At 37.8% G+C, this 72,089-nt stretch overlaps 3 protein-coding genes across 3 annotated transcripts in view; 1 reads left to right on the forward strand and 2 right to left on the reverse strand.

The window, feature by feature from the left end:
* Nucleotides 1–9,056: 9,056 nt before the first annotated feature.
* LOC129962137 (uncharacterized) lies at nt 9,057–10,139 on the reverse strand. The gene has a single exon (XM_056075876.1). The coding sequence runs from the start codon at nt 10,137–10,139 to the stop codon at nt 9,057–9,059; it is 1,083 nt and encodes a 360-aa protein (XP_055931851.1).
* A 33,448-nt stretch (nt 10,140–43,587) lies between these two features.
* Nucleotides 43,588–44,844, forward strand: LOC129962138 (uncharacterized). The gene has a single exon (XM_056075877.1). It carries the CDS (start codon nt 43,588–43,590, stop codon nt 44,842–44,844), a length of 1,257 nt encoding a protein of 418 aa, XP_055931852.1.
* A 26,096-nt stretch (nt 44,845–70,940) lies between these two features.
* LOC129962139 (uncharacterized) overlaps nt 70,941–72,089 on the reverse strand; it is a 1,269-nt gene continuing 120 nt past the window's right edge. The window contains exon 1 of the mRNA XM_056075878.1: nt 70,941–72,089. This exon is cut by the window's right edge and continues 120 nt beyond it. Within this exon, the coding sequence (XP_055931853.1) occupies nt 70,941–72,089 (1,149 nt within the window).

The raw sequence follows: 72,089 nt of genomic DNA on the forward strand, positions 1-72,089 counted from the left end.
GTCTCTGTTTGCTAAATAGTGAAGAGAAAACTTACTTCCACGCACCCACTCGTAGCTTCCACAGTCTTGATCTGGCCATTTGTACACCTGAACTGCTACCATTCTTCACTTTAACAGTTAGCAATGATCTTTACGGCAGTGATCACTTCCCAGTTATTGTCTCGTATACTGAAGGAGATAGTGCGATTCTGCACCCTCCTCGTTTCATATTCCAGCGAGCACATTGGGATGAATTCGCACTGTTAGCAAATGTCACTCAAACTATGGTCAGTACATCAGATATCTCGGAAGCAGTTCAATATGTCCTTGACACCATTATAAACGCCGCTAATAACACTATACCAAAATCTTCCCCACGTCCAAGAAAATTCCGTAGGCCGTGGTGGAATGAATTGGATTGGATTGTTTGCGGTTTTATGGCGCAAGAGCCATAATGTTGACCATACTGCGCCAAACAATGGGTAAAATTATATCATTTAAAACAGTAATCGAATGGAATATGAAAGGCTAAAAAGTAAACACGATTTAAATCAACGGATAAAACTTTATGGACTTTAAAAAAGCAAAAATTTGGACATGAGGTGTCTTATCAAGTAAGGAAGATAATGAAGGGCAAGACTTTTGAAAAAACTGTAAACGCTGAGCATTGAAATTTGGGCATTCTGACAAAATGTGTTGAACAGACATTTGACAATGGCATCGCGAACACAGCGGTGGTTGTTCACCTAACAACAAATGAATATGGGTGAATCGAGTGTGTCCGATTCGTAATCGCGTTAAGACAGTATCCGCTTTTCTGTTCGCTAATGAAGGCCAGGGTTGCACATGGGGTTTGATAACATGAAGTTTGTTGTTTGTTTCCAGATCCCACTTTCTTTGCCAATTAGAATATAGAAGCTTTTTAATATGTTTCTTTATGTCATTCACAGGAATATTAGTAGTCATTGAAGTAGTCGCCAATTTGGCAGCCTTATCTGCCTCTTCATTGCCCAAAATTCCTACATGGGATGGTACCCAACAGAATAAAATTGTGTAACTACGAGAAGTTAGTTGATCAAGAGTATCTAAGATTTTTAATACCAAAGGATGAGGATTACATGATTTTAGAGAATTTAAAACACTCAGAGAATCCGTATAGATGATAAAGTTTTTGTCCCGGCTATTAGAAATTTCTTCTAAAGCATATAAAAGAGCACTTATTTCTGCAGTAAAAACTGAACAGGAGGGGTGAAGTTTAAACGAAGAAACTGTGTGAGGGAAAACAACCGCAAAAGAGACATGAGCAGCTGATTTTGACCCGTCTGTAAAAACTGGAATAAAATTTTGATATTGTTGTCTGTGTTCCAAGAAAATTTTTTGAAAAATGATATTTGCTGTATCAGACTTGATAAAGGTTTCAAAAGGATTTAAGTATTCTATTTCAGGGATTTTCCAAGGTGGAAAAGTATTTTCCGGCTGAGGAGTTGCATGTACATACAGTAGATTAAGGTCTAAAAGAATATTATGAACTCTCGTAAAAAAGACAGGGATGAATGATTTTCGGGCATCTTGCAAGCGAACTAAAAAGGGACGAAGTTTAAAATCATAAAATGGATGATTAATGTTTGATTGAATTTTAAAATAATAATTAAGAGATAAAAATTGTCTTCTTAATTCAAGGGCTGGTTCACAGGTTTCAACATACAAGCTTTTAACAGGGGATGTCCTGAAAGCACCTGAACAAAGACGGAGAGCTATGTGGTGAATAGGATCCAGCTGTTGCAAAATGCTTTTCCTAGCAGAACCGTATATTGAGGAACCATAATCCAGCTTGGAAAGTACAACGGCCTTGTATATTTTAATCATAGAATTTCTATCGGCTCCCCATGCTGTTGTTGATAAGACTTTTAAAATATTTAAAGACTTTTCACACTTTTTACGTAAAAGTTTTATATGAGACTGAAAGGTGAGTTTTTTATCAAAGATAATGCCCAGAAAGCGAATTTCATTTAAAAATGGTACTGGCTGATCATACAGTTTCAGATCAGGATCAAAATGAAGGTTACGTTTTCGACAGAAGTGCACACCAGCTGTTTTCAATGTTGAGATGGTAAAACCATTAGTGTTCGTCCATTGGGTAATATTATTGATTGCGATCTGCAATTGTCTTTGTATAAAATTCATATGCATCCCTGTACAAGAGATATACAGGTCGTCAACATATAAAAAGCCCTTCACAGACATTGGAAGTAATTTTAAAATGTTATTTATTTTTAAAATAAAAAGAGTGACGCTTAAAACGCTGCCTTGGGGAACACCTTCCTCTTGCACAAAAGAATCTGAAAGTTCAGATTCCACCTTAACACGGAATTTTCTAAGCTTTAAAAAATTTTGAATAAAAACAGGGAGATTTCCTCTTAGTCCCAGATCATATAAATCTTTTAAAATTCCATATCTCCAAGTTCGGTCGTATGCCTTTTCGATGTCGAAAAAAATGGCAACTAAGTGCTTTCTTTGCAAAAATGCTAGGCGAATGTCGGATTCGAGAGCAAGTAGATTATCAAGAGTGCTCCTTCCTCTTCGAAATCCACTCTGCGACGAGTGAAGTAAGTTATTAGTCTCCAGATAATAAATTAACCTTCGATTTATCATTTTTTCTAACAATTTGCAAAGACAACAGGTCAAAGCAATGGGTCGATAATTTGATGGGTTAGTTGGATCTTTGCCTGGTTTTAATAAAGGAATTATTATAGCTTGTTGCCAAAAAGAAGGAAAATACTGTTCTTGCCAGATACGGTTGTAAAGATATAATAAGCTTTTTTTCGACTCTGTTGTTAAGTTTTTGATCATACTGTAACTAATGTTGTCAGGACCGGGAGAAGAATCGTGGACAATGGCAAGGCATGATTGGAACTCTAAAAACGTAAAATCGCTGTTGTAGGGCAGGTTAGTCTGAGAATTAAAATTTAGTTTTTGCTTTTCTGCTTTCTCTTTGTATTTCAAAAATGCAGGAGCATAATTTTTACTGCTGGACGTGTGAGCTAATGTTGAAGCTATGGAATTTGCAATATCTTTTGTGGATGATATGGTGTTTCCTTTATCAATTAAAATTGAAACATTATTAGAATGAGAAGCACCTGAAGCTTTTTTAACTTTATTCCACAAATGATGGCTAGATATTGTTGAAGTGATACCAGAAACGAATTTTTGCCAAGAAATTCTTCTACTACGTCGTTGGATTTTCCTGGATTCTGCTCTAGATTTTTTAAAATTGATAAAATTTTCAGTAGAGGGATACCGGCGAAAAATATTCCACGCCTTTTTTTGTTTTTTATATGCTTGTTGGCAATTAGCATCCCACCATGGTTTGTTTTGCTTCCTACGAACTCCAGATTTCTTTGGAATAGTGTTATCGGCCGCCTCAATTATAATACTGACAATATGTTTCAGAGCTTCATCAATAGTGGAAGATTTAACTATTTCTGAATTGATATTAGCCAGAGAGGTGAATTTTTGCCAGTTTGCTGCATTTAAAACATATTTGGATGGTCGGAAAGAACTAGCTGCATTGTGCCTACTGTCGGTCAAAATTAAAGGAAAATGGTCGCTATTATAAAGGTCATTGTCAACAGTTAAACTGAAAAAAGGCAATAAAGACGGAGAGCAAATAGCGAGATCAACAGAATGAAAAGTTCTTGTTGGTAAATGAAAATGCGTTTTTTCGTCAGAATTTAAAATGCATAAATTATGATCTGCAAGAAATTGTTCGATTTGCTTACCACGCGAATTTGATTCAGAGCTTCCCCAAAAAGCACTATGACCATTAAAATCTCCCAAAATAATAAATGGAGGAGGTAATTGGCAAAACAAGTTATTTAGGTCCGTTTGACTGATTTGTTGTTTAGGTGGTAAATAGAGGCTACAGACAGTTATTAAATTTTTCATCTGAATTCGTACAGCTACAGCTTGCAAATTAGTGTTCAGATTTACTTGCATTGATGGAATATCCGTTGCGACAAGAATTGCTACGCCCCCAGAAAATCGGTTTTGAATATTGTGCTTGCTGAAATTTTTGTAGTGCCGTATGTTCTGCTTGTCAGTTTTAAGGTAGGTTTCCTGGAGTGCAATGCAGGCAGGATGGTATTTGTTTATAATGTCTCTCAATTCTGAAGATTTATTCATGTACCCTCGGCAGTTCCAAGAGACGAATGTAGACATAAAGATTAAAAAAGAGCGAGGGAAAAAAAGAGATTGCCTTCAGTAAATAGAAAAGATGAAGGTGAGAGAACATCAACCTTTAGGCTTTTTAAAAAATTTTGATTTAAAATAATGCGATGAAATATTAGTGGGATCAGAATCCACTCTGTCCTCATCCATATCACTTATGCTGTCATCAGATGGATGAATTTTAAAATGTTCTTCCTTTTCTTCAATTTTATTTGTTTCTTTTGCTTTCGGTGTCTTTTTTTCTTTCAGAATTTTTTCCTTCATTAAGACTTTTTTCCGTTTTGGCTTTTTGAGAGAAGAGGAAGTTTCTTCCCAAGATTTTTTTATTTCCAGAAGGGCAAGGTAGTCAGTTTTTTTTATTGTTATGGTGTCAGGTTCTGCTGTGCGGATTGCAGGAGTATTTGTTTCAATATTTATTAGTGGTTGGTTTTGTGAATTGCGTGGTTCTGAAGTTGGAACGGCTGAACTTAATGCTGATGAATATGAAAAATTTGGTTTCGGTGTTCTTTCGCTTACTATTTTGCGTGCTTCTGTAAATGAAATACCTTTTGTTATTTTGATGGTTTGAATTTCTTTCTCTTGTTTGTAGCGTGGGCAGGAGCGGAAGTAAGATGGGTGATCGCCTTGACAGTTATAACATTTTGGTGTGGTGGATGTACAGTTTTTACTATTGTGATCTGGGAGGGAGCATCGAGCGCAAATTTCTTTATCTCCCCTGCAAGCTGTAATTGAATGACCGAATTTTTGACATTTAAAGCAGCGGAGTGGTTCTGGAATATATGGTTTAACTGGGCAATGGTAGGTAGGTAGGTAGGTAGTTGGGGTTTTTTGGCGCAAAAGCCAAATTTGGCCATACTGCGCCAAGCATATGGTAGTATATAAAACTTGAGATTGAAATGTAATTTATTTTTAAAGCTTCATCAATTCAATAAAAATATGGATATAAAAGTTTTAAAACCTAATTAGCACAAAAGTAATATTCAGAATTCCAGCGAATGAAATTGCACAAAATCTTATTCAGCAACAAAATTTAAAAATTTAAACACAAATTCAATGGAACTATCAATATAAGAAAATGCCCAAATACATGAAAATAAGAAGCCAATAAAAAGTTGCAAAATAAACAAAGAGTGCAATTGAAAAAGGATAAAGTTTATCTAAGATGACGATTTATCAGATACATGTAAAAAAGCGAATAGCTTTTAAAAAGTTAAAAATATTTGGGTGGTATTTTTCACCCACCAAGTCCTGCATAGTTAGAGACGATGACTGGAAAAACAACTCGCGATGTGATTTAAAATCAGGACATTCAATAAGAATGTGTTTCACAGTAAAATCTATACTGCATGTAGGACACATGGGTTTCCTGTCTCCACAAATGAGATGTTTATGAGTTAGACGTGTATGTCCTATACGGAGGCGGGTCAATTTAACATCCAACCCCCGTACAGGGAGTACAGGCCATAATCCAATGAAAGATTTAATGGTATGCAATTTGTTGTCAACTTGCTCATTCCAGTTTGCCTGCCAAGTGGAGTAAAGATGACAAAGAAAAAACTTCTTCGCATCACAGTAAGGAATATTTTGTGAAAGAAATGAAGAAGCAGCTTTTGCAGAACAGTCTGCTGCCTCATTCCCAGAAATGCCCGAGTGACTCGGTACCCAGCAAAATAAAATATTAAATGTCTCATTTCGAAGAAGGTGTAAAGTATTTAGAATTTCTAAGGCGACAGGATGCATTTGATTGTCAGGATGGGAGAGCGTCTCTAAAGCACTCATACTGTCAGTATAAATAATGAAGCTGCGATAAGTAGACATCGAAATTTCCTGAAGGGCAGAGGAAATTGCCATTAGTTCCGCAGTAAAAACAGAAGAACAGGTATGTAAACGATAGCTCAGTGTACCAGATGGAAGTACAATGCCAAATCCGACATGTCCATCTGATTTCGAGCCATCTGTAAAAACTGGAATGAAAGATGAATACTGACAGCGATGATAGAGAAATATCTGTTGAAAAACCACAGATGCTGTTGTGGATTTATCATATCCAGAAAATGGATTTAAAAAGGAAAATTCTGGCATATCCCATGGGGCAAAACAAAAGACATTTGTAGACATAATTGTTAAATTAAAGTCCGAGTCCTGCAAAAGCTTTTTCATTCTCATACTGAACGGTTGAATGCAGGAGGATCGAGCATCATAAATTCTCCTAAGACTTGCTGGAAGTGTTAATTCTGATATAGGGTGCTTCGAGAGAGACTGCGTTCGGAAGTAATACAAGGCGGCAATTTTTTTACGCCTTAAGTAGAGAGGTAGTTGATAACAAATATTGTATAAACTTTCTATGGGGGATGTTCGAAAGGCACCAGAGCAGATTCTTAATGCAGAATGATGGATAGTATCCAGTCTGCGCAAAACACTAGGACGTGCGGATCCATACACCATGCATCCGTAATCGATACGGGAAAGAATGACTGCCTCGTAAATACGGATTAGGGAGGCTCGATCTGCTCCCCAAGAAGTTCTGGAGAGAACTTTTAAGATGTTCAAGGTTCTCTCGCATTTCCTTCGCAAGTACAAAACATGCGGAATGAAGGTGAGTTTGCGATCAAATACGACCCCCAAAAAACGTATTTCATCAACAACTGGAATAGCATGGCTACGAATATAAATATTAGGTTCCGAGTGAAAATTACGTTTTCTGCAAAAATGGAGGCACCGACTTTTCTCTGGAGAGATGGTGTGCCCATTTTCATCACACCATGTAACTAGTTTGTTGACTGCATTTTGAAGCTGTCTTTCAATTAAATGCATATTACTTCCTTGGCATGAAATCTGGAGATCGTCAACGTATAGGCTTCCATGAACAGTTGATGGTAATTGATTTAAAATTTGACTTATATGAACAATAAAAAGAGTGACACTGAGGACACTTCCCTGAGGAACACCCTCAGATTGAATAAAATTGTTAGAATAAAAGTTCCCCATTCGAACTCTAAAAGTGCGATATGACAAAAAGTTTTTTATAAAAATGGGCAAATTTCCTCTAAAACCGAGATTGAAAAGTGTTAAAAGTATACCATACCGCCATGCACGGTCATAAGCTTTCTCAATATCGAAGAATATGGAGACAAGGTGGTTCCTCCTTACAAATGCGTTGCGAATTTGGGTTTCCAGTAAAACGAGGTTATCAAAAGTAGATCGACCTCGACGGAAACCACTCTGCAACGGGGAGATGCATCCTTGTTTCTCCAATTCATATACGAGACGTGCATTAATCATCCGCTCAAAAGTCTTGCATAGACAGTTTGTCAGAGCTATTGGTCTGTAGTTCAGAGGGTTTCCTGAATCCTTGCCAGGTTTTAAGATGGGGATCACAATAGCTTCCCGCCATTGTGCAGGGTACGTCTGCTCAATCCAAATTCTGTTAAATAATCTTAACAGGTTGCAAAGGGAAGTTTTACTCAAATGGCGAAGCATGTTGTAAGTGATACCATCAGGTCCCGGGCTTGTATTATGGGCTCGAGACAAGGCTGTTTCCAATTCCGACATCCTAAATTCAGAGTTGTATGGGAAGTTTCTTCTTGCATTAAAACGCAATGGCAACTGTTCCGCGCGATTCTTAATTGCCTTAAATTCTATACTATAAGAACCAATTGCGGAAACTTGTGCAAATGCTTGGCCGAGAATATTGGCAACGTCTAATGGGGATGAATACGATGTACTTCCTGTATTTAAAATAGGAATGGCAGATTCACGATAAATCCCATTAGCGGCCTTGACCTTATTCCACAACATTTTACTTGGAGTCGAAGATGTAATGGACGAGACAAAATTAATCCAGGATTCCCTCTGACTACGACGACGTATACGACGTGCAAGGGCCTTGGCTCTTTTAAAAGCGACTAAGTTCTCCGTCGTTGGGTACCTCCTAAATTTGTTCCAAAGTCTCTTTTGGTTCTTGTAACTATCGCGGCAAGCTTCATTCCACCACGGTCTGCGAAATTTTCTCAGACGTGGGGAACTCTTTGGAATGGTGGCATTTGCGGCATTTATTATGCTATCAACGACATGTTGTACTGCTTCAGTGATGTCGCAAGTATTGATCATGTTCTCTGTGATTTGTGCTAAAAGTTTGAAAGTATACCAGTCTGCCCGCTGGAATAGAAAACGTCGAGGACAAGATGTCATACCGTCTCTATCAGCATGGGAGACCATAACAGGGAAGTGGTCACTATTATAAAGGTCCTCACTTACGGCAAAAGTCAGCAACGGCATGAGCTCAGGAGAACATATGGCCAAATCAATACTGTGAAAGCTGCGTGTGGGCGCATGAAAGTATGTCTTCTCATCATTATTGAGCAGACAGAGACAGTTATTAATAATAAACTGTTCAATCTGCCGCCCACGAGAGTTTGTACTATCTGCACCCCACAATGTACTATGGCCGTTGAAATCACCAAGCAAAATAAAAGGCGAAGGAAGTTGCTCCACTAAATTATCGAGATCCTGTTGAGAAATGGCATCATTGGGCGGTAGATAAATACAGCAGACTGTGACCAAAGCTCGTGTGTGAACTTGCACAGCCACAGCCTGCAGAGTAGTATGCAAAGTGAGAGGTGTGCTTGGATAAAGATTTGAGGTAAAAATACATACACCTCCAGAACCATGATGACCATCATCTGCGTCTTTCCGCACACAGTTGAAACCACGCAATTTGACAGGAATGTCAGATGTCAAAAAGGTTTCCTGAACACCAATGCAGACAGGATGAAATTTGTTAATAATTGTCTTGATATCAAGTAATTTGGAGCGAAGGCCGCGACAGTTCCATGAAAGGAAAGTACCCATTAAGAGGTTCTTTTGGTTTTATAGGTATTGGAGACGGTGTTTGAGTGTTGCGAGACATCGCAACTCATTTCTTCATCCTCTTCTTCAGACGGATGAAGCGCGATGAGTTCAGAACTTTTGGGTGCTTCACCAAAAATAGATGTCAAGTCCTTTTGGACTATGCCCTGCGTCGCAAGTCCCAAGGCGACGGATTTCTGACCTTTAGACAATTTTAACTTAGAAGGCAAACTTGTTTTTGAGAGGCCACGTTTAGAAAGCTTCAACTTCAGGGAATTTTGAGATTTTGATTTTGATTTTGTTAAGGCCTTGTCAGGTCTACGAATTTCTAAAGTGGTGTTGGTGTTTGATTCAGAATCGGAATCCGATGTTTTTGTATTTGTTTTAGAATGGCTAGGAGTTTTGAGACAATTCTGGCACGTACAGTTTACGCAAAATGATTTCTGTACAGCGGAGGCATAACTCAAACCGGGAGTCGGTGTTTGAGATAAAATTTTCTTTCTGGCTTCAGGGTAAGATAAGGCTTCTTTTATTTTCACTGTAATTATTTTTTTCTCAAGTGTCCAGCGTTCGCACGATCTAGAAAATGAAGTGTGACTGCCACCACAGTTTACGCACTTCTCAGGTGCGGAACATTGCTGACCATCGTGCCCTTTCTCAGCACAGCGGGCGCAAGTGAGAGTCCCGCGGCAGTTGGCCTTAGAATGGCCGAAACGCTGACACTGAAAACATCTCAACGGGTTAGGGATATAATGTCTCACTGGTAATCTAATGTAGCCTGCATAAATAAATTCTGGTAAACTTGGACTATGGAAAGTGAGTATATAATGTTTAGTGGGGAGGATTTGGCCATCCCGCCGTATAGAGATCTGTTGTACATTGGTGACACCTTGATGTTTTAGTTCTGCAGATATTTCTTCAAGGGGAACATTAAACAATTCCCCGCAGGTTATAACGCCTTTAGAATAATTTAATGACTTGTGTGAACTGACTGTAATGGGAATGGTAGCTAAAGCTTTCAATTTTAATATTTGCTGGGCTTGCTTTTTTGAATTCACTTCAACCAGCAAGTCGCCAGAACGCATTTTTCGGATTGAAGAAACTTCGCCTACGGTTGCTGTGAGTGCCCTCTGTACGAGAAATGGCGACACAGAATTAAAATTTTCATTTTTCTCGGAAACACGCTTGACAACAAAAAAGGAATCGTGATTTGGAATATTTAAGGTATTTGGTACGATACGACGCCCACCGAAGGGACCACGTTTGGAAGAGCCCATACGACATTGAAAGAGATTCGGGCCCGACGGCACCGCCCACCACGGAGCCCAACAAGGGAAGGCAATTACCGGCTCTGGTCATTCGCAGCCTCGGCATCCACCCTAGTGCTAATCGGTACCTATACGCTCGGAGTTACCCCCGGGGACAGTGACCACCCTTAACGCCAAGCCCAAGGAGTAACCCCTTCGCTTGATCCCTAGCAGACTAGCCACTAAGGTGACTAGCTACAAGCCGATTGATGCACAGGGGACCACAGTGCACCACCCGTCTTTCTAGTGGGTTGCCACGCACGGCCAACACGTGGGGTTTTGGCTGTCCATGAGAAGCAAGAAGCAAACAGAGCGGCGACAGCTTCTCATGGAGAGCTCCCTCGCTTGCCGTCGAGGGAAGGAAGAACGACAGTAAACAGCAGAAGGCATAGGGGAGAATAAACCATAAGGGAAGTAAAGATCCCTGGGTACCTCGGGATTGGGACACCCGTACTCACCTATAGTAGGTGAGCCCCTGAGGGGTTAACTGGGCAATTGATATAAGCTATTTTTACAGATTTCGGTAGAACTGGAGTATTGAATGTTAGAATTAAATGTTTAGTAGGAAGATTTTGATTATTTTTTTTTTTTGTAATCCTGCGAACTGCTATTACTTTTTGATCTTTTAGATTTTCTAACAGGTCCTCTTCAAGATCTCTCTGAAATTCTTTTTCGGATACGACACCTCTGGAATAGTTAAGGAAACGGTGGGCAGAAACAGTGACTTCTATGTCCCCTATATTTTTTAACTTGGTAATATTTTGAGACTGCTGGATGTTTTTTACTTCAATAAGTAGGCTTCCATTGTTTAACTTTTTTATATTTTGAACTTCTCCGACAACGCCAAGTACAGATTTATGTATCAAAATTGGAGATACGAATTTTAAAGAAGACTTTTCAGAACTGATAACAAAAAATTTTAAGAAAGCATTTCCGTGTTGAAAAACATTAGTACCCATACGACATTGATTTAAATTCGGGCCCGACGGCATCGCCCACCACGGAGCCCAACAAGGGATGGCAGCCACCGGCTCTGGCCATCTCCAGCCTCGGCACTTGCCATAATGCTAGCCGGAACCTATACGCTAGGAGTCACCCCCGGGGACAGTGACCACCCTTAACGCCAAGCCCAAGGAGTGACCCCTTCGCTTGATCCCCTTGAGCAGCCCAGTCATGTGCCTAGGATACCGGCCGATTGATACACCGGGGACCACAGTGCACCACCCGTCTTTCTAATGGGTCGCCACGCACGGCCAACACGTGGGGTTTTTGGCTGTCCATGAGAAGCAAGAAGCAAACAGAGCGGCGACTGCTTCTCATGGAGAGCTCCCTCGCTTGCCGTCGAGGGAAAGAAAAAATACAGCAAAAAGCAGAAGGCGTAGAGGAGTGCGAACAGAAAGGGAGTAAAGATCCCTGGGTACCTCGGGATTGGGACACCCGTACTCACCTATAGTAGGTGAGCCCCTGAGGGGCCGTGGTGGAATGAAGCTTGTCGCGACAGTCATAAGAACCAAAAGAAACTCTGGAATCTTTTTAGAAAGTACCCGACGACTGAGAATTTTATCGCTTTTAAAAGAGCCAAAGCGCTAGCTCGCCGCATTCGGCGTCGTAGTCAGAAAGAATCATGGATTAAATTTGTTTCATCCATCACATCCTCTACTTCGAGTAAACTTTTATGGAAAAAGGTTAAGGCTGCTAATGGGATCTATAATGAAACTTCTATTCCTGTTATAAAAACCGGTAATATGATGTATTCAAGCCCATTAGACGTTGTTAACATTCTCGGCCAAGCGTTTGCACAAGTTTCCGCAACGGATTCTTACAGCCCTGAATTTCTGGCAATTAAGAATCGCGCGGAAAGGTCGCCTTTGCGCTTCAATGCCCGAAGTACTCTTCCATATAATTGTGACTTCAGGATGATTGAATTGGAAATGGCCTTGTCTCAAGTCCATGATACTAGTCCCGGGCCAGATGAGATCACATATAATATGCTCCGCCATTTGAATGCAACTTCCCTTTCGAATCTGTTATTACTATTTAACAGAATATGGATTGAACAGAAGTACCCTTCACAATGGCGCGAAGCTATTGTGATCCCAATATTAAAACCTGGCAAGGAAGCCTCAATTCCTCTGAACTACAGACCGATTGCTCTTACAAATTGCCCGTATAGGACATACTCGCTTCACACACACACATCTTCTTTTCGGTGAAGCGGCACCAAAGTGCCCCACATGCCGTGTGGATTTTACTATTAAACATATTTTAATTGAATGTACTGATTTTAACTTCCAACGTATTCGCTTTTTTCATTTAACTTCGTTGAACTTGCAGGACCTGGTGGGTGAAAATCCCCACCCAAATATTTTTAAATTTTTAAAAGCTGTAAGATTTTATACTTGTATTTAGTATGTACAATATCTGTCGTATCACTGTGATCAATAGAATCCAGACATTAATTCCTTCCTTGATTAGTCTATCATTTTTTTTAACTAAATTTGCTATTTAAATCTACTTTTTACCTCACTTTTATGTTTTACCATTGGATTGGCGCAGCATAGCCAAATATGGCTCTTGCGCCAATAAACAGCACAAACCAAACCAAACCAAACCTTACAAATTGCCTCTGTAAGACCTTCGAGCGCATGGTCAATGCTCGTCTAATTTTCGAACTAGAGAAACAGGGATACCTCTCCCCGTTGCAGAGTGGTTTCCGTAGAGGTCGGTCTACCTTTGACAACCTCGTATTACTGGAAACCCAAATACGCAATGCCTTTGTGAGGAGGAACCACCTAGTTTCTATATTTTTCGACATTGAGAAGGCATACGACCGTACATGGCGCTACGGCATACTTTCAACACTTTTTAATCTAGGTTTTAGAGGTAACTTACCCATATTTTTACAAAACTTTTTATCGAGACGTACTTTTCGTGTTCGAATTGGCAACTTTTACTCTAATCATTTTATTCAAGCTGAGGGAGTTCCGCAAGGAAGTGTCCTCAGCGTTACACTTTTTATAGTTCATCTCAGCCAAATTTTAATCATTTGCCTCCATCTATTAATGGAACTCTTTATGTTGACGATCTGCAGATCTCATGTCAAGGTAGTAACATGAATCTCATTCAACGACAATTGCAAAACGCAGTAAATAAGGTGGTAGCTTGGTGCAATAACAATGGGCACGCAATCTCACCTGAGAAGAGTAAATGCGTTCACTTCTGCCGGAAGAGAATAATTCACCCGGATCCGAATATTTATATTCGAAATATACCTATCCCAGTGGTGAGCGAAATACGGTTTTTAGGAGTGATATTTGATCGGAAGCTCACCTTCCTTCCGCATATTTTGCATTTGCGAATGAAGTGTGAGAAAAAGTTAAATATTTTGAAAGTACTTTCCAGAACATCCTGGGGTGCCGATCGGACCTCTCTACTCCGTATTTATGATGCAATCATCCTTTCGTGCATTGACTATGGGTGTATGGTATATGGTTCGGCGCGATCATCTGTTTTACGTCGGCTGGATACTGTAAACCATTCTGCTTTAAGGATCTGCTCCGGTGCGTTCCGTACTTCTCCTATTGAAAGCCTTTATTTGTCACCAGTTGCCCCTTTATTTAAGACGCCAGAAAATTTCTGTTTCATATTATTTCAAAACAAAATCTATTTTGAAACACCCCTTAAGTCAAATGACATTACCGAGTGGTCTTCGTAGATTGTATAATGCCCGTCCGTCTCACATTCTACCATTCTGTGAGAGAGCCAAAATGCTCATAAGTGACTCGGACCTCAATACTGTTAGTGTTAAAACTGTCGACTCCTTTATTTTTCCACCTTGGGATGCCCCGAAATTCTCTTTTGTGAATCCATTCAAAGGCTTCGATAAATCCTCAACGGCACCTGTTGTCTTCCAACAGCTATTTTTCTATCATCGCCATCGGTATTCCTCATTTGATCCAATTTTCACGGATGGCTCGAAATCACATGGTCATGTCGGTTATGGCATAGTACTTCCATCTGATATAGTGAGCTATCGGGTTCATAATTGTTGTTCAGTATTTACTGCTGAGTTGCTTGCCATATTCTGTGCTCTACAAAAGATCTCATCTTTGCTACAGCGAAAATTTATAATTTATACCGATAGCATGAGTGCCCTGGAAACACTTTCTCACTATCATAATCGCATGCATCCAACAGCAATACGAATTTTATCCCTTTTGCGCCTTTTGCAGAATGAGGATTATCAAATCATTTTTTGTTGGGTTCCCAGTCATGTCGGCATTCATGGAAATGAAATGGCTGATTCTGCTGCAAAATCTGCATTGTCGTGTTTGAACCAACGACTTCCTTATAATGATATTATGCGGGCTTTCATTAATTACATCTATTCTACCTGGCAAAGTAAATGGGATCTGCAGATCCATAACAAACTGCATGAAGTGAATAGTAACATTGGCTCGTGGCCGGTCCTCCCTGTACGTGGGGTGGATGTCAAGTTGACTCGCCTCCGTATAGGACATACACGTTTCACGCACAGGCACCTTATTTTTGGCGAAAGGGCACCAAATTGCCCGGCCTGCCATGTTGATTTTAGTGTAAAACACATCTTGATTGAATGCCCTACTTTTAACTCGCATCGTCTCCAATATTTTCATACATCATCAGTAATTTTGAAGGACTTGGTGGGTGAGAAATACCACCCAAATATTTTTAACTTTCTGAGAGCCACAGGCTTTTTAAATCGCATTTGATGTTTTCACAAATTACTTATGCCTTATCACTTTAAAATTTTTAACAACTTTCCATCATTCGTTTCCTTTTTACTCTTTTTCAAAATAATTGTTTGTTTTCTTTTATACATTTTTAAATATTATATATTTTTTATGAAACTTTTTATCATAGTCTGGTGCTGTAGATATTTTTAATTATCGATAAAGCCTACTTTACATTTTGCTTGGCGCAGTATAGCCAGATATGGCTCTTGCGCCACAAAACCCCAACCAACCAACCAAACCAAACTTATTCAAAGATTAATTGTTTCTGTTATTGGTGAAACCAAGGATGTTAAAAAACTTCGTTCTGGCGATCTTCTCATTGAAGCTGCCAATAAAACCCAAATTTCAATTATGAAGAAGCTTAAAAAGCTTGGCGATTTTCCCGTTGAAACCACACCACATAAATCTTTAAACTACTCTCGAGGCATAATTTCCGAGAAAGACCTTTTGGCAAATACAGAACACGAGCTTGTACAAGAACTAAGTTGCTATAAAGTTATTGCAGCGCGTCGCATCCACACCAAGCGAGACGGTGTCGTGGTGCCTACGCAGCACGTAGTTCTCACTTTTTCAACTCCTGATCTCCCAAAAGCAATACGGGCTGGTTATTTACATTGTAGTGTGCGTCAATATATTCCAAACCCTCTGCGCTGCTTCAAATGCCAGAGATTTGGCCATTCTCAACAAAGTTGTCGAGGTAATGTTAGATGTGCCAAATGTGCTGAAATTGGACACGATTCTAAAACATGCACTTCAGAAACCATAAAATGCTGTAACTGCTTAGGTGCACATCCGGCCTTTTCTCGAACCTGCCCAAAATGGTTGATTGAAAAGCAAATACAGGCGACAAAAGTGAAACAAAATGTATCTTATGCAGAAGCTCGTAGATTAGTTGTCGGACAGACACCAAAGCCAGGTCTATCATATTCTTCTGTTCTCACTCAAAAAAGAGATCGGTATTCAGTATGACCTTAATGATATCAATCCAGTGAAAATCTTGACTCCCTCTTCAAATGTAACAAATAAAGCCACATCGGCCAGGGCTTCAAATTCACCGGAGCAACCACTTTCTAGGGTGCAATAGTACATTACAGTTGCCAAAGGTCAAAAAAATGCAAAAGGGAAAAGTCGGAAAAAATCGAAATTTCCGTGTCTACAGCATCCCCCACGTCCTCCTGTTTCTTCCAAAATGGAAATCTCTAATGAGATTTTAAAATTAACAACATCCTCTTCTGATCTGTCGGATGTTGAAATGGATCATTCTACTATTATTTCTGATGCAGGTGCTGGTGTCAGTAGCAATCCTTAACACCATTCTTAAAATTCAAGTGTCTCGGTATTTCTTGGAATTGTCGCGGTTTCCGTTCAAAAATTCCTGATATTAAAATATTAATCAACTCTTATCAGCCTGCTGTAATTGCCCTTCAAGAAACACTCTTGAAATCAACACATCCAGCAAAAATTCGTGGTTATTCTAGTACTAGAAAAGATGTTGATACAGGTGCACCCCCAACTGGAGGTTTGGTTTGGTTTGGTTTAGTGGCGCAAAAGCCATATTTGGCCATGCTGCGCCAAACACATGACTTATCTTGATTTACATTGTTCCAACTAAGACACACACACACATAAGAAAAAATTAAAAAACAAACTCATAGGAGCTTATCAATTCCAATGTCATGTAAAAACAAGAACAAATTTGGATGGGAATTATCTCCCAGCAAGTCTTTTAATTCAATGTTATTTTTGCCAAAATGGTTTCGTCTAAATGTATTAAAACTAGGGCATTGCACCAAAATATGCTTAATGGTTAAAAGACAATGACAGGAGGAACATGTAGGCGCTGGTCCTGAGTTGAGAAGATGTTTGTGCGTTAATCTGGTGTGTCCGATTTTAAGACGATTTAATAAAATTGATTGCCTTCGGCTTAAATTATTATTTTTTGTAGATCTTACCAAGGGCTGAACTTCGTGTAGCTTATTTTTATCTTGCTGGTCCCAAACATTTTGCCATCTTTTCGCAAGCTGATTTTTTATAGCTTGCAAAGCATCATTTAAAGGAACAAAATTTTCAATTAATGCTGTACACCTTTTTGCAGCATTATCTACTCTTTCATTTCCCTGAATTCCTGAGTGCCCAGGAATCCAACAAAATATTATCTGTATACCCTTCTCTGATAAATAAAGATAATATTCTACACATTTCACCACTATTGGGTGACTTGAAGGAGAAACATTTTTGAGAGCTTCGATTGCACTTTTGGAGTCTGTGTATAAAATATTTCTTTTATAACCCTTTTCTGCTATTTTTATCAGAGCCCTGTATATAGCGTAAATTTCCGATGTGAAAACGGAGCAAAAACTGTGCAATTTTTCTGATAATATCTCATGCCTTAGCATTACAGCCGCACCCACATTGTTACCAGCTTTGGATCCATCTGTAAAAACAGCTTCATAATTAGAAAATTGTTGTCTGTGAGCGTTAAAAATGGACTGATAAATGAAATTTAATGTTGTCGGCTTACGCCATTTTTCAAAAGCATCAATAAAATTTATAATTGTATTTTTCCATGGAGGAATTTCGTCCGATTTATTTAGGACTGGGAAGTCTTCTATTCCTAGATCTCTGAAAATTTGCCCGATCCTGAAACCAAAAGTGGGAGTGAATGATGATCTCAATGCGAATAATGAACTATAGATGGGATTTATGACTTTATAATGTAATGGATGAGAATCGTCACTTTTTATTCTTAAAAACAAATTAAGTGCTAACATGTTCCGTCGATGTTCTAAAGGAGGCTCGTTGCAAGCAACATTCAAACTCATAACTGGGGAAGTTCTAAATGCACCTATTGACAGTCGGAGACTCTGATTATGGTAGTGCTATTTATGGATCTGCCTCGAAATCTACGTTACGACCACTCGATACTATACATAATCAATTTTTGAACGTATTAAGGCTCTATAGATCTTGAGTAAGCAGCCGCTTTCTGCCCCGTACCATAAGTTGGAGAGTATTTTCATTATATTCATGGAAAGCGTGCATTTCCTTTTAAGATAATCAATGTGTGGTTTAAAGGTAAGTTTTGAATCCAGAATCATTCCTAAAAACTTTATTTCAGAAACAAAGGGAATCAGTTGGTTATTCAATTTAAGTTTCGGATCTGGGTGCAATCCTCGTCTTCTGCAGAAATGAATTGCAGCAGATTTTTGAGAAGAGATAGTAAAGCCATTAATTTTTCCCCATTCACAAATGTTATTAATCGCTTCTTGTAGCTTTTCCCTAATTAAACCCATGTCTTCACTTGAACAATGTATCTGGAAGTCGTCAACATACAATGATCCCTTAACGCCTGCCGGAAGATTTTTTATAATATTATTGATTTTTATGATAAATAAAATTACACTCAGGACGCTTCCCTGAGGAACGCCTTCGTGTTGATGGAAACTGTCCGACAGAATATTGCCCAATCGAACTTGAAAGTTTCTATTTCTTAAAAAGTTCTCGATAAAAAATGTCAAATTTCCACGGAGGCCGATTCTATATAAGTCCCGCAATATACCATATCTCCAAGTTCTATCGTAAGCCTTTTCCATATCAAACATTATCGAAATTAAATGTTTCTTGCTTACAAAAGCCTCTCTGATTGATGTTTCTAATTGTAAAATGTTGTCCAAAGTGCTCCTGCCTCGACGGAAACCGCTCTGAAAAGGAGATAACCAATTCTTTCTTTCTAGAATATATATTAAACGAGCATTTACCATTCTCTCCAAAATTTTGCATAAACAACAAGTAAGTGCTATGGGCCGGTAGTTGTTTGGATCTTTGGTGTCTTTCCCTGGTTTAGCGATCGGAATTACTATTGCTTTTCTCCACGAATTAGGAAAACAGTTTTTGTGCCAGATTCTATTATATAGTTGCAGGATGTTTTTTAAAGATTGTTCATTAAGATTGTTGATCATATAGAGATGAATATTATCAGGACCAGGAGAAGTAGCCCGAGATTTTTGCAATGCTCTTTTTAGTTCTATAAAACTGAAGTCAGAATTATATTCCTCGTCAGAGTTTGTATTAAAATCTAAATAAATTCTTTCTTCATTTAATTTGTAAAATATAAAATCCTGGGGGTAAGCTGCTTCACTAGACACTTTGGAGAATGCCTCACCCAATGTATTAGCTATTGCCTTAATGTCTGTAATAAGTTGTCCATTTGAATTTAAAAATGTCAAAGGAAATTCATTTTTAAAAAGGCCAGACATCTTTCTGACTTTATCCCATAATAGCTTGGAGCTAATCCGTCCCTTTATAGAATTAACAAATGCCATCCACGTGTTTCTCTGACTTCTCCGTCTGATTAATCTAGCATATGCTTTAGCTTGTTTAAAAACTATAAAATTGTTCGTAGTAGGATAACGTCGAAACCTGTTCCAGGCTTTGGCTTGTTTCCTCTCAGCAATTTTGCAGTCGTCATTCCACCATGGCCTCCAAAGTTTTGGTATCCTCCCAGATGACTTTGGAATTGCCGTATCCGCTGCTGCCAAAATCTTTTCTGTAATGATTTGGATAGCATCATCTATATTTTCCATAACCACCATATCTTGCGTAATAACTGCCTCCTGTGAAAAGAGAGCCCAGTTTGCTTTATCAAAAATGTATTTTCTTGGTTTTTCAGGATAAACGATATCATTACCTTTATATGATAAAATAATGGGAAAATGATCGCTATTATAAAGGTCCTCTGTGACAACAAAATCCCACTTAATTGCTAAAGGTGGAGAGCATAAAACTAGATCTAAAGTATGGAACGTGCGGCTTGGTATATGAAAATATGTGTAAGTTTTATCATTCAATAAACAGAGATCATGGTCTTCCATCAAAGCTTCAACTTGCTGCCCTTTTAAATTAAGATCTGTACTTCCCCAAATCGGGTTGTGTCCATTAAAGTCTCCCATTAGGATAAAAGGTTGAGGGAGTTGATTTATTAAATTATTAAGTTCATTTTGCGCTATGTTATCGTTCGGAGGTAAGTAAATGCAACAAATTGTCTGTAAGGAACCTATATGAAGCTGAATTGCCACTGCTTGAATACGGGTATTTAAAGGTATTTCTCTGTACGGGAAGGCTTGGGAAATTAAAAGAGCCACACCACCCGACGCTCTAGAACCCTGGGTGTAATCTTTTCTAACTATATTATAATATTTGATTTTAGTGGACTGGTCTGGTGCAAGAAAAGTTTCTTGTAAACCAAGGCAAACGGGCTGGTATTTGTTTAAAATATTTTTTAAATCTTCCATATGAGAACGGAAACTTTGACAATTCCAACAAAGAATATTATTTGCCGTGTTTTTGCCTTAAGAAGTTATATTTTCTTCTCCGCTTGTCGACATTGCATCATCTTCAGATGGGTGAATCTTAATATCATATCTTTCATCATGGTCTCCATCGTATTTCGTTTGTTTTAATAATTCTTGCTTTGATATTGTGCGCTTTTTTATTGAATCTTTTATTTTATCATCTAGGTTTTTCTTCTGAAATTGTAATCTAGCTTTCCTCATAGCTTTCGTTTCTTTTGAGGTTTTCGGAAGTTTCTTTGGCTGTTCCTTTTTATCAGCTTTGGCAGTTGGTATGCGTGATGAAGAAATTTTGTTTAAACTGTTAGAGGATGATGATCTTCTTTCGTTGTTTAGTTTCAAAGGACTTGATTGACTTTGTTTGTTATTGCTATCTATTGTATATGTGCTTTTGGGACTTCCAGTTACAGATTTAGTTTCAGTGGATACGGAAAAATGGTCTTGTTTATGAGTTTCATGGTGTGTTTGAGTGGATGCTGAAACCATCACTCTTTTCACTGCAGTAGAGTAGGAGATGCCAATTCTAGGAGTTCGCTCCATTACAATTTTTCGGGCTTCTTTAAAAGAGAGGTTTTGTTTGGTTTTGATTGTTTGGATTTCTTTTTCCTGTTTCCAACGAGGGCAAGATTTAGAATACGCTGGATGGTCGTTTTTACAGTTTATACAGGAAGGAACATTTGAGCAAGTTTGACTATCATGGCCAGTCTCGGAGCATCGCGCGCATGTTTGAGTACTACGGCAAGCCTGAATTGTATGTCCAAACCTTTGGCATTTGAAGCAGCGCAAAGGATTTGGAATATAGGGCCGGACAGGACAATTGAGGTATGCTATTTTTACAGATTTAGGTATTGTTGGTAGATTGAAGGTAAGGATGAAATGTTTTGTTGGAATGAGTTTCCCATCTCTTTTTATTTTGATCCTTTTTACTTCGGTAACATTTTGATTCTTCAGTTCATCAAGTATATCATCCTCTGTATCATTTTGCAGCTCTGATTCTGATATTACACCTTTCGATTGGTTAAGTCTAGCATGGGCAGCAACAATTACGTCATAGTTACCAATTTTTTTCAAGTTCACGATAGATATGGCCTGTTCTTGGGATGAGACTTCTACCAGAAGATTGCCGTTTTTACATTTTTTTCAAGATTTTACTTCGCCAACATTTCCTTTTATTGTTTTGTGAATCAAAATTGCTGATACGGCATCAAAAGATCCATCTTTCCTTTTTATTATAAAAAATTTCACATTCTCAAGATACTCCTTTACAGGAGAGGTTGACGGACGCATGTCTCCGTCGGGACCGTTAGTGCGGGAACCCATAATGTGTAAGTGATGTTCATCCCGGTACGCCCCCGCCCACCATGGAGCCCAACAAGGGAAGGCAGTTGCCGGCTCTGGTTTTCTCCAGCCTCAGTACTTACCCCAGGGGTAGCACCGGGATATAGACCTACAGAGACTGCAGGCCTAACCCTCAAGCAGTGGTTTCTCGTTCCCAAAGAAAACGCACCACCAGCCGATTGACAAGAACGGGCTCATTCCTGCCGCCCGACTTACGGAGCAGCGTGGGCCAAAGGGAACGCAAGGGACCCCAGGATTCCATTTTGCCCCTAACGGGTCGCCATGCACGGCCAACACATGGGTTTAGTTTATAACCAAAATCAAAACCAAAACATATTGAAAGGAAATATCAATTCAACTCATATATAGAAATAGAGATTAGAAGAAAAAAAATTAGAGAAGGATCGCTAGGGCAACCCGGGGGCGCGACACCCGTATTTACCAAAGCCGGTAAACCCCCTGGGAAAAGGAAAGATCCCTGGGTACCTCGGGATTGGGACACCCGTACTCACCTATAGTAGGTGAGCCCCTGAGGGGTCCCAACTGGAGGTGTCTGTATATTGACTTCAAATTTGTATCCCAGTACCGTTCTTCCAATACATACTTCATTACAGGCCGTTGCAATACAAATCCATTTTAAAACCCTTATAACAGTTTGTAACATTTACCTCCCACCAAATGAAACTATTAATCAGGAAGATCTAAATTTGTTAATTGATCAGTTGCCCACACCTTTCATCTTGTTTGGAGACTTTAATGGTCATAGTATGTTATGGGGTAGTAATAAAATTAATTCTCGTGGAAGACAGATCGAGAAACTTATCTCCGATCACTGTCTCTGTCTACTTAATAGGGATGAAAAAACTTATTTTCATATGGCAACACGCACATTCCATACATTGGACTTGGCTATTTGTTCCCCTTCACTCATGACCTCGCTGGATTTTGTTGTTGAAAGTGATCTTCATAACAGCGATCACTTCCCGCTTCTAGTCTCCCATGCTGACAATGGTTGTGCGAATACATTTCCACGGAAATACCTTTTCCGGCGTGCAGATTGGAAAACATTCAAACAACTCGCGGTGATCACTGAGGAAATGGTGAGATCTTCAGACATAAATGACGCAGTTCAATATGTCACTGATACAATAATTGCTGCCGCCGATGCATCAATACCTAAAAGCTCTCCTCATCCGCACAGATTGCGAAAACCATGGTGGAACGATGCATGCCATGATGCTCTTAAGAAACAGCAAAAAATGTGGGGTATCTTTCGTCGATATCCAACCACAAAAAATTTTATTGCTTTTAAAAGCGCCAAAGCACATGCTCGTAGAGTCCGCCGTCGAAGTGAACAAGAGTCGTACATACGATTCGCTTCTTCAATAACTTCTTCAACATCGAGTTCTCAATTGTGGCGAAAAGTTAGAGCAGCAAATGGTATTTACAACGATTTCACATTTCCCATCCTGAAGCGTGGAAATGCCATTTACTCGTCTCCAGAGGATATCGCTAATGTCATTGGAGAAACGTTTGCTGAGATTTCCAATTCTCAATCTTATTCTATGACTTTCCAGGAAATTAAGAAACTCTTTGAACAACATCCTGTCTCATTTGACAGCAACAAATATGCTCCGTATAATTGTAAATTTAAATTGTTTGAATTACAGAAGGCTCTATCCCAGTGTCATAATTCATCTCCCCCCTCAGGGGCTCACCTACTATAGGTGAGTACGGGTGTCCCAATCCCGAGGTACCCAGGGATCTTTACTCCCTTTCAGTTCGCTCTCCTCTACGCCTTCTGCTTTCTGCTGTTTTTCATTCCCTCGACGACAAGCGAGGGAGCTCTCCATGAGAAGCTGTCGCCGCTCTGTTTGCTTCTTGCTTCTCATGGACAGCCAAAACCCCACGTGTTGGCCGTGCGTGGCGACCCATTAGAAAGACGGGTGGTGCACTGTGGTCCCCGGTGTATCAATCGGCTGGTACCTAGTCACCTGAGTGGCTAGTCTGCTAGGGATCAAGCGAAGGGGTTACTCCTTGGGCTTGGCGTTAAGGGTGGTCACTGTCCCCGGGGGTAACTCCCAGCGTATAGGTACCGATTAGCACTAGGGTGGATGCTGAGGCTGGGAATGACCAGAGCCAGTAATTGCCTTCCCATGTTGGGCTCCGTGGTGGGCGGTGCCGTCGGACCCGAATCTCTTATCATATCGTATGGGCTCCTCCAAACGTGGTCCCTTCAGTGGGCGTAAAGTAATCAAATTTTCAAACACCACTTCTCAATATTATGATAAATTCTTTGTCATTAAGCGTGTTTCAGAATCACAAGAAACTTTCAATTCCGTTTCACCATTCCTTGTACAAAAAGCTGTCGCAGCTACCGTCGGTGAGGTAATCTCAATAAGGAAAATGCGTTCTGGAGACTTACTAGTAGAAGTCGATACCAAAAAACAGGCTCAAAATATCCTCAAACTGAAAGCTCTAGCCACCATACCTGTTTCTGTAAGTCCTCACACATCGCTCAATTTCTCCAAAGGTGTCATAACTTGCGGAGAATTGTATAACGTTCCTTTAGAAGAAATAAGTTCAGAATTAAAAAAGCAAGGTGTGACTAATGTTCGCCAAATTACAATTCGACGAGATGGCCAGCTCTTACCGACAAAGCATTATATACTCACCTTTCACAGTCCCCAGTTACCCGAATCCATATATGCAGGTTACATAAAGCTTCCAGTTCGCCAATACATTCCAAATCCATTAAGGTGTTTCCAGTGCCAGCGATTTGGCCATTCGAAGGTTAATTGCCGCGGGACAGTCACTTGCGCCCGTTGTGCCGAAAAAGGGCATGATAGCCAACAGTGTACCGCACAAGAAAAGTGTATTAACTGTGATGGCGACCATCCCTCTTACTCTCGAACCTGTTCGCGCTGGAAACTAGAGAAAGAAATAATTACCATTAAAATAAAAGAAGATTTAACATATCCAGAAGCAAGGCGTAGGGTTGAAATACAGACTCCTACTCCTGGAATAAGCTATTCTTCCGTTCTTAAAAAATCATTTTGCGCAAACTGCTCTTGTACCAACTGCAAGAAACAAAATTCGACAACAAAGCCTCCAGAAAAAACATCTGAATCAGACTCTGATAGTTCAACCAAAAATGTTCCAGATTCTTCTAAACAAGATCCCGATACACATAGAAAAGCCCGTAAGAATAAATCTCAGACCTCACTGACGCTGAAACTCGCAAAACGTGGACTTTCGCAAAAAGATCTTTCCGTAAAATTCAAAAAATCGAATCTACGGAATTCAGTCGCTTTGGGATTAGCAAATCAGAATGTAGTCCATAAGGATTTAACCACCATTTTTGGTGACACGCTAACCAACCCAGATTTTAAGCTCCATCCATCTGAGGATGAAGATTCACTTGATATGAGTTGCGAAGATCTAGCAACTCCAACAAATGCACGTCCTCTTTCTTCATCAAAACCTCTTTGATAATGGGTACCTTCGTCTCCTGGAATTGTCGCGGCATTCGCTCCAAACTGTTTGATCTCAAGACCATCATCAACCAGTTTCATCCCATATCTATCGGTGTCCAAGAAACTTTCTTGACACCCGATATTGCAATTAAATTACGTGGATATAACTGTGTTCGGAAAGATGCAGACACAACATCTCGCAGTTCTGGCGGTGTCTGTATTTTCACATCCAATCTATATCCGAGTACGCCTCTCAATTTGCATACTTCTCTTCAGGCTGTGGCTATACAAGTACATGCAAGAACTTTGGTCACAGTTTGCTGTATCTATTTACCGCCTAATGATATCATACCTCAACAAGAACTTGACAATTTAGTGGATCAGCTTCCTTCACCCTTTATCCTTCTTGGAGATTTCAACGGCCATAGTACGTTGTGGGGTTCGGTTAGTACAAATTCTCGTGGGCGGCAGATTGAGCAACTTATTGCTGACAACTGTCTCTGCTTGCTCAATAGTGAAGAAAAGACTTACTTCCATGAACCCACACGTACCTTCCATAATCTTGATCTGGCCATATGTACTCCTACACTTTTGCCATTGATGACATTTTCCGTTGAGAAAGATCTATACAATAGTGACCATTTCCCAGTTATCGTCTCATATGCTGACAGAGGAAATGCAACCGCATGCCCTCCTCGTTACATTTTCCAGAGAGCAGACTGGGATGCATTCATGCAATTGGCACATATCACTCGGGATATGGTCAGTATATCAGACATATCGGAAGCAACGCAAATTGTAGTTAATACACTAATAAATGCCGCAAATATCACCATCCCAAAAAGCTCCCCATGCCCCAAAAAATTTTTCAGACCATGGTGGAATGAAGCTTGCCGTGACAGTCACAAACAACAGAAAAAATTATGGAACATCTTTCGAAGGTACCCAACAACTGAGAACTTTGTCGCTTTTAAAAGAGCCAAAGCGCTGGCTCGTCGCATTCGCCGTCGTACTCAGAGGGAGTCATGGATAAAATTTGTATCATCCATTACATCCTCTACATCTAGTAAACACTTATGGAGGAAAGTAAAGGCCGCTAATGGAATTTATAGTGAATCGTCCATCCCTGTATTAAAAACAGGAAGTGAGATACATTCTGCTCCATTAGACGTAGCTAATATTCTAGGAAAAGCATTCGCACAAGTTTCCGCAATAGATTCTTATAGCCCTGATTTCTTAGCAATTAAGAATCCCGCGGAACGGTTGCCATTGCGTTTTAATGATCGAAGCACTCACTCATACAACTGTGAATTTAGGATGTACGAATTGAAAGCAGCATTATCCAAGACGCATGATACCAGCCCCGGGCCAGATGGAATCACATATAATATGCTTCGCCATTTGAGTAAAACTTCTCTTTCAAATCTTTTAATGCTATTTAACAGAATTTGGATTGAGCACAAGTTTCCTTCACAATGGCGTGAAGCTATTGTAATTCCAATCTTAAAACCTGGTAAAGAGTCATCGAACCCTCTGAATTACAGGCCTATTGCTTTGACAAATTGTCTTTGTAAGATCTTTGAGCGCATGGTCAATGCTCGCCTTGTGTATGAACTGGAGAAACAAGGATGCATCCCCCCGTTGCAAAGTGGTTTCCGAAAAGGTAGATCAACTTTTGATAACCTCGTTTTATTGGAAACCCAGATACGCAACACATTTGTTAGGAGGAACCACCTTGTCTCCATATTTTTCGATATCGAGAAAGCGTATGACCGTGCATGGCGCTATGGTATACTATCCACACTTTTTAAATTTGGTTTTAGAGGAAACTTACCCATATTTTTACAAAACTTTTTATCACTTCGTACTTTTCGTGTTCGTGTTGGTAATAATTACTCAAATAATTTTATACAAGCTGAGGGTGTTCCACAGGGAAGTGTCCTCAGTGTCACACTTTTTATAGTTCATCTGAGTCAAATTTTGTCTGTTTTACCACCATCTGTTCATGGAACTCTTTATGTTGATGATCTGCAGATCTCGTGCCAAGGTAGCAATATGAATCTCATAGAGCGACAGTTACAAAATGCAGTCAATAAAGTGGTAATTTGGTGCAATAATAATGGGCACGCAATCTCTCCTGAGAAGAGTAGGTGTGTTCACTTCTGCCGTAAGAGAATAATTCATCCAGATCCAAATATTTACATTCGAAACATACTTATTCCAGTGGTGGATGAAATTCGGTTTTTGGGAGTCATATTCGATCGAAAGCTTACCTTCCTTCCGCATATTTTGCACTTGCGGAAGAAATGTGAGAAAACATTAAATATACTGAAAGTGCTCTCCAAAACATCATGGGGTGCTGATCGAACCTCCCTACTCCGCATTTACCAAGCAATAATCTTGTCCCGTATTGATTACGGCTGCATGGTGTACGGCTCCGCACGTCCTACGGTTTTACGGCGATTGGACACCATTCACCACACTGCTCTGCGGATTTGCTCCGGAGCATTTCGAACCTCTCCAGTAGATAGCTTATATGTCATTTGCCATCAGTTGCCACTTCATTTGAGGCGTCAGAAATTGTCTACATTACTTTATTTTCGCTCGAAATCTACCCCAAATCATCCTATTTGTCGCACGGTTCTCCCTGTTTCTCTTCGAAGGATTTACGAGTCGCGACCTTCTCATATTCTCCCCTTTTGGGAGAGAGTCAAAAGTTACCTACATAGTTCGGACCTTTATAGTGTTACCATTAAGTCATTTGATTTTTATTCCTTTCCCCCTTGGGATACTCCGGAATTTTCTTTTCTGAACCCTTTTTTGGGATTCGATAAATCTTCAACTAATCCTGTTATTTTCCAACAGCTTTTTCATCAGCACCGCTGTCAGTATTCTTCTTTTACACCGGTTTTTACAGATGGCTCGAAATCGGATGGACACGTTGGTTGTGCCATTATAACTCCATCTGATACACTGAGCTATCGTTTGCACAACAGTAGCTCTGTATTTACGGCTGAGTTAGTGGCAATCCACTGTGCTCTTCAAGAAATCTCTTCTTCTACTCAGCTTAATTTCATCATTTACACTGACAGCATGAGTGCTTTGGAAACACTTTCTAATTATCAGATTCAGATGCACCAAGTTGCGGTCCAGATTTTATTCACATTAAGAATCCTACGAAATAGAGGTTTTAAAGTCATTTTTTGCTGGGTTCCGGGGCATGTAGGTATTTACGGCAACGAAAGGGCAGATTTTGCTGCTAAATCTGCATCAACCTTTCGAACACACTCACTTGCCTATTCTGATGCCAAAAAGTCCTTCACAAGTGCGCTCTTTAATAATTGGCAACGATCATGGGATCTGCAGATCCATAACAAATTACATTCAGTTAAACCGACAATTGATTCGTGGCCTGTTCACCCTATACGAGAGGTTGATGTCAAATTGACTCGCCTCCGTATAGGACATACTCGTTTTACACATAAACATCTCCTTTTTGGCCAGGCTATACCAAAGTGCTCCACATGTCGTGTAGATTTTACCATAAAACATATTTTAATCGAGTGCCCATCCTTTAATTCTTCTCGTTTATACTTTTTTAAATCATCTTCATTAACTTTACAAGACCTGGTGGGTGAAAAATTCCACCCAAACATTTTTAAATTTTTAAAAACCGTTGGTTTTTATACTTGTATATAGTATTTTTTAACGTCTATTCAGGCTCGACAATTCACATCAATTCATTGAAATGTTTGTTTTTCGAATTGGATTTTTTTTTTTTTTTTTTTTTTTCATTTATGAATTTATTGACATTATACACTCTTGCCCTTTTAGTTTTATTTGCATTTTTTAATACCTTTTGCTACTATATTTTAAAGTGTGTGTTTATATAATTTGTTTTATGTTTTTTTTTACCATCTGCTTGGCGCAGCATGGCCAAACATGGCTTTTGCGCCAAAAAACCCAAACAACCAACCATAATTCATCTCCAGGACCAGATGGAGTAACATACTGCATGCTTCAAAATTTGCACGAAAATTCCCTCTTAAACGTTCTTCAGTTGTTTAATCGAATCTGGAATGAACATGTCTATCCAAGACAATGGCAAAATGCTATAGTTATTCCAATATTAAAACCTGGGAAAGATAGCGCTGACCCACTAAGTTACCGACCTATAGCACTTACAAGCTGTCTTTCAAAAACACTTGAGAGAATGATCAACTCCAGATTAATTTATGAACTGGAAATGAATAATTTTATACCAATGTATCAGAGCGGATTCCGTAGAGGACGCTCAACATTAGACAATATTGTTTATTTAGAAACTCAGATCCGTAATGCATTTGTCAAAAAATATCATTTAGTTTCTGTTTTCTTCGACGTTGATAAAGCGTATGACCGCACTTGGCGTTACGGTATCCTACGTACTTTATCAGATTATGGATTTTATGGAAATTTACCAATTTTTATTAGAAACTTTTTATCTCGTCGTTCTTTTAACGTCCGTGTTGGTGGTATACTTTCAAACTCTTTCTTTCAATCTGAGGGCGTCCCTCAGGGAAGCGTTTTGAGTGTAACACTTTTCATCCTTCACATTTCAAAAGTACTTTTACGTTTGCCTCAATCAATTCAAAGCAGTCTCTACGTAGATGACTTGCAGATATCTTGTCAGGGAGTGAACATGAATGAAATCGAGAGAAGACTTCAAACTGCTATCAATAGTGTCCTTTCATGGTGCGAACAAAATGGCCACACCATCTCCTCAAGCAAAAGCTGTATTGTACATTTTTGCAGAAAAAGAAATTTGCATCCTGAACCAGAACTTTATATTCACAATCAACCTATTCCAGTCGTTCAAGAAGTTCGTTTCCTAGGAGTTATTTTAGACAGTAAACTAACTTTTTTATCGCACATTCTCTATTTACGTAAAAAGTGCGAAAGGCTATTGAATATTTTGAAAGTTTTATCAAACACTACTTGGGGCGCGGATCGTGTGTCTCTCCTTAAGATATATCAGGCTGTAATACTTTCTCGCATTGATTATGGCTGTATTGTTTATGGTTCTGCACGCAAATTTGTCTTACGGAAACTTGACACGGTTCATCATTCAGCTTTAAGAATATGCTCTGGAGCTTTCCGGACATCCCCCATTGAGAGCCTTTATGCTGAATGTAACCAAATGCCACTAATTTTGAGCCGTCAGAAATTGTCACTTATTTATTATTTTAAAGTAATGTCGAACTCTAACCATCCTTTGAGACAACCGCTTTCCAATTGTTCAATCAGCAGGCTTTATAATGCTCGACCATCATGTATCCGTCCTTTCTTTGACCGCACGAAACTTTTGATTAAAGATATGAAACTGGACGAATTGCAAGTCCTGTCGACAGGTGTTTTTCATCAAGCCCCTTGGGAAATGCTGTCAGTGGAACATATAAACCCCTTCATAAATTTTAATAAAACTGAAACCTCTCCGGTCATTTTTCAAAGTATTTTCCACTCCCATCGAAGTCAGTATTCTGATTATATTGCCGTCTTTACAGATGGTTCTAAAACTGAAGGGCACACAGGTTTTGGTGTTATATTTGATAATACCTCATACAGCCATAGTCTTTCTTCTTCATTTTCCGTCTATAGTGCCGAAGCAATGGCAATATTTTATGCCTTGCAACGAATTTCTAGAAGTCGGTTTCGAAAATTCTGTATTTATAGTGATAGCAGGAGTGTTCTAACACAACTGGGACATCTTTCTTTCCACTACCACCCAATTGTTTTGGATATTTTATACAGCTACCATTCCCTCGAAAAGAACGGGTTTGACATAATCTTTTGCTGGATCCCAAGTCACGTTGGAATTGATGGCAACGAGAAGGCAGATAGCATGGTTCGACTGGCCTCAACTCCTTTAAATTATGAAACACCATATGATGATATCCGCCGATGTGTGCAAAGACATATTTATACTCAGTGGTAGGAATCCTGGAGCTGCCAAATAGGCAACAAACTTTACAGCATCAAACCCATTATTAATACATGGCCGACTATACCTTTTCGTCAGGCTGATGTGAGGCTGACTCGCCTTCGAATCGGTCATACTCGTTACACTCATAAGCATTTGTTATTTAGAGACCCGGCACCGTTATGTTCCTCATGCAGAACACCAGACTCGATAGATCATATTTTAACAAAATGTCCTGATTTCAATCCCTTTCGTTTATATTTTTTTGGCACTACTGAGGTAGACCTGAAAGATCTGTTGGGGGAAAGACCCCACTTACAGTTGTTTGCTTTCCTTAAACGTATTGGATTTTTATCAAAAATTTAGAAAATTTTCTTCATATTTTAGCCGTTTTTGTATTTTAGATGTTTATATGAACTTTAGCAAAATATTAAAATTTCAAATGAAATCTATTTTTTATTTCTTCTTCGCTGTTTAACATTTGTTTCATGTTTATCTTGTATCGTAGCGCGTATGTTTAAACATTTTACATACATAGTTTTACGTTTTTAATCAATGTTTGGCGCAGCTTAGCCCGATTTGGCTCTTGTGCCACTAAAATTTAAACTCAAACTCAAACTCTGGCGGGGTATGCATTTTGACCTCCAACAGTTATCCCAGTACTATCCTAAACCTACACACTCCCTTGCAGGCTGTGGCTGTACAGGTGCACGTCAAAACCTTAGTTACAGTCTGCTGTATTTATCTACCACCAAACGATGTCATCTCTCAAAACGATCTTAACACTTTACCGACCGGCCGTCGATTAATCGACGTTTTGTTCTCAGCGCTTACCAACCGGTCGTCGATTATTCGACGTTTGCTCCCCAGCGCTTACCGACCGGTCGTCGATTAATCGACTTTTGACCGATCTGTGGTGACTACGTTTTCCACCAATTCAGCATGCCCTGAAAAAAATTCAGCTGTCGTTTTCTCGAGTGCAGCTGGGTGCGATCTGCAGCTGAGCGGGCGGTGAAATGGCATAGTATGTTCGAACCGCTACCGGTCGGTAAAGTGTTAATGTTCTGATAGATCAACTTCCAGTGCCTTTCATACTGCTTGGCGACTTCAATGGACACAGTACCTTGTGGGGTTCTGATAGAACAAATTCTCGTGGGCGACAGATAGAACAATTAATTTCTGATAACTGTCTCTGTCTGCTCAATAATAACGAGAAAACCTATTTCCATGAACCCACAGGTACATTTCATTCTGTTGATTTAGCTCTTTGCACTCCAGCACTTTTTCCTTTGCTGAACTTTATAGTAGCAAGTGATCTGTATAATAGCGATCACTTTCCCTTGATCGTTTCCCACGCTGATGAGAATAATGCGACACAACAATATCCACAGACTTACATATTCCAGAGGGCAGACTGGGGTACATTTACTAGGAAAGCGGTGATTACCGAGGAAATGGTCACTCCCACTAGTATTACTAATTCGGTCCAAAATGTTATTGACTGTATCATTGGTGCAGCGAATGCTACAATTCCTAAACGCTCGTCTTTTCCACGAAAATATCACAAACCGTGGTGGAACGACGCTTGTCGTGAACCTTATAGGGACCAAAAGAGATTATGGGGGATCTTTCGTAGATACCCTACAACTGAAAACCTCATTGCATTTAAAAAAGCAAGAGCAAATGCGCGCCGCATCAGACGTCTCAGCCAGAGAGCTTTATGGATAAGATACGTTTCCTCAATTACTTCTACTACATCCAGCCCCCAAGTGTGGCGGAAAGTCAGGGCGGCCAATGGCATATATAAGGATTTTACTTTTCCGGTATTCAGCGTTGGGTCGCTTTCTTACTCTTCTCCATTGGAAATTGCGAATATAATGGGTCAAACGTTTGCTGATATTTCCAGTTCTGCTTTCTGTAATCCAGTTTTTCTCACGAAAAAGAGACGGGCAGAACAATTAAAATTAAAATTCGAAACTCGTGGTTGCTTTTTATACAACTGCGAGTTCCGGATGTATGAACTAAAGAAGGCTCTCTCTCGGACACGTGATACTAGCCCAGGTGTTGATGGAATAACATACAGCATGCTCCGCCATCTGGATGAATCCTCTCTCTTTTATCTCCATCTCTTTAACAGAATCTGGAGTGAGCAAGTGTTTCCAGATCAGTGGCGAGAGGCGATTGTGATTCCGATCCTTAAGCCAGGGAAAGATCCTGTAGATCCTCTGAGCTATAGACCGATCGCTTTGACTAGTTGCTTATGCAAAACATTCGAGAGTATGGTCAATTCACGGCTCATGTATGAAATAGAGAAAAATGGTTGTATTTCACCCTTTCAAAGCGGATTTCGTCGAGGTCGATCCACAGTTGATAATCTTATTCACCTTGAATCTGAAATACGCAATGCATTTGTCTGCCGAAACCATCTTGTTTCGATATTTTTCGACATTAAAAAGGCTTATGACCGTACTTGGCGCTATGGTATTCTTAAAATTTTATTTGATATGGGGTTTAGAAGTAACCTACCTCTTTTTATTCAAAATTTCTTACAAACTCGTAATTTTCGTGTTCGCATTAACCAAACGTTATCTAATTCTTTTATCCAACAGGAGGGTGTTCCTCAAGGAAGTGTATTGAGTGTCACCCTTTTTATCCTTCATTTGAGTCAAATTCTCCAAGTCATACCATCATCTGTCTCTGGCACATTGTATGTTGATGACCTACAGATCTCTTGTCAGGGATCTAGTATGGCCTTAATAGAACGACAACTTCAGAAAGCTGTTGACAAGCTCATAGACTGGTGCGATGAAAATGGGCACACACTCTCCCCTTAAAAGAGCTGTTGTATCCATTTCTGTAGGAAACGAAACCTTCATCTAGACCCTGTAATTAACATCCGGGGAATCAGAATAGCAGTTGTTGATGAGGTTCCGCTTTTTAGGATTGATATTTGATCGTAAACTCTCTTTCCTTCCTCATATCCGTTATTTACGGAAGAAGTGTGAGAAATCGCTGAATATTTTGAAAGTTCTTTCAACTACGTCATGGGGAGCAGACCGAACATCTCTACTTCGCATCTATCAATCTATGGTACTCTCCCGTATTGACTATGGGTGCGAAGTGTATGGTTCTGCACGCACTAGTGTTATAAAGCAATTAGATACTGTGCATCATGCTGCTCTCAGGATCTGTTCTGGAGCGTTTCGAACTTCGCCTGTGCACAGCTTATATGTAGTTTGTCACCAACTGCCGCTAAATCTACGTCGCAAAAAGTTGTGCGTCCAATATTTTTTGAGACTGCAATGTCATACTACTCATCCTATGCGGGACATGAATATTCCTGTTGGCATTGGCCGATTATACAATGCTCGTCCCTCTAATATCCCTCCTTTTTGCGAGAGGATGAAACAATTACTTGCCAACTCAAATCTTTGTAATGTCCAAATCCATCCGATAAATTTTATATCCCTCCCACCTTGGGATATTCCACAAATTTCATTTCATAATCCCCCCTCAGGGGCTCACCTACTATAGGTGAGTACGGGTGTCCCAATCCCGAGGTACCCAGGGATCTTTTCTTTTCCCAAGGGGTTTACCGTCTTTGGTAAGTACGGGTGTCGCGTCCCCGGGTTGCCCTAGCGATCCTTCTCTAATTTTTTTTCTTCTAATCTCTATTTGTATATATGAGTTGAGTTGATATTTCAGTTCTATTTTGAGTTGGTTTTTATTATTGGCCTTTGTTTAATACTAAACCCATGTGTTTGCCGTGCATGGCGACCCGTTAGGGGCAAAATGGAATCCTGGGGTCCCTTTGCGTTCCCTTTGGCCCAGGCTGCTCCGTAAGTCGGGCGGCAGGAGTGAGCCCGCTTCTGTCAATCGGCTGGTGGTGTGTATCTTTGGGAACAGGAAAGCACTGCTGTAGGGCTAGGTTTGCATTCTGTGTAAATCTATATTCCGGTGCCACCCCTAAGGTAAGTACTGAGGCTGGAGGTACCCAGAGCCGGCAACTGCCTTCCCTTGTTGGGCTCCGAGGTGGGCGGGGGCGTACCGGGATGAACAATATCTGACTATTATGGGTTCCCGCAATTTCGGTCCCGGCAGAGACGGCTGTCTGCCAACTTCTCCTTTGGAGCAACCTGTGATAACCGCAAAATACTTCATAGTAAAAAAGTTGGAAGGTAATTTAAAAACTGTCTCTCCTATCTTAATTCATAAGACAATACTTGGAATTGTTGGCGAAGTTCAATCTATTAAAAAAACTAAACTTGGGGATATTTTAATTGAATTGAAATCAGATAATCAAATTAAATCATTACAGAGCCTTAAATCAATTGGAGAACATGCAGTTACTGTATACCCTCATAAATTTCTTAACCAATCTCGAGGAGTAATATCAGAACTAGAGCTTCAATACGATTCTGAAGAGGAAATTCTTGGATGTCTGAAAGACCAAAATGTTACGTCAGTAAAAAGAATAACTATGAAACGGGATGACAAATTAATATCGACCAAACATCTAATATTAACCTTTAATGTACCTATACTACCCAAATCTGTTCATATTGCATACTTAATGGGTTAGGTATATATGGTTTAACAGGGCAGTTTAAGATGTTTTAAATGCCAGAGATTTGGACACTCTATGGGAGCCTGTCGTGGTAAAGAAACATGCGGTCGTTGCTCTGAAATAGGACACGACAGTAAATCTTGTACATCTGCACCAAAATGTAGCAATTGTAAAGAAGATCATCCCTCATATTCTCGTAAATGCCCTCGATGGATAGAAGAAAAAGAAATACAAACAATCAAAGTGACACAAAATATTCCTTTTGCAGAAGCCCGAAAATTAGTAAAATCTAGAACGCCCACTGTTGGAGTGTCTTACTCATCAATGCTCAGCTGTTGCCCACATTGCAAAACCAAAATGGTCCAAAAAGAAACCCCATCTAATGCTAATCCAAATCCATTACCAGAAAAATCGCCAGTTAAAAACAATAGTGAATCCACAAACTCCAAAACAAAAAGTATCCATGGTAGACCCAACCCTCTAAATATCTCTAAAATAGAAGTGGTAAATGTAGACAATGCTGTCAGTCAGGAAAATATTCAAAGCAGCCCGATGAATACCGTCGATAACTTAGCTCCAAACAAAGCATCTCGCATCCCTACATCAAATAATAAAAAGGTAATGACACCAAAAAAGCCATCTAAGTTTTTTAAAGAAACAAAAGCCATGCGTAAAGCAAGAATGCAGGCTTTTAAAAATAATTTGGACGAGAAGATAAAAGGTTCTGTGAAAAAACGCACGCTTACGAAACAAGACCTGTTAAAAGAGTCGAAAACTGAAGAAGAGGATGATATAAAAATACATCCATCTGATGATGATTTTATGTCTACTGACGGGGAGGAGCAGATATCAAAAATAATTCAAAAAAATAAGACAACAAATGGCAATTAACCTTCTTTCGTGGAATTGTCACGGTGCAAAAGCTCATTCCGATGACATTAAAATGGTTTTAAATGAATATCAGCCCGTTTGTCTCGGCTTACAGGAGACTTATCTCTCTCCTGAAGATTCTTTCAAATTTAAGTATTATGATATTATAAGGAAAGACTATACCCAGGGTGCAAGAGCTTCGGGTGGAGTGGCCTTTTTGGTTTCCCAGACTTTCCCTCACAAAGAAATCACTCTAAATAGCTGTATCCAAGCAGTTGCAGCACAAATTCATATCGGGTCTCTATTAACAATATGTTGCCTATACTTGCCCCCAAATGATAACATATCTCAACGAGAGCTTGATAATCTCATTGATCAGCTTCCTCGACCATTCTTACTAATGGGTGATTTTAATGCACACAATCCTATTTGGGGAAGTGCAGATTTTAATTTAAAAGGACAACAAGTTGAGGCTTTGCTTGAAGATCATTGTCTTTGTTTGCTTAATGACAAAACTTATACATACTTTCATGTACCTAACCGCACCTTTCACACTTTGGACTTAATTTTATGTTCTCCATCATTAGCCATAAAATGGAATTTTAGTGTTGCTGATAACCTTCATAACAGTGACCATTTTCCAATTATTGTATCATACAAAGATGATGATTTAACTTATCCTGAGAGAACGAAAAGGTACATCTTTGATAAGGCAAACTGGGATCTTTACTCACAGATGGCTTTCATTTCGGAAGACACTGTGGGTGATGAAAATATTGATGATGTTATTGAAAATATAACTAAAAAAATTTTAGAAGCGGCTGATAAGGCAATACCAAAATCCTCAGGGAAGATTCCAAGACATTGGAAACCTTGGTGGAATAGGGAGTGCAAAATCGCTGATAAAAAGCAGGCAAAAGCATGGAATATATTTAGACGATATCCTACAACGGATAATTTTATAGTCTTTAAATATGCAAAAGCAAATGCTCGACGAATAAGACGGAGGAGTAAAAGGGATTCATGGATGTTATTTGTAAACTCCATAAACAACCAAATTAGCTCTAAACAACTCTGGGATAAAGTCAGGAAAGTCTCTGGCTGCAATAAAAATCTCCCTACAACCTTTTTGACTCTGAATGGTCGTACAATAACAGATATTAAGGCAATAGCTGACACTTTGGCGGAAACTTTCTCTAAGGTATCCAGTGATACGGTTTATACCGAAAAATTTATATATTATAAAAAAAATGAAGAAAATAATATTTTAAATTTTACCAGTCATAATGACGAAGAATATAATTCTGATTTCAGTTTTACAGAACTGAAAAGGGCTCTGAATAAATCTCGAGCTACCTCACCAGGTCCTGATAACATCCATCTAAACATGATTATTCATTTAAATAAATCATCCTTGTTAAATATTTTACGAGCGTATAATAGAATCTGGCAAGAGCATAGATTCCCAGATTTATGGAGACGAGCACTAATTATACCAGTAGCTAAACCAGGTAAGGATCCACAAGATCCAAGTAATTACAGACCGATTGCACTCACCAGCTGTCTGTGCAAAGTTTTGGAAAGGATGGTTAATGCCAGACTTATTAACATACTTGAAACAAAAAATTGGTTGTCACCACTCCAAAGCGGTTTCCGTCGTGGTAGAAACACTATAGACAACGTTTTAAAATTAGAAACTGCAGTTAGAGAAGCCTTTGTCAGTAAAAAGCATCTAGTGTCCATTATGTTTGATATGGAGAAGGCCTACGATAGAGTATGGAGATACGGCATAATGAAAGATATACATAAAATAGGTCTCAGAGGAAATTTACCAATTTTTATACAAAACTTTTTAAAAATGAGAAATTTTAGAGTTCGACTAGGTAATGTCTTATCAAACAGTTTTTATCCAAACGAAGGCGTTCCCCAGGGGAGCGTCCTGAGTGTGATCTTATTTATAATAAAAATCAATGATATCATTAAAAATCTCCCATCAAGTGTGCATGGTTCGCTATTCGTGGATGACTTCCAGATACATTGTTCTGGAGAGGACATGAGTTTTATAGAAAAGAAGCTTCAAGATGCCATAAATAAAATACACAGTTGGGGGGAAATGAATGGTTTCACAATATCTCCACAGAAATCAGCTGCAATTCACTTTTGTAAAAGACGTGGAATTCATCCAGATCCTAAACTTAAATTGAACCACCAGACAATCCCTTTTGTCACTGAGATTAAATTTTTGGGTGTAATCTTCGACTCTAAACTTACCTTTAAATCTCATATAAACTATCTAAAAAGAAAATGTACGCTTTCGTTGAATTTATTAAAAATACTCTCTAGCACATCGTTCGGAGCAGAAGAGTCCTGCCTTCTCAAAATATATAGAGCCTTAATTCGATCCAAACTTGATTATGGAAGCATGATATACGGATCTGCAGCAAAATCTACTCTGCGGCCCCTTGATACAATACACAATCAAGGTTTACGACTATCAGTGGGTGCTTTTCGAACTACCCCAGTTTTAAGTCTTTATGTTTTGTGTCATGAGCCCTCTTTAGAACTTAGACGTCAGAGGCTTGCACTCAATCTGTTTTTTAAAATAAAAAGTGATGAGGCCCATCCACTACATTACAAAGTCATAAATCCAATTTATGGCCCATTATTCTCACTGAGAGCCTCATTTACTCCTACTTTTGGATTTAGAATCGGGAAAATTCTTAGAGATTTAAATATTGATGATTTTCCAGTTCTTAATAAACCCGACGAATTCCCACCATGGAAAAATACTAATTTAAAATTTATAGATGATTTCGAAAAATGGCAGAAAGCGACAACTCTAAACCTAGTGTATCGGTATATGTTTTATGACCACCGACAACAGTATTCTAGCTATGAACCTGTTTTTACTGACGGATCAAAAGCTGGTAAATTAGTGGGAGCAGCGGTAGTTAACAGAAGTAAGATAATTTCTGAGAGGTTGCATGAGTTTTGTTCCGTTTTTACATCTGAAATATATGCAATATATCTGGCCTTAACGAAATTACCAGATAGTAACTATAAGAAAATTATTTTATACACAGACTCAAAAAGCGTCATTGAGGCACTAAGGAATATTTCGCCTTCAAGCCATCCCTTAGTTGTCAAATGCGTAGAATTTTACTGTTTTTTAATAGGAAAAGGAATAGATATTTTATTTTGTTGGATTCCTGGACATTCAGGAATTGTGGGTAATGAGAGGGCTGATAAAGCGGCAAAAACTCCAGGATTGATGTGCGAAAATTTTGTTCCTCTAAGTGATGCTCTTCAAACGGTAAAAAATGTATTGGAAAAAAAATGGCAGAGTGTATGGAATGAACAAACTCATAATAAGTTGTTTGAAATTCATTCTTCGGTAAAGTCCTTTAAATATTATAACTTAAACCGGAAAAAATCCGTTATGTTAAATCGACTCAGAACTGGACACACCAGATTGACTCATGAATATTTACTCAACTCAGAACCCCAACCTACATGTTCACATTGTCATTGCTCTCTATCCATAAAACATATACTTGTGGAATGTCCCAGTTTTAACCTATTTAGACGAATCCATTTTGGTAGCAACAATGTAACTTTAAATGACTTGTTGGGTGAGAAACCCAACCAAAATATTTTTTTATTCTTGCGGGATATTGGAATCGAAAAGCAAATCTAAGTTTTTAATTTTGACAGCGTTTTGGTGTATTATTTTTTTGTAATAAAATAAATGTTAGAATAAATCTTGTGTTTGGCGCAGCATGGCCAAAAATGGCTTTTGCGCCATAAAACCAAACCAAACCAAACCATTTCATAATCCATTTTCTACTTTTGATAAATCTACAGTTTCACCTTCCATTTTCCAACAGATTTTTAATTATCACCGATATAAGTTTTCAGATTACACCGCTGTCTTCACGGATGGATCAAAAACTGCTCATCATGTGGGATGTGGTATTGTATTTTCTGAAAATATTTCAAGTATACGATTGGACAACACTCACTCTGTTTTAACGGCCGAATTGATGGCAATTTTGTTTGCCCTAGAAAAAATTTCCACTCTTCAGGAACAAAAATTTTGTATTTATTCCGATAGTATGAGCGCTCTTGAAGCTCTTGGTCATCATCATAATATGACGCATCCAATAGTTATTCATAGTTTATGTCTTCTACGAACTCTACAATCTAAAAGCTTTGACATAATATTTTGCTGGCTACCTAGCCAGCATAAATGGAAATGAGAAAGCAGATGTTGCAGCTAAGGAAGCATCATTATATCTACAACGACCGCTTCCCTATCTTGATGCGAAGAAATATCTTTCTCATCATATTCATTCATTATGGCAAGAATCGTGGGACCTCCAAATATCTAATAAATTGCATTTCATTAAATCACGCATTACATTATGGCCAATTGTCCCAGTGAGAGAACTTGATGTCAAACTGACACGACTTCGCATTGGGCACACCCGTTTCACCCATAAACACCTTTTGTTGGGTGAACGGTGTCCAACTTGCACATCATGTCAAGTCGATTTTACCATCGTTCATATTTTAACCGAATGTCCTGTTTTTAATAGCCACCGGCTGCATCATTTCGGAACATTGCACTTGAACATCCGTGACTTGGTAGGAGAATATCCTCACAAGAACATTTTTAAATTTTTAAAAGAAATTGGGTTTTTACATCTTATCTAATTTTATAGTTCTTTAGTATACTTTCTGAAGATTTATATTTTTATAATTGATATTTCTTTTGACAAAAATTTTAACATCTAGATTAAAATTTTTAAAGCTTTTTATCTCATTTTACCATATGCTTGGCGCAGTATAGCCAAACCTGGCTCTTGCGCCATAAACATCAAAATCAAACTCAAACTGATTTTTTCAATTTTTCAATTCAAGCTTCAGCTTCAAAAACTTGCTAGATTTGAGTTTTAGTTTATTTTTTTCGGGCTTGTAAGTTTCAGGAGCACTAGCTGTTGATTTTTCAGTGTCAGAATCTGCTGTTTTTTCGTGTGGTTTGGTTTTAGGCTTATTCTTAATACAGTTTTGACAGGAGCAATTTGCACAGAAGGTTTTTTTGTACTACAGAGGCGTAACTTAAACCTGGTTTAGGGGTTTCAGCTAAGATCTTCCGTCTAGCTTTGGCATAAGAGAGAAGGCCTTTTATTTTCAATGCTATAACATGTTTCTCAAAAGCCCAAAGGGAAAAGGATGAGAGATTTCCATCGCAGTTCACGCATTTTTCTGGTGCGGTGCACTGCTGGCTGTCATGGCCTTTCTCAGCGCAGCGGGCACAGGTAACAGTCCCGCGACAATTAGCTTTTAAGTGGCCGAATCTCTGACACTGGAAGCATCTTAGAGGATTTGGTAAACAGTGTCTCACTGGTAATTTCATATCCCCGGCATATATAAATTCTTTCAGTTTCGGGGAGTGAAATGTTAGTATGAGTTGTTGTTGTTGTGCGATTTTGTTGGCACAAGAGCCATTCTTGGCCATACTGCGCCAAGCGTATGGATGTTAGTATGAGATGCTTAGTGTCAAGGAGTTGCCCATCCCGCCGAATGGTTATGCGGCCTACATGTCACTCCTTGACCCTGCAATTCCTTCAATATTTCCTCGAGGGGTACATTAAACATTAAATAATTCTCCACAAGTGATAACGCCCTCTGAATAATTTAATCCTATATGTGGCGGAACAGAAACAAGTATTGTGGCTAGTGCTTTCAATTTTAAAATTTGGTTTGCTTGCTTCTTAGAATAGACTTCTACTAGCAAGTCCCCTGAACGCATTTTGCGGATTGAGGAGACCTTACCAACGGTTGCTATGATAACCTTCTGCACAAGGAAAGGCAAAGCAGAGTTAAAGGATTCATTTTTTTCCGATAAACGTTTAATTATAAAGAAGATATCAAACCGTTGTTCATTTGTAATAAATTTCATTGCTTTTTGATGCCCACTGAAGGGAGATTTTTTAGGAGGAGCCATACGATATTACGGAAGATTCGGTTCCGAGGGCTCCGTCCACCATGGAGCCCAACAAGGGAAGGCAGCCACCGGCTCTGGTAATTTCCAGCCTCGGCACTTACCCTAGTGCTAGCCGAAACCTATAAGCTCAAAGTTACCCCAGGGGACAGTGATCACCCTTAACGCCAAGCCCAAGGAGTTACCCCTTTTCTTGATCCCTAGAAGACTAGACACTAAGGTGACTAGCCACCAGCCGATTGATTTACAGGGGACCACAGTGCACCACCCGTCTTTCTAATGGGTTGCCACGCACGGTAAACACGTGGGGTTTTGGCTGTCCATGAGAAGTAAGAAGCGAACAGAGTGGCGACAGCTTCTCATGGAGAGCTCCCTCGCTTGTCTTCGAGGAAAGGAACTATAGGTGAGTACGGGTGTCCCAATCCCGAGGTACCCAGGGATCTTTACTCCCTTTACGTTTACTCTCCTCTGCGCCTTCTACTGTCACCTTTTTTTCTTTCCCTCGAGGGTAGGCGAGGGAGCTCTCCATGAGAAGCTGTCGCCGCTCTGTTTGCTTCCTACTTCTCATGGACAGCCAAAACCCCACGTGTTTACCGTGCGTGGCAACCCATTAGAAAGACGGGTGGTGCACTGTGGTCCCCTGTAAATCAATCGGCTGGTGGCTAGTCACCTTAGTGTCTAGTCTTCTAGGGATCAAGCGAAGGGGCTACTCCTTGGGCTTGGCGTTAAGGGTGGTCACTGTCCCCGGGGGTAGCTCCCAGCGTATAGGTTCCGGCCAGCACCAAGGTAAGCGCCGAGGCTGGGAATGGCCAGAGCCGGTGGCTGCCTTCCCTTGTTGGGCTCCGTGGTGGGCGGTGCCGTCGGACCTGAAGTCTTTTCATATCGCATGGGGCCTCGCCGTAATGCTCCCTTCAGTGGGCATCTTTCGTTACCAAAACCTTTCGATATCTTTTTTATTGTAAAGCGTGTTTCAACGGAAAAAGAAACTTTTCACTCTGTATCACCTTTTTTGGTCGAAAAATCTCTAACTGGAAACATTGGAGAGGTGGCATCCGTTCGAAAGCTCCGATCGGGTGACCTACTTGTTGAAGTGTCGTCGCGACAGCAATCCCACAAAATTCTAAAGCTGAAATCTTTTGGACCGATACCTGTTACTATTACTCCCCATGGTTCTATGAATTCCTCGAGGGGTGTTATTACCTGCGGGGAATTGTTTAATGTTCCTTTGGAGGAGATTACTGAGAAATTACAAAATCAAGGAGTGACGCATGTCCGCCGCATTGCTATCCGGCGAGATGGACAGTTACAAAATACTAAACATCTTATTTTAACTTTTCATTCTCCAAAATTGCCAGATTCAATAAAGGCCGGCTATATGAAATTGCCTGTAAGGCCTTATATACCTAACCCTTTAAGATGCTTCAAGTGCCAGCGTTTTGGCCATTCAAAGACTAACTGCCGTGGGACTTTAACTTGCGCCCGTTGTGCAGTAGTTGGCCATGAGAGCACTGAATGTTCATCGAAAGAGAAATGTGTGAACTGCAAAGGAGAACATACTTCTTTCTCCCGTGATTGCCCTGCTTGGAAATTGGAAAAAGAAATAGTCACAGTGAAGGTCAAAGAGCAGGTATCATTCCCTGAAGCTCGACGAATTGTGAGAGCTAGAACACCTGCATATGGAACCAGCTATGCTTCTGCGGTTAAGGGGCAGCTAAAAACTGTGGGAATTCAATACGATACAAAAGATTTTAAACAGGGCTCTGGATCCGATGTTCCAGTTGCAATTGTAGATACCGAATCCGATCATAACCCTGATTTTGTTCCAATATCAACCAAACGCAATAGAAAGAAACTCAGGTCTACTTCTCAAAAATCTTTATTACTTAAGCTTTCAAAGAAAAATAAATCTAAAACAGATGTGAAAAAGTTGCCTTCGTTCACAGTAAAGAATTCTGTCGCTTTGGGGCTAGCGACTGAGGGCTTAGTTCAGAAGGACCTACCGTCCTTATTTGGCATGCCCAATAGTCCTGATCATATTTCACTCCATCCGTCAGAAGAGGAGGAGGATTTTTCTATGAGTTGCGATCCTTCGCATGCTCAAAACAGTGTTTTTAAAGACAAACCTCCCATTCCACTTTCTTAATGGGTACCTACATTTCCTGGAACTGTCGGGGTCTCAGGTCCAAAATTGATGATATTAAGAACATAATTAATCACTTTCATCCTTCTTGTTTGGCAATACAGGAAACTTTCCTGAACTCCGAAATTTCTCTAAAACTCCGTGGTTATAATATAGTCCGTAAGGATGCAAACACAGGAATAAATAATTCTGGAGGTGTCTGTATCCTAACTTCTAACATTTTTCCCAGTACACCTCTTAAATTACACACTCCCTTACAGGCTGTGGCAGTTCAGGTTCATACAAGAACACTTAGAACAGACTGTAACATTTATTTGCCACCACATGAAGTGATTAATCAACATCAGCTTAACAATCTGATTGCCCAGCTTCCTTCACCTTTTCTAATACTCGGCGACTTCAATGGACACAGCACTTTATGGGGTTCTGACAGTACAAATTCTCGTGGGCGGCAGATCGAACAGTTTATTACAAATAACTGTCTCTGTCTGCTCAATAATAATGAGAAAACGTACTTCCATCAGCCTACACTTAGCTTCCATAGTCTTGACCTTGCCATATGTTCTCCTGATATGCTACCATTTCTGAAATTCACAGTTGCAGGGGATCTTTATAATAGTGATCACTTTCCATTAATTGTTTCCCATGCTGATAGAGGCGGTGCGACTCCATCTCCTCCGCGTTTTCTATTCCAGCGGGCAAATTGGACTGCTTTTACGCAACTTGCAGAGATCACCGAGGCAATGGTTAAAGTATCAGATATCACAGAAGCAATGCAAAAAGTTGTTGATTGCATTATTTATGCTGCTAATAGCACCATCCCAAAATATTCCCCAGGCCTGCGTAAATTTCGAAGACCATGGTGGAATGATGCTTGCCGAGATAGTTACAAAGAACAAAAGAAAAGATGGAATATTTTTCGTAGGTATCCATCAACCGAAAACCTTATTGCTTTTAAACTTGCCAGAGCTAATGCACGGCGAATTCGCCGTCTTAGTCAGAGGGAATCTTGGATTCGCTTCATATCAACAATTACATCATCAACTTCGAGCAAATTGCTTTGGAAAAAGGTTAAAGCCGCAAACGGAATTTATAATGATTTCTCCTTTCCAGTACTGAAAACAGAAAATAGGACAGTTTCATCTCCCACAGACGTTGCAAATACTCTCGGGAATGCATTCGCACAGGTTTCCGCTGCCGAGTCATACAAGCCTACTTTCGTGGCTATAAAGAATCGCGCGGAACGAAAGGTTTTGCGGTTTTCTACCCGAAGATCTCTCCCATACAATTCTGAGTTTAAAATGTATGAATTGATTTCAGCTTTCTCTAAATCACACGATTCCAGTCCTGGCCCGGATGGAATTACCTATAACATGCTTCGCCATTTATCTAACACTTCTCTCTCAAATTTGCTATACTTATATAATCGCATTTGGGTTGAACAGAAGTTCCCTGCACAATGGCACGAAGCTATTGTTATTCCAATCCTCAAACCCGGCAAGGACTCTTCTAACCCTCTGCACTACAGACCTATAGCGCTCACAAGTTGTTTGTGCAAGACACTGGAACGTATGGTGAATTCCAGGTTAATTTTCGAATTGGAGAAGAGAGCATGTATTCCTCAAATGCAGAGTGGTTTTCGCAGAGGACGTTCGACATCTGATAATATCGTCTTTCTCGAAACTCAAATCCGCAATGCATTTGTGCGTCGGAATCACCTAATTTCCATATTCTTTGACGTTGAAAAGGCGTATGATCGCACTTGGCGCTTTGGCATTCTTTCAAGTCTTTTAAATTATGGATTTAAAGGAAATTTGCCTATTTTTTTAAAGAACTTTTTATCTTTAAGATCATTTCGTGTTCGAATTGGCAGTTTTTATTCAGACCCTTTTATTCAAGCTGAGGGTGTTCCACAGGGAAGCATCCTCAGCGTCACACTTTTTATTCTTCATTTTAGTCAAATTCTCAAAGTTTTACCTTCATCTGTTCAAAGCACCTTATATGTGGATGATCTCCAGATCTCCTGCCAAGGCAGCAATATGCGCTCAATGGAACGTCAACTGCAAATTGCAGTTAATAAACTTATTGATTGGTGTGGTCATAACGGACATACGATTTCTCCGGAAAAAAGTTGTTGCATTCACTTTTGCCGGAAACGGGGCCTTCATTTGGATCCTGAAATTTATATTGGGAATGTCAAAATTCCTGTAGTGGATGAATTTAAATTTTTGGGAATAATATTTGATCGTAAGCTCACTTTCCTTCCGCATGTCTTACATCTGCGGAAGAAGTGTGACAGGTCATTGAATATTCTCAAGGTATTATCAAGAACTTCATGGGGAGCAGATCGTACATCTTTGCTTCGAATTTACGAAGCAATTATTCTTTCACGCATTGATTATGGATGTATGGTGTACGGGTCTGCAAGGTCTTCCGTTTTACGCAGACTGGATACCATACACCATTCTGCCTTAAGAATTTGTTCAGGAGCGTTTCGAACCTCGCCAGTGGAGAGTCTTTACGTTGTCTGCCACCAGCTGCCATTAAATTTAAGGCGCCAAAAAATGTCTGTATTGTACTACCTTCGAGCTCTGTCAATCCCAAAACATCCTTTACACTCTTTGGTGCTTCCTGTTCGTCTTCGGGGATTATACATGGCTCGACGTTCTCACATTCTTCCATTCTGTGAAAGAGTTAAATTACTCCTCGAGGATTCGGAACTACGCGATGTGAGTATTCACACCCTTGATTTATTCTCATTTCCTCCGTGGGATATCCCTCAATTTTCCTTTTTAAATCCTTTTCATGGGTTTGAGAAACCAACAACGGCCTCAGTGATTTTTCAAAAACTTTTTAGTTCCCATCGCTGTCAGTACTCGGCTCATATACCAATTTTCACAGATGGTTCCAAGTCAAACGATCATGTTGGATGTGGTATCATTTTAAACACACAAGTAATCGGTTATCGTTTGCATACTTCTTTTTCAGTATTTTCTGCTGAATTAACGGCTATTCTCTATGCACTACAAACAATTGCTGTCTCTACTGAGAGCAAATTTTGTATTTATACCGACAGCATGAGTTCTTTGAAAACACTCTCTCATTTTCATGGTCAAATTCATCCCACCGCCCTGGAAATTCTGGATCTCTTAAGAACTCTGAAAAACAGGGACTATGAAATTTTATTTTGCTGGGTTCCGAGTCACGTTGGGATAACAGGAAATGAACAGGCTGACAACGCTGCGAAAACGGCGTCTTTGTTTATGCAGCGTGAGGTACCATTTTACGATGCGAAGAACTTATTTGCGCGTCGTATTTATTCTATATGGCAGGAATCGTGGGATCAAGAGAGCAATAACAAATTACATTCTATCAAGCCCACAATTACATTATGGACTGCGCTTCCAGTGCGTGAGCTCGATGTCAAATTGACTCGACTCCGCATTGGTCACACTCGCTTAACGCACAAACATCTTTTATTTGGTGATCGAGCTCCTCTTTGCTCCAGATGCCAAGATATTTTAACAGTTTTTCATATTTTAATAGAATGTCCTGATTTTAATCTTCATCGTTTAAATTTTTTTAACTACTCATCACTGGACATGCTAACGTTGCTGGGGGAAAATCCCCACAAAAACATTTTTAAGTTTTTAAAAGCAACTGGCTTTTACCACTGCATCTAAAACTCTATTTTAATTTCTATCAAACACATCACCGCATCGTTCTACAGTTCTATCATTGTACTTAATGCACCTTTTACGTTATTATTCGCTCTTTGAGCTTTTTATACAATTTTAATTTTCTTATTGACCATATGTATGGCGCAGTATAGCCTATTTTGGCTCTTGTGCCATTAAAACCAACAATCCATCCATCCATCCATCGAGGAAAGGAAAAAATTAACCAGATAGCAGAAGGCATAGGTGAATGGGAAAAAAAGGGAGTAAAGATCCCTGGGTACCTCGGGATCTGGACACCCGTATTCACCTAAAGAAGGTGAGCCCCCTGAGTGGCAACTCAAGAAGGAATCAATTCCCCACTACATCAGAAAGAAAGATTAATCCAAATTTCTATGCAATCGATTCAAAGCTAATATAAATATGATTTTTATTTTCTAAATATTTCTATTACTTCTATTTTTATTGATGTATATTACACTAATTTCGCTGTAGATTTTGTTTAGAAAATTGACAAAATGTAGAGTTTAACACAACCAGGTATTATTCACGGAATGTTTTCAAGTTGAAAAGTGGGGCAGTGGACAAACTGTAGATTGAGAGTTCTGTGTTTTATTTTATAATTACCAATACTTATTCTCTGCAATGTTTCATTTCATAAAATCGAGACTAGTTAGTGCTCATGAAAAAGAATCCAACTTCCAAGTGACCTGATAGCCAATTTCGGCTCTTGCGCCATAAAAATCCAAAATCCATCCATCCAAGTGACCTGAAGGGTAATAAGACAGTCCAGAATTCTTGAAAACGTGGGGGAAGACTTATTTTGTGTATCCGACTCCAAATGCCATAATAAATTTCTTCAGGATTGCTTTTTTTTAAAAAAATGGACATGTTTATTCTTCTGACTGCAAATTATAATTTAGGCAACAATAATGAAGAAGAACAAATGAAAAAAAAAAGTCAAAATTAATAAAAGTGGGCAAAAAAAAATTAGAAGTAGCATAATAGTCATTACTAAAAAAAAGTAAAACCCTCTAAATTTTCGGTCAGTTGCAGAGAAATTCTATCTTGCACACTCACAGTGCCGCTTTTATGAATTTGAAGACGGCCAAGAAATAAGAGTGGATTCATTTTTATTATTATACACTCTTCAAATGTTTTCCAAGGAATATTCTCCTTTAGCAAAAGAACAAAATTTTCACATAAAATTTATCCCTTCCCAAAGTTGAAAGTAGAAAAAAATAATAAAAAATATTCTGAATAGTGAATCCGAAGCGTATTTCCAAGACATTTGTTTCACAATGTCTACTGCATCAGAACTTCAAGATATTTCATTATGAGAAAATCAAACGAAGGATTCGACTGAAAATTATATTAAAGCTGACACTCAAAAAAAGGAGCCAAATAAGGAAGAGCGAGTTTAAGAATACGATATGTTTTTTTTTTATTACCAGTCTCGTTAGATTTAAATATCTATTACTTTCAAATACGAAAGTGAATAATGAAACAGGTTTCTTGCAGACGAATTTCTCCCTCATAAGAAAAGAGATGCAAGAATTATTGAAAAAAAAAAAGGATCCACGAATGCCAGTTCTGAAACAGCTGCAAAATTTATTCCAGCTTTACTTTCCGATACAGGAAAATCGTGATTTTTTTAATCATATTATGGGTATTTACACTATATTAATTCTCGTACAAAGTATATTCATGTTGCCTTTACTGTGTGACACAAAAAAAAAGAAAATTTCAATTTTGAGTTAAAAGTTACTGATATCTTTGAGAAATTAATGCATATTTCCTATGTCTCTAAATAATCCTCAATTTATTCGCCGAAACAGGCCTTCATATATTTTCTAAGTACTTTCATTTCCCATGAAGTAGCATTCATCACCTTAATATTTACTCTCGGAGAAAATGCAAAATGTTTCACAATTCTATTTCATTCAACGCAGCGACATGACAAACACATAAAATCATCATTAAAAAAAACTCCGAATCCATTATTCAAAAACGAAGTAGCATTAATTATCCTAGAGAAATCCAGCATTTTTTCAATGGATAATGCTCATTTCTTCACTTGCTTTTTACAGTAAATAGATAGTCTTCGATTCAATACAGTAAAAGGGCCTTTTGATTTTAAAAAATAGAAACTTTTTCTAAAGAGAAAATATTGATTTTTGAAAGATTTGTAGAAGATACTTCCTACGCCAAAACCTGCAAATGCGAAACCAGCATTAGTAAACTAATGAGGTCTCTTTGAAATCACAAAAGATATGTCACTCAATGACATCAATCACACGTATTATAAAGAGTACATCTAGGATGAAATATTGACAATGTAAACCAGAATTTCGCGAAAAGAAATATTTCAAGAAAATTGCATTCTACCCTTCAGAATAATGAAAATACATTTCAAAACACAAAGTACACCATTCGCTGGAATAAACAATATCACCAATCTCATGATTAAGCCAAATAATCAAGCTTTTTTCAAAGAACTGCATAGTCACCGAATTTCTCGAAGTTTTAGCCGACATTTCTTGTTGATACTCAGATTCAGCCCCAGTTTTTAAAGCAAACATACATTTTGTATTATCGAATTTGTATATTATATTCGGTACTGTATATTTTTATTACATAATGTATCGTCAGTTTTGTATACTAACCGGATTTCGCGTCAGCGAAAACTAGTGATATTCACCATTTTTTTCCATTTAACTTGCACTATAAAAATAAAAACAATTTCAAGCTTTCAATTCCAAACGAGTGCCAAATTTATCCAATGTAGACAACGAAGGAAATTCGTAAATCATCACGGGACGATATCTCCAGACAAAAATATTTCGTCACTTCTTGTTTGATTCTATAGCAGAAAGGATTAAGAAAAACCTCCCGAGGACAATCGAAATCCGCCAAATACGCATATCGGTAAAAAACCTATTCGTCAATAGACACCAAATTTCTTCACTGCACTAACACAATACCAGAAAATAATGAAAATGCATTAACGAATTTTTGTAATGAAATCTGGTTTATTATAAGGAAATTATTTTCACACCAGCAGAAGAACATCAATCCAAATATTTTTTAAATACTTTTCATTTTTTCATTCTTTAAATTCAATTAATTATTGAATTTCTTTCTCAGTTTTCAGATGAAACATTAAAGGGCACCAAAATGTCATCTGAAACTCAGAAAATCACAATCTTTTTAGCATATATAATGTTTATTCAACAATCTGCATTGCAAAGCAATATTCCAAAAGAATATAAAACGAAGCCGCACAATTAAATATTTATAATATAGAATGATGGATATTCTCCAATCCTGCCAAAACCAGCGACTTATTCAATCAACAACATTTCCAAACAGACAGCATATCAGTTTTCTAAGAAGTACATTTTTTCCTCTGTTCCTTATGTATTTGTGGTGTTAAAATCCCAGATATGAAGAACCTTGTGTCGGAGATTTGTTCGTACATAATTTTGATTGTTTATTACTTTTCCACTGACACATTACGACATGTCTTCCTATTCATGTTAGTTGAATCAACGAATGTATATATTAATCAAAATGAATATACATTTCATGATTCCATGATGTGTATCAGAGTTGGCGTTTCACTGAAACAACCGTATTGAAAATATCTTATGTACTGTGTTTCAGAGGACACACATTTCGTCTGAACTAGATCAAAAATTCTGGGCATATTTAATAATTGAATGCATGATCTCTCTTCTAGGGTTATTTATTTGATCATCAAAAACAATGTCCAGTCTTGTGTCTGAAGACTGAATTTAATAAGGCTACATAAAAAATTACTTTCTTCACAACACTATATAGTGTATTGCTAATTTCTTCTTTCCTACCAAAATATTGAAATATTTATTTCAGATTATAATGGTATCATTTTAAACTTCAAATAATACATAAAAAGCCTCACTTTAGAATGCTTCCAAACTCGAAATCAAAGGATAAAAAGCTCCTATATTTGTTAATAACCATATAGGATACGAATGAATCCAGGCACAGCATAATAATTACAAAAACAAAACCATTCTTTGCAATATTAGTTACACTGACCTTAAAAGGAAATGAATACTTACTACTTTTTGGTAGAACAAGCAAGAAATTCAATGCCCCTCTCAAACAATAATTGTCGTCAGACCATGGAGACTTTTATATATGTTTGCATTGCTCAAAGTTACCATGAGAATACGTGGGAAAAACTTGTGTCAATGTAATGCGATGATATGTCATTTTATTATGTTACTGCCTTTAACTTAACCATATCATAAGCGAAATAAGCAACAGTAGAAAGTAGCAGATGTTATTCCCAGTAGAAAACAGAATAAGTATTGTTAATAAATAGTTATTAAATAAATACAACACCTTCACACAATTTCAAGAAAGCTAAGGAATCTCCAAAACCCAAGCATGACCATGAGAGCCTCCAATAAATCCTCTTACTACAATTACAGGAGGAATGACATTATTTCCAATCCGTTCTTGTCGGACAAAGCGCCTCACATTTACTTTTCTTAACATTTTTCTATATTATTTCTTATTTAACCTGGTATCAATGAATATAATAGAATGAAATCAAGTTTCTTCATTCAATTAAAATAATTAGTTTGATTCAATTTTTTTACTAAATTTATTATCAAAATCGTGTCATTTAGCTTGCTCCCTTGAAATTAGAAAATTAGAAATCTTTATTTAAAATTACTTGTCAATGATTTATATAAATGGAAAGAAGGTGAATACTTAAAACCGAAATTTTTTGATTACCTTCAGATGACAGCTGAAGAATTGGAAAATTTAATGTTAAAGTTCAACGTTGCTGAAGAAGCTATCAAATTAATGATGAAACAGACTCCTCTTTTGGAATGTTGTAGAGCACAAAACAAAAAACACTCCATCTTGAGTTTGACAAAAAAAAAAACACTCCATCTTGAGTTTGACAAAAAAAAAACACTCCATCTTGAGTTTGAAAAAAAAAAAAACACTCCATCTTGAGTTTGAAAAAAAAAAAAAAACACTCCATCTTGAGTTTGAAAAAAAAAAAAAAAACACTCCATCTTGAGTTTGAAAAAAAAAAAACACACTCCATCTTGAGTTTGAAAAAAAAAAAACACTCCATCTTGAGTTTGAAAAAAAAAAACACTCCATCTTGAGTTTGAAAAAAAAAAACACTCCATCTTGAGTTTGAAAAAAAACACACTCCATCTTGAGTTTGAAAAAAAAAACACTCCATCTTGAGTTTGAAAAAAAAAAACACTCCATCTTGAGTTTGAAAAAAAAAACACTCCATCTTGAGTTTGAAAAAAAAAACACTCCATCTTGAGTTTGAAAAAAAAAACACTCCATCTTGAGTTTGAAAAAAAAAACACTCCATCTTGAGTTTGAAAAAAAAAAACACTCCATCTTGAGTTTGAAAAAAAAAACACTCCATCTTGAGTTTGAAAAAAAAAACACTCCATCTTGAGTTTGAAAAAAAAAAAAACACTCCATCTTGAGTTTGAAAAAAAAAAAAAAACACTCCATCTTGAGTTTGACAAAAAAAAAAAACACTCCATCTTGAGTTTGACAAAAAAAAAACACTCCATCTTGAGTTTGAAAAAAAAAAAAAAAACACTCCATCTTGAGTTTGAAAAAAAAAAAAAAAACACTCCATCTTGAGTTTGAAAAAAAAAACAAAACACTCCATCTTGAGTTTGAAAAAAAAAAAACACTCCATCTTGAGTTTGAAAAAAAAAAAACACTCCATCTTGAGTTTGAAAAAAAAAACACTCCATCTTGAGTTTGAAAAAAAAAACACTCCATCTTGAGTTTGAAAAAAAAAACACTCCATCTTGAGTTTGAAAAAAAAAACACTCCATCTTGAGTTTGAAAAAAAAAACACTCCATCTTGAGTTTGAAAAAAAAAACACTCCATCTTGAGTTTGAAAAAAAAAACACTCCATCTTGAGTTTGAAAAAAAAAACACTCCATCTTGAGTTTGAAAAAAAAAACACTCCATCTTGAGTTTGAAAAAAAAAACACTCCATCTTGAGTTTGAAAAAAAAAAACACTCCATCTTGAGTTTGAAAAAAAAAACACTCCATCTTGAGTTTGAAAAAAAAACACTCCATCTTGAGTTTGAAAAAAAAAACACTCCATCTTGAGTTTGAAAAAAAAACACTCCATCTTGAGTTTGAAAAAAAAAAACTCCATTTTAATTTTTTTTTTAAATGTTTCATTTCGAATTTTAACACTGCAAGACACACCATCTCAAGTTTTAAATAAAACATTTCATCTCGAATTTTAAAATACCCTCAAGATGTTTAAAAATCACGAGATTTAAAAAACACTAGGTATGATATTTTCAATAAATTACTCCATCTCGAGTTTAAATAAAATACTCCATTTCAGAATTTTAAAAAAATCCACTTTGAAATGCAGAAGCTATCTCGAATTTCAAAAAAATATAGAATTTTAAATGACAAAATATTTTTTCAAATGAATTATATTATAACATTTCATTATATTTGTTACCACATTCTCAGTTCAATTGCATCATATTTCTCAATTGTAAGATATTCCGTGTCTCGCCTGAATCCGCCATATGTCTCATACTTAACGTAAAATTCTTCCCCCTTTTAATTCTCATTTCTATCGAAATATTTCTTTTAATCAATTTACTACAATTCCATGAAAAATAGTCACTTTTATATAGTATATTTAAATGCAGAATACTCTTCATTTGGATGCATTATTTTACCAATAAATCAGTTTGAATTGCAGAGAAACATTCTTAAATTGGAAAAGAAAAAGCTTCCTCTATTTTCACGATATCAAAACGATCCTTTCAGAACAATATATTTAGAATTTTCATCACTTTTCTAGAGAAATCACTGACAATTTTTCTGATCCAATATTTCGACCAGAGATACACTATATCTTAAGTCAAAGAATAATTTGAAAAAATATACAAATTATATGACCTATTACGTTCTTGCGACATGTTAAGCCAACATGTACATATAAAGTAAAAGAAATCCATCTTTTTTTTAAAAAAAATTCGTAAATTTTACATATTTTAGACTTATTTAAGTATTTTTCATTCACAAGTATTTGCATCGCTTATTTGAACTTTCCTACGCTCATTCAAAACAATGCGTATATTGAGACTATGAATGATGATCTTTCATAAATTCAGTGAACTTTTCAATCAATCTATAAAGCAATTCAAACTGACCACAAAATAATTATTTACATAAATAGCAAGTTTTTATATCATTAGGAAAAATATTCTTCATATGATTAACAGACGAATTTGATTCGATGTTGACCAATTTATATGCAAGTTATGTTCCGAAAACATGTTAAACCATGGAAATGAATTATCATATTTCTAAATTTTTAGGAGATTTCCTGCTCATTTTAAGTATTTTTGATTCACTGTTTTTTGTTTTCTTATTTTAACTTTTCTATGCTTTTACAAAACAATTGATTAATGAAAACATTTTATTCGATCCATAATTTTAACTTGCTAACGATTCTCAGAAGCAATAATTACAGTCACAACGTTTAATGGCAGTGTACGGCAGCTTTCTTAAATTATTGTAATTTTGCTCATACATAAAATTAGACGGATTTGAATTGCAGCATTGCCTTTGCAGAGTAAAAACAGTTTATTACGAGCATTTCATGAAGTTAAAAAAACTGATGCAGGAAAGTAAGTCATTTATGGGCGGCATAAAAATGAATTTTGAAAATACCAAAATTGCGAATCATTTCAAGAAATGAATATTTCATAGCTTCGATGTCTATCACTTTTTACTTAGGGAAAATTTAATATAAGCACCATTAGAATTAATTAGCACCATCTGTTAAAAAAAAATATTTTTAGAAAGCACAAGGGTGTAATGTAGGCATTTTCAAATTTACTCACCTCGATTATTTCGTAAACTTTGAAAGCAACTTTTGCAAATAAAACTTTGCATCTAAAGTGGGATATTGTTTTAAATCTCATAAAGAGGTATGAATAGCATCTATAGATTTTATCGCCTTTTATGAAAAGGGTAAAAATTAAAGATCACACGTTTCTCCTGAAAACACAGCTTCCTTCATGATCCATTTACTAATGGAAAGAATATATTTTTTTACAAAGAGATTCATTAATTTTCTGTACGCAATAAGTTGCCTGTACGTAAGTTATTTAAATTCTTAAGGAATACATATTTATTTTCCGTTAAAGGAGTCATAGGTACAGTAATTTTTATAGAGCAAACAAACCAGCCTGAAAGGCACTAGGCAAATTGTTAACTTAAAGTAACAGCTTTAAATATTGCAACTAATAATTCAAAAGAAATTTGATTTACAAATTTTCGATACATGCTTATGGTCAATATGCGAACATTGAAAATACACAAAGACGCAAAACTTGATACCATCAAAAAAAATAATAATAGAATCATATAATTTTTAGGATAATTTTTCTAATGTAAATCGGTTTAATATTTTAAATATATTTTATATATTATTTGCTGTATAAAAATATTTTAGAAGACAATTTCTTTGAACAACAATAGATTGTTAAGTAAAATATCAAAATTCTATTTCCGATATACATTTAGGCTTAATGTTTTATCTCGTATGGATTACAAGTCACGTTTTTTAACAGGGCGAATGTTAACATTTCATGAAATTATTTTAATTATAATTAGAGGAGATAACATATTAAATTGCGGTTAAAGAATTCGTCAAAATATCCAAATAAATTACTTCAGGGATTGACGTAAAGATTCAGATGACTGAAAAGTTTCCTATCCTATAGCAAGGGAAATGTGCTTTACTCTTGGTTAAAATTCTTATCCTTCCAGCGTGATCACAAAATTATTTATATCAATTACAATTTGGTTACACAGCATCTTAAAAACTATATTTCACATTTATTATCGAAAATATTTCATTTGAGGCTAAACAACGGTTATCCTAACTTTGTCGTTACATATGCAAGTATTTATGTATAAAGTAATACACTAAAGTCAGGTTGATTTAAAATACATAGAAAGCATTTGATTAGTATGTCCAAATCTAGATAAGGAATTTAAAGAAACTCGATTATCTCTTATCAAGAGATTATTTAAATAAGTTTACAAGTGAGTTCATTTCAAATAACAAGATTTTTTTCCTTTAATTTTTAAACCCTGAATAATATTTGAAAATAAACATACCTTCACTCAAGTTGAATTTTGTATAAATTCCAGAAAACTCAAATTTAAAAAAAATTCATATTAAATTGATATCATTTAAGATAAATTTTAACGTAATATTGATGTAATTGCTTAATATAGAAAAGAAAAACGACTTGGAAAAAACATAATGGCGCAGGGGAGACTAAACATAAAATGAGAAAGATCCCTTTGTACCTCGGGATTGGGACACCCGTACTCACCTATACTAGGGGAGTCCCTGAGGGGGAATTAAAGTGCATAACAATCCCAGAAAAATATTTACATTTTTAAACCAAAAAAAAAGAATTTTTCTTACAATTTGCTTTACTGCTTATTTTTATATTTTTCACTTGTTTTCTTGCCAGTGAAGAGTTTTGAAAGACATTCTAAATAATCAGAGACTGGAAAAATTGCATAATTAATCTCAAATAAGTGTATTTAAAAACTGCAGTTCAAGTCGTTTCATACAAAAATGAATTTCAAACCTTAATTTATTATTTCTTGTATATAAATATAAAGGCAGAGCATCTTTCAGATTTGATATTTTACTACATTTAATTAATGCAGTGAGAACTGCAACCGCAAACTTTTATAACTGCCGTAATTAAATTGTAATTTATAAAACTTAACATTAAATTCTAAAACTGCATTAATTAAAACAATAATAATATTCCATTTATAAATTTTCATACATTATATTAATTTTTAATAATTGTTTTTTTTTCATTTCCTAATAATTTATTAGTATATAAATAATTATAAATCTTATAAAATCAAAAAATCTGTCAAATATTTATTAAAATTCAAGACGCATTTTTTTCATTGTTCAAATATGCATTTATTCTGTATCATTTTACTCTTCTTACAACAGCGGGTAACTATTAACTAAAAGAATGCGCAAGTTTTAAGATCAAAATATTAAATCAAAGCTGTAAAGTTAAACATTTTAAATGTAAAATGAGACATTTATCAAATTGGAAACACAAAAGGACACAAGTTTTTACATTAATGCAAACATATTTCAAAATTAGCTGCGTATTTATTTAGCATGTTATTGTTCTATTTAATTTTATATATTCTATTTCGTAAAGTAATATTTAATAAAGATGACTTTTAATTGACTTTCTGCCAATTTCAATGACCATCACTTCTGAAAATATATATTTTAAATTAAGAATAAAACAAACCGAAAGCAAGAAGCATTGCATTCAGAAGAATTTAACCATATTTTGGTTGGTTGGTTGATGGAGTTTATTGGCGCAAGAACCATTTTTGATTAAACTGCGCCAAACATACTGTGAGATTAATCCTCTTTTAAAAGGTTTAAAAATTTCTAAATTGCATCATTTTCCTGAGCTTGTCTACCTGTAAAATCTACAAAACGTAAGAGCATGGTAAAACAGAATCTAAGAGTTATTTAAGATTCAAATTGAAAAGTAAAAGCCAATCATTTTTAAAAAGGTAAAAAGGTGGGGATGGGGTACTTTATGAAGAATATCTTTTAATTTAATTTGATGAGAGTGAAAGCAGCGAATTCGTTCATTGTTAAATTGTGGACATTCTATTAAAATGTGAAGAACCGTCATAGGACACTGACATGCTGTACATCGGAGTGCGGGTTCCCCCAACAGCAAATGTTTATGTGTGAGCCTTGTATGGCCAATTCTTAATCTGGTAAGAATGGTATCACTTTTTCTACTAGGCAAACAAGGCCAACAATCGATTAGATGCTTTATTGTTTTAAGTTTATTTGCCTCTGTAAGATCCCACTGGATTTGCCATTTGAAATGCAAACTGGATTTAACGTGGTTTTTTATATCTTTTAATGGAATAGGAGATTTTAATATACTGGTAGCAGATTTCGCTAGATTGTCTGCTAATTCATTTCCCCGTATACCAACGTGAGACGGAACCCAGCAGAAAAGAACTTTGAACCCCTTGCAAGTGAGATTATCATGTAGTTCAAGTATGTTAAAAGTCAATGGATGAGAGAAACGGTGGAGTGATGTCAACGATTCTAAGACACTTTTTGAGTCTGAATAAATGATATAGTTATCAGGTGGACTATTTGAAATGTGGTTGGTTGGTTGGTTGGTTGGTTTGTATATTTATTGGCGCAAGAGCCACACTTGGCCATACTGCGCCAATCATATGGTAAAATTAGAACAGGTTTAAAAGCACATTTATTTTTTTATGAAGTATACATGTGAAGATAAAATAGCCTAAAATATGACAATAAAATTCTAAAGCCCCCTTTTGTTATTCAAATTATAACAAAAAATTTATTATTCTCCCAAATTTAAAAAAACTAATGCGAAGTCCAAACAAAGTAGTCCAATACCAAATAGGAAAATATGCTAAATACAAGTATAAAAACCAATCGCTCTTAAGAATTTAAAAATATTTGGGTGGTGTGTTTCACCCACCAAGTCTTGTAAAGTCAAGGAAGACGAGGTAAAAAAACGAACTCGATAAGAACTGAAAACAGGACAGTCAATCAAAATATGGTTAATAGTAAAATGTACTCGGCATCTGTTGCATATAGGCGCATTTTCACCAAATATCAAATGCCTGTGGGTGAAGCGAGTATGTCCTATACGGAGACGTGTCAATTTAACATCCATCTCACGTATAGGATGTACAGGCCACAAATTAATGTCAGTTTTCACAGAATGTAACTTATTTTGGATCTGCAGATCCCATGACTTTTGCCAGTCAGAAACAATGTGACAAGAGATGGACGTTTTAATGTCATGAAAGGGAAGTCCAAAGCTCAAAAATGTAGCAGATTTTGCAGCTGAATCCGCTTTTTCATTTCCATGAATGCCTACGTGACTCGGAACCCAGCAGAAAATAATCTGAAAGCCATCATTTTGCAAAAGACGTAAAGTGAATAAAATTCTAATAGAAATCGGATGCATCCGATTGTGGTAGTGTGAAAGGGTCTCTAAAGCACTCATGCTATCGGTATAGATGGCAAATTTACGCTGAGTGGAGGTTGAAATTTTCTGAAGGGCAAAGAAAATAGCCACCAACTCAGCAGTAAAAACGGAACAACAATTGTGTAGACGGTGGCTCAGTGTATCAGAAGGAAATATTATGCCGCAACCAACATGACCTTCTGATTTCGAGCCATCCGTGAAAATTGGCACAAAAGAAGAATATCGATAACGATGTAGTAGAAAAAACTGTTGGAAAATAATATGAGAGGTTGAAAATTTATCGAATTCTCTGAAAGGATTCAAATAAGTAAATTGAGGAATATCCCAGGGTGGGAAACTAAATGAGTCAATAGCTTTAACATGAACTGTGTCAAGACCCGAGTCGCGTAAGAGTATTTTGGTTCTCTCACAAAATGGTAGAATATGAAAAGGACGGGCATTATAAAGGCGATAAAGTCCAACTGATAGTGATATTTCTCTTAATGGGTGTTTTAGAAGGGATTGGATTCTGAAATAAAACATAGCGGACAATTTCTTATGTCTTAAACAAAGTGGTAGCTGATGGCAAATAACGTAGAGGCTTTCTATTGGAGAAGTGCGGAACGCACCAGAGCAAATGCGTAATGCGGAGTGATGGACGGTATCCAGTCGCCGCAAAACAGTTGAGCGGGCGGAGCCATATACCATACAACCATAATCGATCCGAGAGAGAATTATTGTCTGATAAATACGAAGAAGGGAGGTTCGATCGGCACCCCAAGATGTTCTGGCAAGTACTTTTAAAAAATTCAATAATTTCTCACACTTCTTCCGGAGGTGTAAGATGTGCGGAAGAAAGGCGAGTTTCCGATCGAAAATCACTCCCAGAAAACGTATTTCATTTACAACAGGAATTTGAACATTTTGTGTTTGAATGTTAGGATCCTGGTGGAAGTTTCTTTTGCGACAGAAATGCACACAGCGACACTTCTCCGGTGACATTTTGTGTCCATTGCTATTGCACCAAGCCACCAATTTGTCCACAGCATTTTGCATTAATTGCTCTATTACATTCATATCACTACCCTGGCATGAGATCTGCAGATCGTCAACATAAAGTGTTCCATTAACAGATGAAGGCAAATGATTCAAAATTTGACTGAGATGAACAATAAAAAGTGTGACACTGAGGACACTTCCCTGGGGAACTCCCTCATCTTGAATAAAATGATTTGAATAAACGTTTCCTACACGAACGCGAAATGTACGATGAGACAAAAAGTTCCTTAAAAAGATGGGTAAGTTTCCCCTAAAACCAAAGTTAAAAAGTGTAGAAAGTATGCCAAAGCGCCAAGCACGGTCATATGCTTTTTCAATGTCGAAGAATACGGAGACAAGGTGATTCCTCCTGACAAATGCATTGCGGATTTGTGTTTCCAGTAATACGAGATTGTCGACGGTAGTTCGACCCCTACGGAAACCACTCTGCAATGGGGATATATATCCTTGTTTCTCCAGTTCATATATCAAGCGAGCATTTACCATGCGCTCGAAGGTCTTACAAAGACAACTCGTCAGAGCAATTGGCCTGTAGCTCAGAGGATTTGATGGTTGTCTACCAGGTTTTAAGATGGGAATCACAATAGCTTCGCACCACTGTGTTGGGTATTTTTCCTCCGTCCATATTCTGTTATATAGAAACAGTAGATTGGAAAGTGAAGTTTTATTCAGATGGCGAAGCATGTTATATGTGATTCCATCTGGAGCGGGACTAGTATCATGGGTATTAGATAAAGCTGCTTCCAGTTCATGCATCCTAAATTCACAGTTGTCTGAAAAAGTACTTTGATCATTAAAACGCAAATGCATCTGTTCTGCGGGATTCTTGATTGCCAGAAACGCTGGACTATAAGAATCTATAGCAGAAACTTGTGCGAATGTTTGACCTAGAATATTGGCTACATCTAATGGGGCGGAATGCATCTCATTTTCTGTATTTAAAACAGGAATGGAAGATTCACTATATAGCCCATTAGCAGCCTTTACTTTCCTCCACAAAGTTTTACTGGAAGTATTGGATGTTATAGAGGAAACAAATGATATCCAAGATTCTCTCTGACTGCGGCGGCGAATACGACGAGCAAGCGCTTTGGCTCTTTTAAAAGCAACAAGATTCTCTGTTGTCGGGTACCTTCTAAATATATTCCACATCTTCTTTTGTTTCTTATGACTGTCGCGGCAGGCTTCATTCCACCACGGTCTCCGATATTTTCTTGGACGTGGGGAAGATTTTGGTATAGTGTTATTAGCGGCGTTTATAATGGTGTCAAGGACATATTGAACTGCTTCCGAGATATCTGATGTACTGACCATAGTTTGAGTGACATTTGCTAACAGTGCGAATTCATCCCAATGTGCTCGCTGGAATATGAAACGAGGAGGGTGCAGAATCGCACTATCTCCTTCAGTATACGAGACAATAACTGGGAAGTGATCACTGCCGTAAAGATCATTGCTAACTGTTAAAGTGAAGAATGGTAGCAGTTCAGGTGTACAAATGGCCAGATCAAGACTGTGGAAGCTACGCGTGGGTTCGTGGAAGTAAGTTTTCTCTTGACTGTTGAGCAGGCAGAGACAGTTATTGGAAATAAACTGCTCAATCTGCCTTCCACGCGAGTTTGTGCTATCTGAACCCCACAAAGTACTGTGTCCATTGAAATCGCCGAGTAAGATGAAAGGTGAAGGAAGCTGGTCCACTAAGTTGTCGAGTTCTTGCTGACAGATGGCATCATGAGGCGGTAAATAAATACAGCAGACTGTGACCAATGTTTTTGTGTGAACTTGCACAGCCACAGCCTGTAGTTGTTTATTGTTGTTGTTTATGGTATTTAGTGGCACAAGGGCCATATTTGGCCATGCTGCGCCACGCAAATGGTAAAAAATAAAAGTAGAAGTAAAACATTAATACATGGTTTTTTATACATTAGTTAAAATATAAAAGAGATAGAAATAAAAGCATGTATAGTATAATAATGCAATACTATAAGATTTGTTTGAATGAATGTTAGATGAATGATATGAAACTAATGACCAAAAAGATAAAACTATTGTTCACAATATCAAATGCAAATATAAAAGTTAATAGATTTTAAAATCTTAAAAATGTTCGGGTGGTATCTCTCGCCCACCAAGTCCTGCAAGGTTAATGACGATGTTTTAAAAAAATGAACACGATTTTGATTAAAAGCGGGACATTCAATTAAAATATGATTTACAGTAAAATCTTTATGGCATGTTGGGCAATTTGGCGCCGCCTCACCAAAAATGAGATGTCGGTGTGTATAACGCGTATGACCTATACGGAGACGAGTCAATTTCACATCAGTCTCGCGTGTTGGGAGAACAGACCACAATCCAATAGTTGGTTTGATGGAATGCAGTTTATTTTGTGTCCGCAGGTCCCACGTTAATTGCCAAGTAGCGAAAATGTGTTTCGCGAAGAACTTTTTGATATCACAATAAGGAAGTCCCTGAGACAAAAGGTTCGTTGCTGATTTTGCCGCTGAATCTGCCATTTCGTTTCCAGAAATGCCAATGTGACTAGGGATCCAGCAAAAATTGACTGTAAAATCCTTCGTTTGCAAGAGATGCAAAGTGAATAGAATTTGTATAACTATCGGGTGCATCCGATTATGATAATGAGATAGTGCTTCCAACGCACTCATGCTATCTGTATAAATAATGAATTTTCTATGAGGAGAGAGTAAAATTTTCTGTACAGCACAGAAAATACCCATCAACTCAGCCGTAAATACTGAGCAACAATTATGAAGACGGTAGCTGAGTGTATCATATGGAAATACGATTCCACAACCAACATGGTCATCTGATTTTGATCCATCCGTGAAAATTGGTATAAATGAAGAGAATCGATTGCGATGGTAGAGATAAAGCTGTTGGAAAATAATCGGAGCTGTTGATAATTTATCAAATCCAAGAAAGGGATTTAAATAGGAAAATTGTGGAGTGTCCCAGGGCGGAAAGCATAGCATATCAGCTGATTTAATAATGATATTATCAAGGTTCGAGCCTTGCACAAGACTTTTGGCTCGCTCACAGAACGGGGGGATATGATATGGACGGGCATCATATAATCTGCGCAGGCAAACTGGAAGTATAATTTCAGATACGGGATGTCCTGGTTGAGATATAGTTCGAAAATGATAGAAAACGGACAATTTTTTACGTCTTAAGTTAAGGGGTAATTGGTGACAAATAACGTAAAGGCTTTCAACTGGAGAAGTGCGAAATGCTCCTGAGCAGATTCGCAAAGCAGAGTGGTGCACAGTATCCAGTCGCCGCAAAATGGAATCTCGAGCAGAACCATATACCATACACCCATAATCTATGCGGGAAAGTATGATTGCTTCATATATACGGAGTAAGGAGGTTCGATCGGCCCCCCAAGATGTTCTAGAGAGTACCTTCAAAATATTTAAGGCCTTCTCGCACTTCTTTCGCAGTTGAAGGACATGCGGAAGGAAAGTGAGTCTGCGATCGAAAATCACTCCCAAAAACCGTATTTCATCCACAACTGGAATAGGTATATTTTGTATGTGAATAACAGGATCTAAATGCATAGTTCTCTTCCGGCAAAAGTGTACGCATCTACTCTTATCCGGAGAAATTGTATGCCCGTTATTATTGCACCAAACTACCAGTTTATTAACAGCATTTTGTAGCTGTCGCTCAATGAGACTCATATTGCTTCCTTGACATGATATCTGTAAGTCATCAACATATAGGCTTCCATGAACAGATTGTGGCAAATGATTCAGAATTTGGCTTAGATGAACTATAAAAAGCGTGACACTAAGGACACTTCCCTGAGGAACACCCTCAGCTTGGATAAAAGCATCAGAATAGAAATTTGCAACACGAACTCGAAACGTACGATAGGATAAAAATTTAGATAAAAATATAGGCAAATGTCCTCTAAAACCATATTTATGAAGAGTAGAAAGTATGCCATAGCGCCATGCATGGTCGTATGCCTTTTCGATATCAAAGAAAATAGAGACTAGGTGATTTCTCCTTACAAATGCGTTGCGTATTTGGGTTTCCAAAAGAATGAGGTTATCAAAAGTAGAACGCCCTCGACGGAAACCGCTTTGCAACGGAGAAAGGATTCTTTGTTTCTCTAATTCATAGATGAGGCGGGCATTCACCATGCGCTCTAGAGTTTTGCACATGCAACTGGTTAAAGCAATTGGCCTGTAGTGCAGAGGGTTTTCAGGAGTTTTGCCAGGTTTTAGGATTGGAATCACAATAGCTTCATGCCATTGTGAAGGGTACTTCTGCTCAGTCCATATTCTGTTAAATAATATCAACAGATTGGAAAGGGAAATGGTATTCAAATGGCGAAGCATGTTATATGTAATTCCATCTGGCCCTGGACTGGTATCATGGACTTGAGACAAGGCCGTTTCTAGCTCAAACATCTGAAATTCAGAGTTATATGGGAAAGTATTCTTGTCTTGGAACCGCAAGGGTAAACGTTCCGCACGTTTCTTAATTGTCAGAAAATCAGGGTTGTAAGATTCAATTGCGGAAACTTGTTCAAAAGCTTTGCCGAGAATATTAGCTATGTCTAATGAGGCAGAATACGTTACATTTCCAATTTTTAATACAGGAAAGTACGATTCCCGATAAATCCCATTTGCGGCATTGACTTTTTTCCACATAATCTTACTGGAAATACAGGGTGTGATAGAGGAAACAAAGGACTTCCAAGATTCCCTCTGACTACGGCGACGAATGCGTCGAGCATAGGCTTTGGCACGTTTAAAGGCAAGAAGGTTTTCTGTCGTTGGATACCTCCTGAAAGTGTTCCAACACTTTTTCTGTTTTTTATAACTGTCGCGACATGCGTCATTCCACCACGGTTTACGAAATCGTCGTAGACGTGGTGAACTTTTTGGGATACTTCTATTAGCGGCGTTCATTATAACATCGGTGACATGTTGTAAAGCTTCGGAAATGTCTACACCACTAACCATGTCCTCAGTGATAACTGCCAATTGTGAGAATGCATCCCAATCTGCCCGATTGAATAGAAAATGTGGAGTACGGAGAACAGAATCTCCTCTGTCAATATGGGAAACAATAATAGGGAAGTGGTCACTATTATATAATTCATCACAAACTTGAAAGTTTATCAAAGGCAGAAGTTCAGGAGAACATATGGCTAGATCTAGACTATGAAAGCTACGTGTAGGTTCATGGAAATATGTTTTTTCCTCATTATTGAGCAGGCAGAGACAGTTATTGGAAATAAATTGTTCGATCTGCCGCCCACGAGAGTTTGTACAATCAGAACCCCACAACGTGCTATGTCCGTTGAAGTCACCAAATAAAATGAAAGGCGAAGGAGTGAGTGAGTGAGTGAGTATTACACTAGCGCAAGATCCATTCTCTGGATAAACTGCGCCGCAACTAGATGAAAGCTTTAGCGTTACATCTTAAAACCATGTATAAAATATTTACAATTCGATATTAAAAACAACTATAAATTAGGAACAATGATAAGAAGGTATCAACATTTCAAATTTCTTTGATAAAACCAGCTTCTTTTAAATAAAGGAAAATATTAAAATGTGGTTTGCGTCCAATTAAAAGGGGAAGACAAGGAACAACTGTATTAAAATACTTAAGACGCAATGAGTCCAGTGTCTGACATTCAATCAATATATGTCGGATAGTTAAACTATCACCACAACGACTACAAGTTGGTGGTGGTTGCTTTAAAAATATATGTTTATGTGTTATTCTAGAATGTCCTATGCGTAATCGTGTCAAAATAACATCACATCTGCGATTTAAGGAGGAACACCAAAGTTCAATAAAAGGTTTGACTGTGTGCAGTTTGTTTTCTGTCTCGAGATTCCACTGGTTTTGCCAATTTTGGAATAACCATTTACGAACGGAAGAACGTACGTCAGCATAAGGAATGGCTTGTTTGTATGATTCGTTTGCTGATTTTGCAGCAGTATCTACTATTTCATTCCCTTGGATACCTACATGGGAAGGAATCCAACAGAAAAGAATTTCAAAACCATTATGACATAATTCCTTTAGCAAAATCCTGATATCAGAAATATATGCATGATTGTGCGTCTTTTCAATAAGGGCTTGAAGGGCACTCCAAGAATCGGAATAAATGATCACCTTTCTAAACTTATTCTTAGCAATATATTGTATGGCACGATATATAGCTGTGACCTCCGAGGTAAAAACTGAAGTAAAATCGTGCAATTTCTGACCTACAACTACACTCTCACAAGCAAAAGCATAACCAACATGAGATTCGGCTTTGGAACCATCCGTGTATACAGGAATGTAATCACTATACATATGTCTGTGAGCAGAAAAAAGTGCTCTAAAAATGAAATCAGGAGTATTGGACTTAAGAAATTTTCGAAATGGATGAAGCAAAACAACATCAAATTGACACCAAGGTGGTACACTAAAAGGACTTTCGTCATGAATTTCAATATTATGGTAACTTTCTGGTAAGAACTTCAAAATACGTGATCCCAGAGGAGGTATACAGGATCTACGGACGTTGAATAGTGGAGATTGACTACAATTTAAAAACATTCTCCTTAAAGGATGAGATCGGTTAGATAAAACACGGAAATAGTAACAGGCGGACAACATGTTTCGTCTAAAAGACAACGAAGGTTCACATGTTTCAACATATAGACTGCTAATCGGGGATGTTCTAAATGCACCGCAGCATACACGCAGAGCTTGATGATGAACGTAATTAAGCCGAGATAAATAAGAATTTCGAGCCGAACCATATACACAACAGCCGTAATCCAATTTGGAGCGAATAACGCTTCGATAAACTTTCAACAAACTAGTGCGATCAGCACCCCAAGCAGTATTTGACAAAACACGAAGGATATTCATCGATCGCAGACATCTGTTCCGTAAATCCATTATATGGGGGAGGAAAGTCAAACGTTTGTCGAATATAACACCAAGGAATGTATGTTGGTCGCATATAGTCAGAGGATTACCGTTCAGTGTTAATTCAGGATCTGGATGTAGTGGCCTTCTACAAAAATGCATACATACAGTTTTTTGTGGAGAAAATGTGAACCCATTGCTTTCAGACCAGGCTACCATGTTGTTAATTGCAATTTGTAATTGCCGTTCTATAAAACGCATATCCCTAGCAGAACAGGAGATCTGCAGGTCGTCAACATAGATGTTTTTATGTACAGTGGATGGAATGACGGATAAAATTTGGTTGATTTTTATAATAAACAGAGTCACGCTCAATACGCTGCCCTGCGGTACACCCTCTTCTTGACAATGCGCTTTAGAGAGAGTATTTCCCAAACGGACTCTAAATAGTCTGTGTGCTAAAAAGTTTTTAATAAAAATAGGTAAATTTCCACGAAAGTTAAAATTAAACAAATCCTTTAAAATTCCAAATCTCCACGCTCTATCGTAAGCTTTTTCAATGTCAAAAAAGACAGACACCAAGTGGTTTCTCCGTACAAAGGTATTTCTTATATCTGTCTCCAAAGCTACAAGATTATCAATAGTGGAGCGTCGCTTTCGGAAACCACTTTGGAAAGCGGATATAAATTCATTTTTCTCTAACACGTATATCAAGCGTGCATTCACCAATTTCTCAAGAAGTTTGCTCAGACAGCTAGTCAACGCAATAGGCCTGTAATTCATGGGGTTTTGAGGATCTTTATTAGGTTTTGCTATAGGGATTACAATCGCGTTATTCCACTGAATAGGGAAAACATGTTCCCTCCAGATTCTGTTAAACATATACAGGATATTTAACAAAGCATCATGAGAAAGGTGTTTAAGCATAGCATACGTGATTCCATCCGGGCCAGGAGCCGTTTCTTTTGTATTTGATAAAGCATGCTGTAGCTCGAAAAGGGTAAAATCCGAATTATACGGTAGAAATTTGTTTGTATTAAAACGCAGAGTGGTTCGTTCCGATTTACGTTTAATTGAAAGAAAGTTCTCAGTATAATTGTTAGAATTGCATACGGATGCAAAAGTTTCAGCGAGAGTATTCGCCATTTCTTGGAAGCTAGTAATTTCTTTATTGTTTACTTTTAAACAAGAAAGAGGGACTTCAGGATATATCCCACAAGCTTTCTTTACTCTGATCCACATTTCTTTTGCCGAGACAGAAGACTTAATACTCGATACGTAATTCACCCAACAATCTTTTTGACTGCGTCTTCTGATTAGTCGTGCCTTACTTTTTGATTCATTATAAATTATGAGGTTTCTTGTTGTTGGTTTTCTCCTGAATTTATTCCATGCTCTTTTTTCTCTTTGCCTAGCTTTAGTGCATTCTTGGTTCCACCATGGCTTCCGGTATTTCGGAAAGCAGTTTCCAGATTTTGGAATAGCTGAATCTGCTGCTCCTATTAATGTGTTAGTAATTAAGTGAACTACTTCATTTATATCTTCAACCGTTACCATTGTTTTTGTAATATCTGCTAAAACAGAAAAAGACGTCCAGTCAGCTTTTGAGAATAAATAACGGGAGGGTCGTTGCATTAGAGAGCTATTGGAGTAAACGGGCTCTAAGAAAATAGGAAAGTGGTCACTTTCAAAAAGATCATTTCCCACTCTAAAATTAAATTTCGGTGCCAAAAATGGTGTGCAAATAGCAAGATCTAATGAGTGAAATGTTTTATTTTGCTTATGAAAATATGTGGGTTCTCCATTATTTAAGAGGCAAAGAGAATGAGAGTCAATTAGTTCCTCAATTTGTTTCCCACGAGAATTAACATGCTCATTACCCCAGAGAGGGCTATGGCCATTAAAGTCTCCAACTAGGATTAGAGGGGGTGGAAGCTCATTTAATAAGGCATTAATGTCTCTTTGGTCTATAGGTGCATTCGGTGGTAAATAAATGCTACATACTGTGATCAGAGAGGGAGCCATTATTCGGACTGCAACTGCCTGTAGATTCGTGTGTAGAGAAATAACAGACGATGGACAGTCATGAGAGACTAAGAGGGCAACACCCCCAGATGCTCGATCAGAATTAACGTCCTTTCGAATCAGGCTGTAACGCCGAATTTTTGCATTATCTGATGGCTTAAGAAAGGTTTCTTGGAGCGCAATGCAGACGGGATGAGTTTCATTAATGAGATCTTTAATACGAGATATTTTATTACGAAACCCGTGGCAATTCCAGGAAAACAGAGCTTCCATAAAATTCACTCTTTATCTGGAGGCTTTTTCTTTTTCTTAACACCCTCTGCAAGATTTTTCTTTAGTGAAGCGGAAGAATCCAACTCCATATCTGAAAATTCAGATGATGACGTATCGATTTTTAAAAAATCTTCAGCAACATGAGGCCTTGTTGCAAGTGATTTCAATTTCTTCCTGTTTTTCGCAATTTGTTTTTTTGAAACATCAGAAGTTCGTGGTGCTGACTTTTTAGGAGACAAATTTTTAGAGGTTACAGAAGTTTTTTGAAGCTGAACGCAAGTAGATGACATGTTAGTGGGCAGTACTGGATTAGTAATTGCGCAGTTACAGTGAGTAATATTTGCATCAGTTTGAGAACAGGATGTATTCTGAATAGATTTAACAGCAGATGAGTAGGAAACACCAACTTTTGGAGTTCTATCGTTCACCATTTTTCGCGCTTCTGGGAAAGTTATATTCTTTTTTATCTTAAGGGAAATTATTTCTTTTTCCAGGATCCATTTAGGGCAGGACTTGGAAAATGCAGCATGGGAGCCAGAACAGTTAACACATTTCGAAATATCGGATGTGCAAGCATTCATTTCATGCCCAGATTCTGCACATTTACCACAGATATTTTCATTATTTCGACAACTGGTTTGCGAATGCCCATACCTCTGGCATTTGAAACAGCGTAGAGGATTAGGGATGTAGGGTCGAATTTTGCAATTAATATAACCTCCTTTGATGGATTTTGGCAAAACCGGCGTTTGAAATGTTAGAACAACATGTTGCGTGGGAACAAGCCTGTCACCTCTTCGAATATTTATGCGACGAGCGGCACAGACATTTTGATCTCGTAGTTCTTCTAAAAATTCTGTTTCAGAAACTTTTATAAAATCGGGTTCAGAAAGGACACCACGTGATATATTCATCGTTTTATGGTAAGATGTTTCTACTGGGAAGGAACCCAGGGTTGTCATTTTACTGATCTGCAATGCTTGTTTTTCAGACACTTGTAATAGTAGATCACCAGAACGTAATTTTTTTATATTTTGTACCTCACCAATAACAGATAAAATAAGTTTATTAATGAGAAACGGAGAAATGGAATGAAAAGTGTTAGGTGTATGAATGACCATGTATCGAGTAGTAGATTTGGCTTCGACGACGTT

This window comes from Argiope bruennichi, chromosome 2 (genome assembly GCF_947563725.1).
Source record: "Argiope bruennichi chromosome 2, qqArgBrue1.1, whole genome shotgun sequence".
Classification (NCBI taxonomy): Eukaryota; Metazoa; Arthropoda; class Arachnida; order Araneae; family Araneidae; genus Argiope; species Argiope bruennichi.

Bases quoted from the DNA above. Each gene is read 5' to 3' on its own strand.
- LOC129962138 (XM_056075877.1), top strand. From the start codon at position 43,588: ATGGGGCCTCGCCGTAATGCTCCCTTCAGTGGGCATCTTTCGTTACCA.
- LOC129962137 (XM_056075876.1), bottom strand. From the start codon at position 10,139: ATGCGTTCTGGCGACTTGCTGGTTGAAGTGAATTCAAAAAAGCAAGCC.